At 40.9% G+C, this 72,089-nt stretch overlaps 1 protein-coding gene across 1 annotated transcript; it reads right to left on the reverse strand.

Moving 5' to 3' along the window:
• Positions 1 to 20,561: 20,561 nt before the first annotated feature.
• Positions 20,562 to 58,173, reverse strand: LOC138827286 (dual specificity protein phosphatase 10-like). Its single transcript, XM_070022776.1, has 4 exons — positions 58,064 to 58,173; positions 54,808 to 55,659; positions 25,997 to 26,368; positions 20,562 to 21,792 (listed from the first exon to the last, which is right to left on the reverse strand). Exons 2-4 carry the CDS (start codon positions 55,616 to 55,618, stop codon positions 21,527 to 21,529), a joined length of 1,449 nt encoding a protein of 482 aa, XP_069878877.1. The 5' UTR covers positions 55,619 to 55,659; positions 58,064 to 58,173; the 3' UTR covers positions 20,562 to 21,526.
• Between the last annotated feature and the right edge of the window lie 13,916 nt (positions 58,174 to 72,089).

Genomic DNA, 72,089 nt, shown 5'->3' on the forward strand with positions numbered 1-72,089 from the left:
TGTTGGATGGAGGAAGTTCTCTAGAGTCATTGGGAAGCCCAGCTACTCTTTCTTAAGAGTCCATCCCAACACAGCTTATAAGAACTGAGCAATAGGAAAATAGAAGATAGAACCAAGAAGACTGAAGCTAGCCTAATTTATGAGTCTTTACATTTAGCATCATCAGCAAATGACTCTCCTTTCTCTTCTAGAAAACACACAAGTTGGTGAAGACAACTGGGTGTCTACTAAGGTCTCCTATGTTTTGTTCTTTGATATGTGAAGGGATTGGATATAGATCAGTTTCACTTGGGAAATGATCAGTCTTTCTTACAGAACACAGTCTTTGTACCATGCCATTAAGCTTGATAAATTCCCAATATTGAAAATTTTTTTGTATGGTGGGATCAATGGTGATATTTCAAAAATATAATTTTCAGCCAGGAGCCTGTGGCTTACTCCTGGAATCCTAGCTTCTCAGGAGGCTGAGATCTGGGAATCATAGGTTTGAGCCAGCCCAAACGCAAAAGTCTATGAGACTCTTATCTCCAATTAACCACCAAAAAAAAACAAACAAAAAACAAAAAACAAACAGAAATGGAGCTGTGACTCCAGTAGCAGAGTGTTATCCTTTAGTGAACAAGTTAAGAGACAGCACCCAGGCCCTGAGTTCAAGTCCAATTACTAGCATTCTCCCCCCAAATTTACATATATATAATTTTAAAATCGTGTAAAATTAAATATATCAACATTTGGAAGTAATGCATAAGTGATAGTGGTAGATAGGATTTTGGGCCCCATGGCTCCTGGTACTTCTCCAAAACCAGCAACTGATTTATGCTGCACATGTTCAACATAACAACAGAAACTAGGGCTCCTATGAACACGATCCTCTCCTTGAAGAGTACATTTCATTCTAAAAGTCATCACCTTTAGAATTGCCCTAAGACATTCTTTCACTCAGCAATGAAATCTGTCTATTTCAGTGAAAGGGGGGAAAAAGAGCCTGTTCTCAAGCATGCGCTTGGGTGCCAGGTGAGAAGCTGCCGCACTGGAGGGAGGAGTTCCCAATGAGGAAATGAGGCCCTGAAAAGCTCCTGTGGAGCTGAGAGTCCTGACACCTGCCCCAGTCAACACTTCTAGCTGTGAGGTCTGAGTAAATGGAGGGTTTGTCTAGTGATTCTGTAACCCAGTGCTGCAGGATCACCTAGGAAACCATCTGGGTCCATCCAATATAAATGGATCCACATTTTTAGAGATGAAGTCATATAATATGGAAAAATTAAAAATCATTCTAGGAATCTAGTAGTGGTGCATACATCCCTGTTATCCCAGCACTAGGAAACTGAGGCAGAAGGGTTATGATTTCCCAGGCCTGTGTGGGTTATGGAGCAAGCCGGACTCTCAAGAAATAAAGCAAAGCAAATCATCCCAGGGAATTCTGGCTCCATTCACAGAACAGTGTTTGAATTCTTGAACCTAGAACCAAGTTCCTCTGAGTGTTGATTTTATTTTATTATGATTGTTAATGTACCTTTTAGATAAATGGCTACCAAAACTCTTACAAACACAAGATAAAACTACTATTAGCAGTGACGAGTCATTCTGAGGAGGATTAACAAACAAGAAAATAAAAAGAAATATTTTCAGGGTTATAGTAATCTAATTACTGAATTTATTCAATAGCCCTTGATAGAACAATCTACCGTATGCAAAGAAATATGCCAAGCACTGAGGATAAATATAGGCGACTTCCCAGTTCTTGACTTTCTGGGGTACACAGACAAGTAAGTAAAGAGCCTGTTACAAAGCAAAAGAGATAAAACTATTAAAAGAAGTGCTGGCCCAATGTGGGACAGGGGGCAGGAACTGGAGGGAATAAGACAAAGATTTCAGAACATTAAAGAAAATTTTCTGTAGGAGGAGGTGTCTAATCTGATACCTGAAAAGCCAGGTTATTGTTATAAAACTAAGCTTATACTCAACTCTTACCAATTGTCTCCCCCACCCCCATGTCCTTTATTCTACTTTTTCGTAATAAAGGATATGATCCAAGATTACCTGTGGTTGCTTTCTTTTTTTTTTTTTTTGGCCAGTCCTGGGGCTTGAACTCAGGGCCTGAGCACTGTCCCTGAGCTTCTTTTGCTCAAGGCTTAGCATTCTCCCACTTGAGCCACAGCATCATTTCTGGCTTTTTCTGATTATTTAGTAGTGCGGAATCAAACCCAGGGCTTCATCCATGCTAGGCAAGCACTCTACCACTAAGTCATATTCCCAGCTCTTGCTTTCTATCTTTAGCTTAATCAGAAAGTTTTTTAGTCATTTTGGTCTTATGACTTCACAGTTAAGTTATGACAGGATGATTACTTTGCAGAATGACTCTCAGTTTACTGTGTGCAGGCTTTGATTGAGAGTATGGAGTTTAGTAGATATCACTCAAAAGACGCCATGCTCTTCCTTCATGGGGCACATGGGAGAAATCAGTTGGCCCTATCCACTATGGGCACAAAACTTCTTCAAGCAGGATACTGAAAGGCATGTCTTGTCGTGCTGGGATTAGATTTTCTAAATTTAAATTTTAAACCCCAAAATACATAAAGGTTTTCATATGTTCAATCTGGAGGAAAATCAACATTTGTTGTACAATGACCGTATTACACACATGAACTTCATCTTTGTAGAAACCCCCTGAAGTAGCCAGTACTCAAACTTACATGACCACTGCTCTAGAAAGCTCACCTTCTTGGGGAGGCTACTCAAAGCATCAAGAGATCAACACCAGTCACAGGTGACAGAATTTGAGTTGATAAAGGGGAGAGCAGACAAGTTGGAAGATTAAGCAATGAGTTCCTTCATCTACCCACTATGCATCGATCCTCCCATCTGTATTTCTTCCATTATTCATCCATTTGTTCAAGCAATGAAAGAAACTAAGCTCCTTTACAAAGGAGAAAGTTTAGCAGTGAAATTAAAAAACAATCATGTGAAGTCAGACAGACTGGGCTTCTAATGCTGTGACCCCATATGACTCTCTCTGCAGACCCTAAGTTAAGAATTGAACTTTACAAAGCTTCCAGGTACCATAAAACAGGGATTCTGTAATGCCCACCTTCCCAAAGGGTATGAGAACTGGATGAGATGATAGATATCAAGATGTTTGGACAGTGACTGGAGACATCTGTGCGAACCCTTAGTAACTTTCAAGTATTACTATAGATTTCTTCTCTCATCAAGAAGTGGGCTGAGTTCCCTACATTTATTTCTTAGTGGATATACCAACAGCAAAGGTATCATTCCTCTGAAGGATTCATGACAGATGGATAAGAGCCACTTGAATTGTTAAGTTACATATAGGAATGCAGGCAGGATGCACAGAATATGTAAAATGTTCTGGGAAATAAGGGGCAAAGGTGACTCTGCCTGGGTAAGGGGTGAAGAGAGAGGAAAGATAGTCTGGGAAGTCCTCCAAAGGACAAGTAAATTGGGCCCTGGAAGGTTTTGAAGGACAGTGTCTTATGAAAGCAACTTTATTGTGCTCCAGAGGTCTGAATTTGTAGATGGCATTATCTATGTTCAGTTGCATCCATTTATTTGTTCTTGAAGAAACCTGTCAGTTGTTTTCCATCATACATTTTTCTTTCTAGATTCTGGGTATAAGATGAGACAATTTCCACTTTCTCGTTATCACTGTAGAGACACTTGGATATAAAGAATAGTTAATATGTCTAGAACATCAGGGAAATTTGACTTCCAAATCACTTCATCTCACATAAAGTGTAACATATCTGGACTAATTTCATAAATAGATAAGCAAGGAAAGTGTGTGTGCGGGGTGGAGGGAGAAGGTCTCATCTGTATGTCATTCTGTGAACTCTGCTTGCTGGAAAAATCACCTACCCTTCCTAAGGGAAAATACAAAATAGCATGGTCATTATGGAAGTAAGGGTTTTATTCCTTCATATGTTCGTTATGTTATCTGATTATTCCAATTACTGAGGCTCAGAGATAATTTTTAAATGTGCGCAGAGACTCAAGTGCCAGTATGCTTGTTCTCAGAGACTTCTCCTGCCACTGTGTCCATCTGACCATAACTAATATACTTTATTTCTCTAACAAGGAACCAAGTGTCTCCTTGAACTGAGAAATGATCTGGTTTCTTATCTGAGATCTCTCATTTTTTAACTTGGCTCACAAACTGTCATTTGCTGGGCCTTGCTTTAGTCATTTACAGAAGGAGAAGTATATCTGTCATTACTCACCTCACAAGATTGCCCGGAGGGTCTAACAGCAAATGACCTTTGTTATTTGTAAAGTTAGAAACATGTTGAAACCTATTAGTGGTACACTCTCACTGAGATGTAAATGATTGCTATCAAATCCTACACTTAATAGAGACAGGAAAGTGAGAGCATGATCTGAGTATAATATGCATTCCCACAAAAATGTAAAAAAAAAAAAAAAGCCTGAATAAGGTGAAGGAATTTCAAGAACATGTTTCAGCTATTTTTTTTATATAACTTTTGGGGATCATTCTTTCCCAAACCCAGTGTGGTTTCCTGTACTTTTTCACATCTTGTTTCTAAGACTCCAAAATCCATAGACTGCTTTACCTCCAAACACACACACACACACACACACACACACACACACACACACACACACACACACACACACACACACACACACACAAACACACGCACACACTCCCCCATCCCTAGGGAGATCTCTCCCTCTCCAAATATGTACAAACCCAGCAGCCCAAAGCCTGCAGTGGGCTGGCTGAACTTGGGGCTATTCTGGGGCAGCCCGTGTGCATGCTGATAGGAGAGGATTAATGAGACAGTCTGCTCATCTATTGCAATTAGAAACAACGCTGGAACTATTCTGGGGTTATTTCTATGCAGGGAACTTGAACTGCTCGTCAGCCCTCCTTACTCAGAGACCTGTGGGTAATTAGGACTGTGTTAAATATAGGAGAATCAACCCAGAGCAGCCCCATCTGTGCTGTGCCTGAGCCTGAGCCTGAGCCTGTGCCTGAGCCTGTGCCTTTGGCTCTGAATAAACTCTGTGGCCTCACCTAACACTCCAAGAGCAGTAAAAAGAAAAAAACAGGAGGATTTAGCTTCAACCTGAAGGATTTTGACATTGCTTAACTAAAACTAAAAATGCCCTGGCCTTTTGGTCTCACACAAGCTGTCAGATACAATTTAGAAATGAAAAACCACATTACCCCTGAGAAAGCATTGTGACATTTATGAGCCCTGATTAGCCAGGCCACAGGTTTGCCACCTGCACATGACAAAGAACAAATCAGTTTAGGATGAGGCTATGGATGGGAGTATTGTGACTATAACAGCTTATATTTGAACAAGAACAACTAGAAATAAAAACAAAAGAAACAGGTAGCTAAGAGAGGATGCCAGAGAATGTGGCAACCCAACACTGATTCCAAAGAGCTGTGGAGACATTAGTTATTATGAAACAATGGTATACTTGAGTAAGGAGCTCATAGCACTTTGGATTTGTCAATAGCGGGTCACTGTTATATTCTCCTGATTGTGTTAGGGGTGAGCTGAGAAAGAGTAGGTGCTATTAATACCATAGTATAGACCTTAATATAATTTGTATGTTCTAAAAATTGAGGGTTGGCCTGGCACCAGTGGCTCATGCCTATAATCCTAGCTACTCAGGAGGCTGAGATCTGAGGATTGTGGTTTGAAACCAGGCCAGGCAGGAAAGTCTATGAAACTCTTATCTCCAATAAAGCACTAGAAAACTGGAAGTGGTGCTGTGGCTCAAGAGGTAGAGCACTAGCTTTGAACTGAATTGCTGAGGGACAGTGCCCAGGCCCAGAGTTCAAGCCCCATGACCAACCAAAAAATTTTTTTGAGGGTTGGTGGGTAGATTTGGGTGTACAGATGGAACCTCACAATAGTCTTAGGAAGCCATCCTGTATTCCTGTAGCCCTCAGTCTCCAAATACTACTTTGTGAATGTATCATCCCCTAGGCCTGCTGTTTAAGTGTATTCTTTTGCTTGTTATTTCCAATTATAAATCTTTTTTCTTTTTTTCTGTTTTTTTCACTCTGTTTGTACAGTTGATAATACAGAGGGTTTAGTTACATGAATCAGGTGTAATCAGTATAATTCTTTCTGAACCATGTCTCCCCTTCCATCACCCTCTCCAACTTTCCCTTCTCTTCCCAACCTTAATAAGATATCCACTTCATTTTTCACATAGTGTCTAGTAAGTATCACTATTGTATTTGTTCATCCTTGTTCTACCTTTTATATATCTTCCCTTACCCTCCCAAATACAAACAAGCAAGACAAAAGAAAAAAAACTAAAGCAGCAACAATGGCAACTAAAGAATGTCTCTTGTTTCCTTTTCTTGGAGAACATTTCATAGAATACTAGTTTGTATGATCATCTGTCCATTACTATTGAGCCTTTGTCCACCATTTCTATGCATAGCCTCCTTTGGCCTCTGCATGTTAATGACAAAGGTCCTATATAATTTATCATGTCCCAGTTTTATTTATTTATTTTAGTCATTCAGTGTTTTTATTTGTAGAATTATAGGCACATTCTAGTTACCACAAATGAGGGAAAACATGCAGCCTGTATTTCTTTGGCTCTGGCTTACTTCGCTCAATATATTATTTTCCAAGTCTTTCCATTTTCTTACAAATGGTACAATATCATTCTTTCTAATGGATGAGTAGACTTCCATTGTGTGTGTGTGTGTGTGTGTGTGTGTGTGTGTGTGTGTATCACTTTTTTTTTTATTCATCTAGGTTGATTCCATATCTTGGCTATCAATGTGCAGAAAACTAAAGCTAGATAACCATATTATCACCTTGCACCAGAATCAAATCTATATGGATCAAAGACCGCAATGTAAGGCAAGATACTATGAAAATATTACAGGAAGGAGTAGGGAAAACCCTAAGCCTTCTAGGCATGGGGAGAAACTTCCTAAACAAAGATCCAGAATCACAACAAATCAAAGAAAGGCTGTATAAATGGGATTATATCAAACTGAAGAGCTTCTGCCTAGCAAATGACATAGCTAGCATGATAAATAGAAAGCTCACAGAATGGAAGACAATCCTCATTAGCTATGCATCAGATAAGACCCTCATATCTAAAATATACTTAGTGCCCAAAAAATTACCCCCCCAAATAAACCCTCAAAAAAACTCAATAAATGAGCAAAAGACCTAAAGAGAGACTTTTCAAAGGAAGAAAAAAGAATGGCCAATAGACACATAAAGAAGTGTTCAACATCTCTGTCCATAAAAGAAATGTGAATGAAAACAACATTAAGATTCTACCTTACTCCAGTTAGATTGGTCATTATTAGAAAAACTAAGAATCACATGCTGGTGGGGATGTGGCCAAAACGGAACCCTATTACACTATTGGTGGGAATGTAAACTTGTTCAACCACTCTGAAAAGCAGTATGGAGGTTCCTTAAAAGACTAAACATAGAGCTTCCCTATGACCAGCAAATCCACTCCTGGGCATTTATCCAATGGACCACAAACCAGGTCAAACTAAAGCCATCAGCACAACCATATATATTGCAGCATTGTTTACATTAGCCAAGTATAGTCTTTTGGTTGGCAGTTTGGGAACCTCCACAAAATAGGGTAGATACATGGATCCTTGGGCCTCATCTACTAAATCAGAACCTACCTTTAGAAATAATCTGAAAGAAGCTCTATTCCAATTCTATGGGAAGAGAGTGTTGAAAGTAGACTTTTTAGATAAATTCAATTTTACAATGACATGAGACCATGGGTACAATGCCATAGCTATTTATTGTTTGGTTGGGTTTTCTCATACCTGGTGATCAGGGAAAAAAATATTGTATTGTAAAGCAGCAAGTATACTGAAGGCAAAAATAGAGTACAGACTCTCTGTGGAGAGAAGTCTTGAAGTTAGGACTCCTTCCATCAGAAAATTGTGTTAGGCTCCCAAGGTGGCCCTAGATGACCAGCCAAGAAGGCTTTGATAGTCTACACCTTAACCTATGTTTATAATTCAAGGCCCTAAAGATAAGATTTGGGGCCAAGTCCTGCCCATCACATTTCATAAGTGAAGATTCAAAGGTTCTAGACTAAAAAGACACCCCTACCCCATAACTCTGCAAATTGATTTAGGATTTCCATTCGTTTTGGTAGGTGAATGTTCTTGGATTTACACTTGACTTACCTATAGCTGAGTGACGGGCATCTTCAAATTGGAGAAGTGGTTTGGTATGTTCCTGCAGCTGTATGTCTTGTCTTCACTGAAGCCAGATTTCACTCATGGTAATTCTGCCTGGCCCTGCCAAACCTCTGGGTAGTAGTGGGGGTGGGGGCATTCTGTCTTAAGAAGATCCACCTGAGTCTATTTTGGGCAGAAACTGGCTCCTATTGAGGTTAACTGCCTAACATAGGAATGGAAGTCCTCCCCACCCCACCAGGAGTTTGTGGGGAAGCTTGTTAGAAGTTTGTTAGGTCACTGTTGGGCTTGATACTCTTAACACCTGAAGGGCATTCACAGATCACTGCAGCCCAGATGTTAAGACATACGTATAATCTCCATTTTTTTCTTTTTTTTTTTTTTTGTCGTCCTGGGGTTTGAACTCTGGGCCTGGGCGCTGCTCCCTCAGCTTTTCAGCTGAAGGGTAGTGCTGTACCACTTGAGCCTTTGCACCACTTCCAGTTTTTTTCTGCTTATGTGGTGCTGAGGAATCAAACCCAGGGCCTCATGCATGCAAGGCAAGCACTCTACCACTGAGATAACCTTCCCAGCCTATTCTCCATTTTTGATAAGTCATCTGGGTTTTGTTTAGTTCTCTGGGGTAGTTGGTTTATTTCGTTTTCTTATAGAGGAATTGAATCCAGGACCTTTCCTGCTATACTAGGCAAGTGTTCTACTACTAAAGCCACAATTCCAGTCTATTTCAGAGGCTTTTAAGTTAAATTGTAATATATATGACAAAAAATGTACAAAATCCTATATATATCAGTTGTTTTAAGCCACCTTTTTGGTAGCATCTACCATCTTACAATTTATTTATTTATTTATGTATATATGCATGTATGTATGTATGTGTGGTATGTATGTGTGTATGTATGTGTGTATGTATTGTGAGGCTTAAACTCAGAGCCTGGGCACTGTCCATGAGTTTTTTCACTCAAGGCTGGCACGCTATTACTTTGAGCCACAGCACCACTTCTGGTTTTCTGGTGGTTAGTTGAAGATAAGAGTCTCACCGACTTTTCTGCCCAGACTAGCTTTGAACTGAAATCTTCAGATCTCAGCCGCCTGAGTAGCTAGGATTACAGACATGAGCCACTAGTGCCCAGCTGCACCTTCTAATTTTTATAGTGTAAATATTTCCACTATGGTTGATTTCAAGCTACCAACTGTTCCTAGCTTACAAAATGCCAGCATATTTTACAACCAGCTTTCTGTAGTCTGTGTGAGCCGACTGCAGCAAACCATTGGCTCCCGTAGAAGAACATCCTAAAGTGAGACTGGTCTCAGTGGTAGGAGTCGTAGGGTTTACTGATATAGTGGAATGAGAACTGAGCACAGCAGGATCATCAGGAGTCCATGACTAAAAGGATGAGACCTGGATGTTTTCCAAGCAAGAGAATAGCTTGGGAAAAAAAACTGACGTAAAATGGAATACTGTATTTGATATAAAGGGAGAAGATCAATGTGGTAGAGCTTAGCATGTCTCCAAAGCCAATAAAATAGCAACTTACTATCATTATTGTCATCATTTAGACATAAGAAAACTGAGCTGCAGACAGATTGGGCACAGAAGCAAATTGACAGGGGAGGATATGAATATAGGAAATCTTTCTGCAAAGTCTACTGTCCTTCAGTTGAAACCAAAGGGAAATGCAAGGGCCAATATACCCATGCAGAAAATGGTGAATTTGGGACCAACTGCTAAAAGAAATACCAAATGTACTCTTTAAGGGATCTCTCAGTTGGCAGTTCCTATGTCATTTCACTAAGATAACAGTGGGTAAATTGATGAAAAGTATAGACAATCTCATCATCATGAATGTGCTTAAAAATGGACACAAATTTATGTGTGGTATCTGAAAGTTCACAGAAACTTTGACATCCATTTGTATTCTCCTTTGTGCTTCAAAGATCACAGGAAAAGAGCCTCTATGGGCTCCTTCACCTGTGTCTTGCCTACTTAGATACTTTCCTGGATGTAGTTCTTACTCACTTGATCATCTTACTAGATTGCAATTTCAAGCTTCCCTTGCAATTGCAGGAACAGAATATTTTGTGTGTTGACAGGGTCCTGAGACCAGGTCATTTAAAATACTTCCAGTAAGTTGGTTGGCTAAAGTCAGGAGATGATTTTCATTATCCTGATGCTTGCCAACTTTGTTGTGTGTCCTAATACAATATCTGAAAATCTATTAGCATGACATTTTAGAGTTTTCCTCAAAGACCCATGCACTGGTGATACTTTTTCAAAAAATATGCCATTAAAATATCCACCTGTCTTTCACTAATTCACTTTCTTAAATCATTTCTCATGTAGTAAATTATATTTCTAAGTAAAATCCTAATATACTTACTCTGCCTTCTTTATAAATACTTTTGAATTTAAAGGGGGGATTCAGAAAAGTGCTATAAGACCTTTGAAGAGAAATTGCCATTGAAATACACAATATTATAATTATGATAACAATTATTTTACTGCTTGTCTGGCATCAATCCCAGCATTGTCCTTCCTCTCATTCCCAACATTTCCATCTAAAACAAGGAGGGACAACTTTAAGTTAGATGAATAGCAACAAAAAAATAGACCTCTGGGGGTATTGTCTGCTCCAGTGGCCTTATGAGACTTACCATAGCTTTTTTCGAATACCTTACACATACGTACATTGGCTCATTAAAACTCCTGAGAACTAGTTGTTAAATATTCTGGAGTTCTGTAAGCTAACTTTCAGATATTAGAAACTAATAGTATAAAATGCTTTAAACAAACCATGATAAAACAGTGAGCAACCCTACAAACAGGGTGTTTGTATAGAAGAGCAAATGATTCTAAATGGAAGAGCAAATGCTTCTGCAGCAGAAATATAATCTGAACACTCTTTATAGGATATTGTGGGGGCTGCCTTAAGGCTACAGACTTGATATGCATTGGACCATTGCAAGGTATAAATGAAGTGTGTGTTGAATAAGTAATGAATGGAGATTGAGGCACAGTGATACCTGGCATTGTAAAAGTCACTTTCAAGAGACATCCAGCTACTTGTGCTTAGATTAAGAGAAAGGAAATGTCTTTCTGATGACCTGCTTGGAATAGGCAGATGTAAGGAGCTAAACTAAGTGACAAACACTTGAGGTCTTTTCTTTAAATATCTTCTGTATCTTTAGCTACTTCACCTGGCTCAGTAGACCCTCAGCTACATAAAATATTATTCACTGGAATCCAATGACTCAATAGGTCTGTAAAATTTGATAATGTTTTCACATTAGAAAAAAGCACTTACGGGGCTGGGAAGGTGGCTCAGTGGTAGAGCGCTTGCCTTGCATGCGTGAGGCCCTGGGTTTGATTCTTCAGCACCACATAAGCAAAAAGAAAAAAGCCAGAAGTGGCGCTGTGGCTCAAGTGGTAGAGTGCTAGCCTTGAGCTGAAGAACTGAGGGACAGTTCCCAGGCCCAGAGTTCAGGCCCCAGGACTGGACCCAAAAAACAAAACAAAACAAAACAAAAAACACTTACCTGGGAGAAATGATATTGCCAGACTCCTTGTTCTGTATTAGTCACATAATAGGTGATTTGCCCACATTAGCTCCTTCAATCCTCACTGCAACTTTTTGATGTCAAATAAGATGCATGGAAGTTAAATGACTTAATCAGTATCATACAGGACATCCTGGCTATGGCTTTTCATGTTAGGAGAACCCTTAAAGTTGGGCATTCTGATACATTGCCATCAGGAGAATGAAATAGGAAGATAATTGAGCTTAAGGTTAGTCTGGGCTACATAAAAGAGAAAAAGGAAAAGAAAATGAACAGGATATTTCAGTTGACATTCATCTAGAGGAGAAATCTTACCCACCACAGTATGAACATAATAATACAAAAAAATGCTAATTGATTCAACTACTTATGCACTTTGAACTTGAATTTGAATGATTATAATTATTTCTTAACATAAACATGTTTATGATATGCATGTGGAATGCTTAGCAGCTTCATGATAACAAACCATAACCTTATTCTGTCACCAAAGACAAGTGACTTTTGCCCTCTCTCAAGATTGGAAGTGTCAGGAGATCAACCCATCTACTGCTGTCCTCATCTGATGGTTAGTGATACTTCACAGATATGTAGTGCCTTGACCTTTTGGGAAGATACTTCTGATTTATATATTTGCACTGGAATTAAACTTGATTTTCAACTTTTTGATAACTCATTGTTCATTGACTTCTTTCCCTGAACTTCCATTTGAGTCTTCCTATTCGTAATCAGTGTTATCAACTCATCAACCAAGGAGCCTTCTACGGAGACCTGATTCTGAGAAAACCAAAGACAAGAACCTCACTGTTGAATAAGAAGTCCCCCTAGAAAGCACAAATCTAAACAAATGGGACCTCCATCCTCTCAGTGGTAGAGTTCGTCCCAGACACTGATGTCAGACTCACATTTTGATCACTGGTTCTTGAGCTATTGCAGCATGGCATATAGAAACAGGCAGATTTGTGGGATGTTCTTTCCTTCAGGAGCACTTGGGTTTGTTTTTAAAATATATTAAGAAAAGGAGGTCCCCCAAAGTAATGATGAGTTATGGGATATAAAACATGTATCAGACATCAGTCACCTAAAAATCAATGCATATTCTACAAAAGTAAGAAAAGTAAGGGAAAGGGGTGGCTTGGGGAGGATGGGTGAGAATGTTGGACGGTGATATTGATCAAAATGCATTGTATTCATAAGTTGTTTTGTTGAATGATAATTGCTTTATACAAATACTTATGATAGCAAAAACATTTTTAAAAATCTACATTGTTGAAGTCTGAGCTGGGTGACATAGATGGACATATTGTGTAGTTATCAGAAAACCAACACTTCCTCAAGACAGAGAATGCAGGCAGTCATTGCATAGTGTTCCCTCAGATTCTTTTCTCCCTTTCCATAGGCTTGGTTTGGAGGCCAGAGAACAGTTCAAATGTGAGTCTTCCATTACACAATATTTGAAGCAATATTTGCAGGAAGTATATGTCATTGTTTCTTCCAGCCACTCCAACATGACTGTCTCCCAGAGGTTATTTTCCATGTATTGACTTTGTTGTGGAAAGTGAACTGTGGTGAAATCTAATTCTTTTTCCCATTGGATCTGAGCTTATATGTGTGATTCACTTAATACACAGACTATTCCAGAAGTGATATAGAACATTAGAGGTTACATGATTTAGAAGATGTGAAGCTTTTATCCAGGCTCCTTGGAATACTTGCTTTTGGAAATTAGTTTTCATGTCCTGGGGAAGCCCAGAGTCCTCCATAGAATGGTCTACATGGTGAGGAGCTGCAGTTTCCACCACCTTCAAGTGACTTCCAAGGCAATGATAAGAAATACTTACCAGTCACTTTGGCAAGCCATCTTAGTAGTGTGTTCTCCAGCCCCAGTCACGAGATGTCTATAGCCAGGCACTGGTGGCTTATGCCTGGAGCCCCTAGCTACTCAGGAAGCTGAGATCTGAGCTCAAACCAGCATGGGCAGGAAAGTCCATGAGACTCATCTCCAAATAACCACCAGAAAACTGGAGTGGCTCTGTGGCTAAAAGTGGTAGACCACTAGCCTTCACCAAAAAGAGCCCAGGGACAGTGCCCAGGCCCTGAGTTCAAACCCTATGACAAAAAAAAAAAATAGAGGTCTAAGAAAAATATTTCTGCCAGGAGCCAGTCAGGAGGCTGAGATCTGAGGATCACAGTTCAAAGTCAACCTGGGCATGAAAGTCCATGAGATTCTTATCTCCAATAAACCACTAGAAAACTGGAAGTGGCACTGTGGCTCAAGTGGTAGAGCACTCGCCTTGAGCTGAAGAGCACAGGGACAGTACCCAAGACCAGAGTTCAAGCCCCATGACCAACAACAACAATAAAAAGAGAGAGAGAGAGAGAGAGAGAGAGAGAGAGAGAGAGAGAAAAGAAAAATATTTCTTTTTACAGTGGGTCTATGACTTGTCATGACTTGCTTCTATTAATGTGCTTGAAACAAACTAATGAGTGAAGCTAATATAATAACTTTTTGTTGTTTTAAGCTACTAAATTCTGTAGCTTGGTATACAGCATCAAGCCACGGGCCAAAATAGTCAATAAAGTGATATTGAGCACCTAAAAATTTGTGAGGATTAGTGCTACTAATGGGGACTGAACCAAAACACAAGGACAGGATAATATCCTCATTACCCCTTTCTTTCACTCATTTGTCCTATGTAGAACACTCAGGAATTCTGAAGGAAGATCTCAGTTGTTGGTTCCAAATGCAGCTGCTGTTCCAGATGTGACTTGCTTGATGGATCAAATCAATATTACTCCTGCAACCTGGTAAGTAGCTATTGATCTGGCAAATGTTTTTCTCTGTGCCTGTTATGAAGACCAAGACTAGGTAACAGATAGCTGGTGGACCAAATATACATGACTGGATTTTTTTAAAAAATAAAGTTTTATTAGAAGTTAGTTAAACTCTATGATTGTTTTTTGTGCCACAGTTGAGTAAATATGATAGAGAACTCTCCTGTAAAGCCTGAGCTATTGATTCTCTGGCTCTTTACGGAAAATCTTTCCTGACCCTCCTCCTCCAGGAAAGGCCACTAGAAACAATCTGCATTCAGCTGGCAGCACCACTAGTTTGTTCACCTCCTCTCCTGCCTCAGGGCTATTTCAACCTTACTTATATCATAATCCAGCCCACAGGACCATTACCGTCTGCCCATTCCACCAGACATCATAAAGGTTCATATTATGTGAATGATACCATGCTGACTGTACCTGGTGGACACCATGAAATAACTAATACAGATACATTGCTAAGAGACACCATGCATTGTAGCAGACTATGGACATCTGAGTCACTTGCTTGTTCACCATACATGTGTGCATGATCTCATACATTCTGTCATCATATCTGATGATGGAAAAGAAGGAAATAAATCCTCTTAATTGGGAGATGGTAAAGGAGGGGGAGGCACAGAAGTGGTGGAACAAACGGTGAACAAATGCAGCAGAGATACTCACTAGACAGGTTGAAAATAGACTATAAAATGTATAGGGGAAAGGGATCAGGAGGGAAAAACTGAGAAAACCAGGAAAGTGGTGACACTTCAAAAAGAGATATACTACTTATGTAACTGTAACCCCTCTGCATATCACCTTTAAAATAACAATTTAAAAAAATCTCCAAAATGTAGGGGGTTACAACTAGTGCAATTTTCAGAGGCTTTGTGATTTGAAGCATGATAAGATGCTATTTCCTATCATAGAAATAGTAACAATTTGTTATATCTGAAACCCCTTATCACTAAGAGACACAGGAGCATTTTGGGATGTGGGGAAGAATGCATTTAGTCTTGAGCACATTGCTTTGATGTACTTACCAGGCAAGATGAAATATTACTTTTGAGTGAGGTCCAGAATAAGGAAAGTCTCCACAGTAACTCAAGCCTCACAGCAGCTGTTTTGATGTTTGGATCAGTTGATCTCATGGTACTAAGACTATCTAGATTATACAGGGATCCTGTATGTAGCCACTGATCTACTAAATGGCATATAGAAAAACACACTATCAGGAGCAAAAGCTATGACTTCCTCAGAAAATTTTTTTTCTTCTTTTTGATAGCAGATTGAACCTAGCAATTGGATGGTAGACTGTCACATAATGAAACCTGAGTTGCCTGTAATAAACCAACGATTGTCAGCCCAGCAATGGTCCACAATATGCATGAGTGACAGCATTTCATTGCAAGGGGAAATGGATTAGGAGAACAAGCACTAGCACAATGAACAAGCAAGTGACTCAGAGGCCCATGATCTGCTACAAAACATCTATGGACTCACGGGATATTTCCAGTGACGAATGGTCTAAAATAGTATTGGGTTTTATTTAAGGAAAGGTTTACCTAATACCTTGGTATCATCCTCAACTATGTGGCTACATATAATTGCAATCATTCTCTAGAGTGACCAGAGAAATCAGTGAAGGGAAAAATTTTTCCAGTGGGCACAACTTCCAATAGCACAGCTAGTGATTTTTTTCTGAGACAGCTAGAGACATGGATCTACATTGTTTCATGGACAGCATTTAAGGTTTGTGTGGCTAATCAGAAGCTTAGAGGGAAGATGGAAGGAATATTGGTTTACAGGAAAGCCTAAGGAAGAAGTAACAAGATACACTTCCTTGAATAGGCACAGAATGTCCCATGTGAATGTCCATCAACACCCAACCTCCACATAAAAGGATCTTAATAAAGGGCAACATGATACATCCTGTCAAGGTCTTTCTCCTTTCCACAATGAGTTCATGATCAAGATAGTCAAGGTGGTAGATATGGAGAGTGTTCATCAATTCACCAACACGAACTCCTACTTACCAAGCCTAGTCCAGCTACAGCAATTTTAAGTTCAACCAACCCAAAGTGAGGCCAACAATGAGACCCTGAAATATCATGCTAGATTCTTAAGAATCAGGTTGCTCTCTGTTGGTGAGGTAGTTACATTGTACCACTTGCCTTTTCTACCTACAGTGTTATTTCTAAAATTGGGATTTGTAAACTTCTGGCATTTTTTTTTTATCATCATAGTATTTGCCATTACTTCTAAGAAATGGTGTGCAATAAATTAAGAGTGGGAACAGGTTTATGCTCATAAAACTCAATGGTCTTACCATATTATTCATCACCCTGAAGCAGTAGCAAGGTAGAATGCTGCTTTTGACAATTTACTGTCAGATGAATGAAAATGTAATGGTAGTATAATGTTCTGTAAGATGCCGCAAGTTCTCTATAACACACACACACACACACACACACACACACACACACACACACACACACACACACACACACACACACGTGTTGTTCTTTCTCTAGTACCTAGGATTCCTAGGTCCAAGAATCAAAGGATGGAATGGGAGATAATCCTCCACTTTTATCCCTAATGTTCAACTTGCAAAATTTATTCTTTCTACTCAAATTTAGGTTCTGCTGGTCTAGAAATCTTCATCCTTAGGAGAGATTCTTTAGCTGAGATGTAACCATGGTTCCATAGTTGATACTACCTGCTGGCCCCAAGTTGACACTAGAGTCAGTGAGCAAAGTAGAATTTTACTATGCTAGCTGAACTGACTACGACAATCAAAAGGAAATTAGGTGACTACTATTACATTATAGACTAAAAAAGTGTGTCTGGAATATTTGGCTATCCCTTATACTGTCGTGTACTGTAAAAACTTTGTTCCTTTAACAAGTAAATGGGAAATAACCCAAAATAAGCTCATTTTCCAAGTCTGGGTTTGCTCACCAATGAAGATTCATGTCACCCAAACAACCACAAAAGCCTCATCACCTGACATGCTAAAGAAAGTGATTAGTACTAACTGGCTATGACCACAAAATCAGTTATAGAAATGAAGATGGTGAGTATTATGAATACATTTCTTTTTTTTTCTTTTGCCAGCCACTAAGTTTGAACTCAGGACTTACCTCAAGACCTCATGCTTGTTTGCTTAGCTGGTGCATTTCTACTCAATCCATGCCTGCAGCCTAGCTCTTTGATAGTTATTTGGTGAAGTCTCATGGACTTTTTTGCCTGGGCTGACCTTGAATCTGCAGTTCTCCAGATTTCAGCCTCCTTAGTAGCTAGGAATACATATTTCTTATTTTGATATAAACACATTTCTTTATATATTTTCCAATTCTTTTTTTCCCCCCTCACTCCCTCACTCCTTTGTTTTAGCTTCCTGGGGTTACTATAAAAATAATACCACAAACTGTGAGGCTTATAACACAGAGACTGATACTCTCCCACAGCATGGAAATTAGAAGTTCAAAATCAATGTACCAAATAGGTCACTTCTCTTTGGGGCCATACTGGATTTTGTCTTCAGTACTTGCTAGGGAAGCACTTACCACAGGAGCCATACCTCCATCCTTGAGTTACTTATTCTGTTTTAGAGGCTTTACAGGAAAGCTTGGCCCTTGCACTCTCTCCTAGTTTTTGGTATTTGCTGGTGCTCCTTGGTGCTCTTTGGTTTATAGATATATCATTCACTCCACTGTTTCCCCATGATCACATGACATTTTTTCTTTGTGTTGCTGACCAGACCTTTCTGGGCATGCTGTGTTGATTATTCATGATGATAGCTATTGGATTAAGCCCATCTTCATCCAATATGACCTGTTCTTGACTACATCTGTAATGACCCTATTTCCAAATAAGATCATATTTATACTAGAACAGCGTTTGGGTTTCAACATACCTTTTCGGCAGACACAATTTAACTACCATTTTTATCTCACTATTTAAAATACATCAAATAGTGATCTTAGTTAGAGAAAGATTTAACATCACTCTCAAATACATAAAGTAAAAAGGGGGCTATGTAGTCTATTCTTTGGGGGGACTTAAGTATGTTTTATCTGTAAGCGATCATTGCATCTTATTAGGTAGAAGCTTCACTTTGCTAATACTTCTATTTGGATGTTACACACAGTTAAAAGAAATGCCAATACATGCCAACACTAGATGGCCTCAAGTAATTTGGGAAAGTATACACTAAGTCAAATGAGGACCCTTCCTGTTTCACAGTGGGTTAAGGTACTATGAGCTTCCCTGCTTTAGCTTTTACTGACCATCTTTGTCCAAAAGTAGCTGGTATGCTCTCTTCCTTGACATGTGGTCTTCCAATCCTAATTAATATTCAATGATTAGAAAAGTGTCAGCAACTGAAATGGGTGTATATAGAGGAGCTGGAGCTGCTGCTTGGATTAAATTAAGGTAACAATACCTACTGTATCTTTTAAAAAATTATTAGATATATTACAGATTCATTTTACTAAATTACTAAGCATGAAACCTTTGTTGGGTTCTGAGGACAATGCGTATATTAGTTAGAAATTCTGCTTTCTCAGGAACACAATTATTTCCTAGTCCAGCCTTAAAGCTGTCAGGCAACTAGTAAAGGCTAGGAACCTGAGGGATCTGGTTTCTAGAACAATGGCTTAGCTAATCCATAGTGTTGTCAGGAAATAGTTAACTTTCCTCATGAAGAAATGGAGGCTAATGATTCAAAGCAGATTAGGAGAAAAGATTTGAGTCCATCTGCAGAATTCTTGGTATGCCGGTTGCCTGGATTCCTGTCTTCCAGAGGACAAACTTTCTCTTAACATCATAAACTTCCAAAAACATAAACAACTTCCATGTAGCTAAAGAGTAGAAACTAAATTGAGTCTTTTCCTGGCCTTGCAAAGAAGGAAGAAAGGAAGGAAAGAAGGAAGGGAGGGAGGGAAGGAGGGAGGGAGGGAGGGAAGCAGGGAGGAAGGACAGATGAAAGGAAGAGAGGAAATTTACTATTAAAAATTTAAGATATGGAAAAATAGAAAAAAATCTGACAAATTATTATTTTATATCAAATTACATTTCGGAACCTGACTCCTTAAATGTGCTACTTCTAAAAGCCCTCAGTTAATTTGCTAACTTTTCTAACAAAAGAAAAAAAAGTTTAATCATTTTTGCTAGACAAGCCAGTGAAGTCCAAATATTTTAACATTTATAAGCAAGTGTTCACAAACATATTTATGTCAAATGTAGTCACGTAGAACTAGACATGCCTGAATTCTTCAGCTCTTATTCACACCAGGCAAAGTTCACCATGCTGCAAAATTTCCTGGCAGCCAATTCCCTCTAGGCATGTATTTTAATGAAACATAGAAACATTATTGGATTGTATTCTTTCCCTATCCCCTAATATGTTGCTTAGGGACCTAGCTAGGTATTAACAATGTGTTGTTCTAGGTGGGAGTCTGGCTTGCTGAGGCCATAAAAACAAAGAGGGAAGAGTAAGTTGTTATAATGTACTGCAATGCTGAGTCATCAAAGATGTCAAAAGAACAGGTGATAATGAAGGTGAATGGGGACTATGAATACCCAAAGACCCATAATGGCCGACTGTGGCAAATGTTTATTAAATAGTCATGGGGGAGCCTACCAAATTCTAATGGCTCACTCTGACAATGATTTGATTGGGAAAGCTCAAAGGCGAACATGAACCCTGTGAGGTCACTTTCCCTGGGTAGAGAGAAAGACAAATGGGCAGATGAATCCTGCAGCTCTTTTTTGCTTTCTTGCATTGTGCTTTCCTATCTCCTCTCCATTTCCTTCCATAAAAATGTGTTCTAAATATGTGACATGTAGATATTACCAGAGTTTAAGAGAAGCTTAATCTTGAGAGTTGAGGTAAAAGAGGGAGCAAAAAAGACACATCCCCAAATGAGTTTCATTTATATAATGAAAATAAATTTTTACACAATCAACAGAAACACAGCAAGGTTTGTTTTTTTTTTCTTTGCGAAAAATATTTTTAAATAAATTTTTGTCTTTTTTTTTACATTCTGATATACATATGTAACAAGGTTTATGGCACTGTAACTAGAATCAAATCCAAAAAGGAAAAGGTGGGAAGGAAAGTAATTGATATTGTTGAATTCCTTTCTCTCTCCAAGCTGGCAAATTTGAACTATTTTTCTATCATTGAGTTGCCAGCTCTAACTTATCTGCACACTCAAAACACCATATTATTGCACAAAGAGCCAATGAAGGCATATGGTATAATGGTCAGTTCCTTGCTATTACCAAAATGAAAACAAAGACAAAAACAAATATCTCTTAAACACAGAGGAAAAAGAAAATCCAGAGCATGAAACACATCAAATAAAGAGTATCCTCTGTCTTCTGAGAAATGTATTCTTAGACCACTTACTGCCCTGATCTTCTCTTTATATCCATGAGCACAACAGGGCTTGGTTTAGTGGATTTTGTTTCCTGTATGGATGGTCCAGGTGTGTCCCAGGCCTTCTATTACTTTTGGTTCTTTAATTTGTTTAAAGGATGATATCTTCTGTCTATGAACCTGCACAGACTATAGTCTTATAATCATAAACTCTACAAATAGCTTAAAAGGAAAATGGGGAGAAACAAGTTTGATTACATTTTTATTGTTGGCTTAGAAAAGTGAGCTCTTCAGTCTCCCTGCTTTTATCAGTTTACAGGGAGTGAATCTCAATGGCATCAAAAGGTGTATAGTCTTCTCACACTGGTTAAAAATAAAAAGTCTTTAAACAAGTTTGTTGCTATTCACAAACTTCATCCCCCCAACTAAAAAAAAAAAAAAAAAGAAACAAACAAAAAGGAAAAGGAAAATAGAAGAAGGAAAAAAAAAAAAAAAGCAGACTCAATCTTCCTCCGTTTGTCTCCTAGCGGCAATCCTTTCCACACTAATCATGGTCACACAACAGTCTCCACACCCATCAGCTTTGGGGTAAGGATTCGTGGTGTTACACCATTGTTTAGGTCCTCCTCAAACTCCAGCAATTGCCCCATAAAGTTAAGGTTTGGGGAAATAATTGGTCGTTTGCCCTTGACAAATTTGTAAGCATCAGTCATGGTCATTCGAGTGTGTTTCATCAAGTAGGCAATGACGATGGTGGCAGAGCGAGACACGCCAGCCTGGCAGTGGATGAGCAGTCCCTTCCCACACTGGTGAGCTTCCTCTGGAAAGAGAGAGAGAGAGATGGGAGGTGAAGAGAAGGAGAAAGAGACATGAGCAGGTTTAACTTGTAGCTGAGGTTGACAATGCCTCATGTGGTTCAGAATGGATTAAAATGGTTTCAAAATCAAGTGTCATACATATATTAGTAAGTTCTGTATGCTTAAGTTACAACTCCCAGAATTGGCTACCATCAGCATTTGCATGAGCAAGTAGCTATATGTCTACATTTAAAGAGAGAATAAAGGAATCAGGCACAGGAGCAGTAGACTCTATTCCTGGTATCACTGGACAGAAGCTAGATCTACATTCAGCATGAAGAACTTGTGTGCTAAGTAAGGCACCATTTAAGTAGACTCCTAAAGCACTGGAGGTCTCACTTAAATATCTGGTTCCTACTCTATTTTTCTAAAACAATACTACTGCAAAAAGAAAAGAGAGAGAGACACAGAGAGAGAGAGAGAGATTAATGAAGGGAGAGGAAGTTAAAAAAGAGGCAATGAGGAAAGAAGAAAAAAGTATGCACACACAAAGATGTAAGTGTGTATATGTGGATCTGTATAATCCTTCTTCTAATTAGAGATGTTAATATCACTTGTGTTCTTGTGTCACTAACAAGGTCTCTCTTACCTGTAATATGAAAAAAGAAAAGAAGAAAGAACCAACACAATTGTTCTTTATATTACAGAATAGCTCTATACAGGAAATGTCACCACATAGGGTTTACTAAACCCTGAGCAGAATTAAGGAATAAACGTCAACTAGAGAGCTATGAGATTCAGCTTCTACCAGAAAAGCCAAATGTTGCAAAGTTAACCAAAGACGTGGGGTGTTCTGAACCAAGCATCGCCCCTCGCCTAAGTGTTCAGCCTCCTCTGTGGCCACAAAGTGGCTCCCTTGTGGCAATGATTGGCAGACAAGGGGATTTCTATAATGGCCAAGTCCAGAGCAAAGGACAGAATCAACACTTCCCAAATTCTCATGTTCAATGCTGAAAAGCTCAGGAGACTAGCCCGTGAGCACTGAACAAAACTTAATGACTTTTTTAGACTAGAAGGCATCCTGAGAAAGTCACCCTGAAGGCATACCAATCAGATGAAAAGGTCAGAAAGGGGGAGGGTAAAGTGGCAGTGAGTTAGTTCCACCTTTATTACTGGCTACTAACCAGTGAACCAAGAAGTTGGATGTAAATTTTTATCTTAAGCATCTATGGATGAGACTTACTTATGAGAGATCACAGTATTTTAAGATTATAGTACTTTTATAATTTATTCTCTTTCATACACCCCATAAATGGATCTAAAAGCAGGCTATTGAGAATGAGATTCTAAATTCGAAGTCTGACTAACTCTACCACATGAGTGACCGTGAGTCCTGTGTATAACTTCTTAGAGCCTTAATCATTCTGTCTGAAAAATGGGAATGTTAGTATATAACCAGTCTCAGGAAATGTGAGAAAAATAACACTTGATTCAGGTTTAACTGAAGTAGTTAAACCCTAAGCTTGGACTCAGCTTAGTTTATATTGAATGTTAAGTGGATGTTTATAAGCTCTGCTGTGTTTCCCCTCAAACAATACTATAAGATTTCAGCTCATTCAATAAAATAACAATGAAAACAAAATTGTGCCTATGTACTGTTGTGTGATTCCAAATTGTCCTTCAGACCAAATGCTATTTGTTATTGGTTTTGTTTTCCTTGTACAAAATCAGGTAAGCCTGAATAATCTACAAGGAATGTGAGCACTTTAGTTGAAATCCTCTTAGAACCAACGTATCTAATGCCATTCATGAAATGGAAAATGATTTCTCAACTTCCTCCACCTGGAATTAAGTCAAGTGGAATCACAGTTCTAATAGCATATATGAACCAGGAAGTTTCTCATCTACTTACTGACAACGATTTCTTCCTCAGGGCTCAGGGCTTGGCTCAGATTTTATTAACAAAGGACCTCAGGCATCGTTGTACCCAGGATTGCCAGTGTGGAGCAATTAATAGGGCATTGTAAACATATTCCCAGTATCCTATTTTTTAAGAAAAAAATGGGGGGACCCCTCACCTGGAAAATAAGGAACTTTCTCTGATATTACCATTCCTATGACCTTAGAAAAGTCAGTTTAATTTTTAGTCCAGTGACCACACAGAACTTCCTTCCAGATTGAATCCTCCATGGTTGTATGTTGAAAGTACAATTGGCAAGGAAAATAGCTGGGCAAGGTAACCACAGCTGCCAACTTGCCAGCAAATCCACCAGAGCAGATGGCAATCAAACCTAAGGCATTTTTCTGACAAAGGAGCATCAAAAAAAAAAATGAAAGAGCATATTCTTCCTGAGGCATGGCCATTAATAAGGAAAAGTACTGGGTCATCCTTGCTGGAAATAAGGCTAACATCACTTGAAAAAAGAAATGTTGAGTATCTGTTATATGCTCGTGTTCTCCAAATGATCACTTGAGAGTTACAACAATTTAAAGCTACAGCAATGGCAAAGAATATATATATATAGAGATAGATAGATAATAATAATCATTATTATTAGAATGCTGCTCTGTTCTTGAGGTTAGAGCTTGCTACTGTGAGATTTTGCTCTACAGAAATGACAGGGTAGGCTTACAACAGTGACCTTTCCTACTTTGGTAAGTTTGAGGCAAACGGTTGAAGGGCACCATCTTACCAGCAGTGATGTTCACTCCTATTGTTACCCAATCTTTAGCAACTGAGATAAAGGAAGCAGATTGGGAAAACAATTCTCTATACCCTTCTCCTTCTCAGCTGTGATTATGCAATACAGAAAGAGGTTCACTGCAGCTGTGGCCTGAGTGTTAAAGTCGTTGTCAGAACCAACCCTTTATCCTATGCTACCTTCCAATTACTCATCAGTGTAACTTAAGGTAGGAAAATGAAATCCCTTCATAGCCTGCATGAAGGTTAAGCAGCATGATAGCAATTGCAAGTAGAATTTTCTTTTCTTTCCCCTTTCTTTCTTTTTGTTTTCTTGTGCTCATTACTGGGGCTTGAACTCAGGGCTTCATACTTGTGCTTGGCTTTTTCACTCAAGGTTGGCACTCTACCCTAAAGCCACACCTTCACTTCTGGCTTTTTGCTGGTTAACTAGTTTCAGGGACTTTAATTCGTGGGCTGACTTTGAATCATAATCCTCAGGATTACAGGCCCAGCTGCAGATGAGATTTTCATATTGACTACATTTTCTTTCCCACTAATAAATTATATAGCAGCAGTAGCAACTCTGCTTCCATTTCCTAGTGCCCCCTTGATTCTTCTGGTCACAGAACATATAAGTGTTCTCTATGCATATAAATATCTGTCATTCTTTCATTGAGAACTTGAGGGATGACAATTGTCTAGTTGAACAACAAAACTCAATGACTATTGTTCTGGTTTGAATATGAAATGCCCCACACAGGCTCATGTGTGGAACACTTGGCCCCAAATGGTGCTGCTATTTTGGAAGGTTCTGGATACTTTAGGAGGTGAGGTCTACAGCTGAAGTAGATTACCAGGAGAGAGTCCTTGGGGTTGGAATCCCTATTGCTGTTTCTTTGTCTCTGCTTCCTGTCTACCATGAGTTGAGTAGCCTCTGCGACATAATCCCACCATCATGGTGTGCTGTTTTACCACAAGCCCAGAATCAAGAGTTGAAGACATCAGGTTGAAACCACTAACACCATGAGCTAAAGTACATCATACCTGCCTTCAGTTATTCTCTCAGTCACAGACTGGGAAAGCTAACACAACTGGATTTTTATGTCTGTCCTGATGGTTCCAAGATACTCTGTGTCTCCACCGGCTATGAATTAGGAAAACACACTTAGGCTACATGAGGTAGCAGAGACCAGACCACCTCAGGAGCAGCCTTTGGGTTGTGTTTTGTTATTGTTGTTGGCTTTGGGTTTTTGTTGTTGTTGTTGTTTTGTACCAGATTGGGGCTTGAACTCAGGGCCTAGACACTGACCCTTAGCTTTGTGCTGAAGACTGGTGCTTTACTGCCTGAAGCACACCTCCACTTCCAGTTTTTGCTGGTTAATGTGATAAGAATCTCAGACTTTCCTGCCCAGGCTGGCTTCAAACATGATTCTCAGATCTCAGCCACTTAAGTAGCTGCATTAAAAAAAAACAACAACATAGGACTAAACTTAGACTTGCTATCAAAGCAAAAGCTAGAGAGAAAAGGAGACAAAAGTAGTTACCAATGAACTCAAAAGCCTCTTCAAAGTACTGCCGCAGGTTCTGTTTGTTGCTGTCGGTGGCGGGCAGCCTCTTGTAGTTGAACAGGCCTTTCTCATAGTGGTACAGGGGAAGGTGCGTGGTGACGTTGATGATGTAGCCAATGTTCAACCGTTGCATGGTGTCTAGGTCCTGAGCATCCTGCTCATTGCCAAGGAACAGGAAGGGCAGGATGGGTGTCAGCTCTGCGTTCTCAATGTCAGGGGTGGTGGGGACAGACTGAGGTAGCATGCTCGAGATGGCAGACGCTCCGCCTCCCACCTCGCGGCACTCTTGGAGCTGGAGGGAGTTGTCACAGAGGTTTTCATGGTTCTGCTTAAAACTACTGAGTCCACCTGGAGCACAAACACAGAAAGCCAGAGTTGACTGCCTCTAATCAGAGCCAGCACAGAAGAACAACTTCCCAGTTGCAATGAATATGCATTGTTTGCTGGTGATGTGTATATGTGTGTGGGGTGTGTGTGTGTGTGTGTGTGTGTGTGTGTGTGTGTGTGTGTGTGTATGTGTGTGTTGTGTATACACACATTTTTTTCCCCAAAATAAAAACTGGAAGCCCATTTAGAGACCAGGACCAGCTTCACAAGTTACTCCATGGCATGCTTTGGAAATGTGCTCCTTAGACAAAAGAGGGCATTTTTTTGTCGTTTTTGTTTTTTTAATCTTCCATTGTATTTTTTATAAGTTTATTTTATTGTGAAAACACCATACAGAGGGGTTACAATTACATGAGCAAGGTAATGAGTACATTTCTGAGGAACAAGTACCAGGCATCAGGCCATTTCATTAGCTGCAGTGTTAATGTTAGTGTTGTTACTGTTACTTCTATGATTGTACAAACTTTAAAAATTAGTAGAGAAATACTTGGGAAATATAAGCTAGGGTCAGATGGAGTAGGAAATCCTTAGGGTCTCCATGTAGATTCTGGCATATAGAGCTTGACTTCCAGTAGAAGGAAATCCAAGGACAGCTAGTCCTTGGCATTCGGTGTTTAGAAGGTTGTGGGTATGTTAACCACTAAGACCCTAATGGACTCCTGAATATACACTCTGAGCCCAAAGCCCTGTACTGCCTCCCAGATTTATGGGTCTAAAACATTAAAATGTTTATGTGTTGCCTATTTCATTTTCAAAACCTAAGTGTCCCCCCTGATAAGGGCAGTCTCATTCATGAGAATGAATCTTAGGAAAAGCATTTACCCAAAGACATTCAGTTACATACATACAGATGTATGTAAGAATATCTGACTGATGGGAAATGTTAATAACAGAAATAAAAAAAAAGAGAAAGCTATATTACCTTTATTCCATGGAGCACTATGTGGACTTTAAAAGAATAGTTGTGGAAAGTAAAATGAAAGCCAAATGTTTCTATTTAACATTAAATGAAAAAGGAATTTGTTTAATGTTTAAGCTAGAAAATTTATGAAGTTTATTGTTCCTCTTTTTCTTTAATATTTGTTACTCCCACATGGATACCCACATGGATACCACTTCTATGGGAAAGGGCTATGAAATCTGGGCTGATATTCTTACCAGGAAATGAGCTCTACTTCTAATCAAGCTGAACTATATACACTCAGGCCTACTCTTTGTAATAAAAGAGGTATAAGCAACAGCTATTAGCTGAAAGCTACCACAACATTTGCCTAGATAGATAGCTGCCTCACATCTGTTGGATATCCCTAGAGATAAGGGAAGAAACACTATGTGGGAACAGGATATGGTTCTACTGAAAGATGAACAGGAAGTCAACCTGACTGCTAGCTTCTCAACCTAACACATGTCCTTCTCCATCTCAAGGCTCATCTTTGGCAGCCATCATAGGAAGCCCCAGACTGAAACCAACATAGAGTCTCATGACTTTGTTCACACTTAACTGACATAGCACCAGTGGGGCAGAGCAGGTAAGCCATCTTTTCATGTTAAGGAGCCACAGAAAATTCAAAAGGTCAATGCTATTATCAATTTCCTCATTAAAAAAAAAAGTAAACTCAAATCCTGTACCCTTTGAAAAACAAAAGGCAACATCTCACTTTGACTGATTTCTACAATAGAACTTGATCCTTACATATTGCTATTTTATTATGTCATAAAATAACAATAAGAAGGTTTGGGACCAGAGAGAATTTGTAAAGAAAAGAAATGAAAAGAGGAAGAGGAGAAAACAGGAAGAGGAGAGAGAATGAGGAAACAAGAGAAAGAGGAGGAGGAAAAGAAACAGCAGAAAAACTTCCCCAGTGAATACTTGGAAGACATTAAAGTAAAAACTATCTATTGCCATGAACATAAGCTCCACAAACGGATTCAAAGGAATTATTTTAAAATATGCTCAGCCTTCCCTCCACAAAAGCCCCAGTAAACAGTTTCACACTGATTTGATGATAGGAACCTAATTCATTCTTTTCTTTTAAAAAATCCATTGTGACTCTTTTCCACCTATACGTTGAGAGGAGAAAATGACAAACTCAAAATAAGGGACTAAAGGAGGATGAGGGACAGTTTTTCTGTTCTTACTTAGGGTACAAAAGCTGTAATTTATCTTAAAAGCCTAGGGTTTTAAAAAAAATTAATTAAAAAAAGCAAAAAAAAAAGTATGTAAGGAAAGCCACACAACACACACACACACACACACACACACACACACACACACACACACACACACACACACACACACACACAAAACCCCCATCACAGAGCTTTTTAAAATTCTGTCTCCACACCTCCTTTCCCAATGACGTCAGCTGGAGGCTCCCCACCTGCCCAGTTACCATAGCAGTTACACAAAGACACACAATGACATCAGTTGGCATGATATCAGCTCTTTGAGTGCAAACAATGCAAGAAGAACTACTTTGTTTAAGGCCTTTGGTGCAACTGTGTTCTGGGGAGTCAATGACGTAATGCTAACAGGTGGCATGGGCCTTCCATTTGCCTAATGGGGGAAAAAAATCCCATGGGGGATTGCTGGGAGGGGGCAGGGGGAGTGGAGGGAATCTGAGACAGACACAGAATGCTTCAAATCACAGGGTGTGTGCGTGCTCATGTGCAGAATTATGTGTATACTGTGTCTGAGCCATATGGGAAGCTCTGCTTATACAAGATTTGGAGGAGGGCAGATAGAAAAGGGGATATTATCATCCAAACTCAATGAGGAAATTCTCATGGAGGGCAGGAAGAAACAATGGCCTGTTCCATTTCCAGTTTCTCATCAATATGAATGTCACTTCAGAGTCATGTGCCTCTATATGACAATGTGGTAAATAGCAAAATGAAGCAGCGGTAGCTCACAGTGGTGAGGTTTGGTGCTTGTTTTTAAGAGAACTTTTGAGGAAGAATGCTTTCTCACTCCTGGTTGGGCGAGGGAGGGTTGGAATTTACAGTAAGAGAGAAGGGAGAAGAGTACAGTTAATATGACTGCTTCTTACAACTACTTTTGTCCACCCTACCCTATCAAATACCACCACATTTCACACTGGTGGCTTAATGAAAAGCTTTATGTTTGTTATTAACTATCATAAGAACATGGTGCACAGTGTGGTTAAATGTGGTTGAATGATGTGGTTAATGATGGCTAAAAGCAGAGGCAGGCAGACTTTCTGCTTTGTAGGATATGAGACTACCTTTCCTTGTGAAGCCTCAGTGTGCCCATCTACAAAGTGGGCATAGTATCAACCACGCATATGGTTCTGGAAGAGGATTCCCTTAGAAAGGGTTTGATATGATATAGAATCACATAACTCCAATATCATCACCATTGCCCTTGCCTACAATTAACCTATGCATACACGCATGCCTTACAAGCAGTGCAGGGCAGGACAGCAGCAATCCAGAGCAGGGGCAGTGATCCACCCCTACCCCTGCTAAATCTCACCCCTGTGAGATCCTGGGCAGCAGTCCCATCTCTTCCTCCATTTCCCCATACATAAAGCAAGGATTATAGCAGGACCTACCTCAACGTACTATTGTAAGCAATACGCTGGCTAATAATACAAAGTATGCTGAAACAATACCTAGCACATAGAAAGCACTTTTTTCATTATTATGGAAAGTTATTTTAAAGACCTAAAATATTACTCAATAATTAAAATGCTAGATGATAATTAAATTCATGTTTCAGCACTGGTAGTTTAAAATTTTTATTAAAAAAAACAAATGAGGGACACACTTAGTTGAACAGTTTCAATGTTTGAATAATACAATTTTGTCACAAAGGAAACAACAATCCCTTATCCTTCCTGTACAAATACATCTGATCTCATTTTATTTGGCTTAGCTTTCCCAACAAAGACTTGGAATGCCTGAGTTTGCTAGAGGAGGACTGAAATTTTAAAATAGAACTGTTCTTTCTCTTTCTCTCTCCTCTCCTTAATCCTGACCAAACTGGCCCAGCTTCCTGAGCACACCAAGGGCTTTCCAATTTGTCAAAGCAAATATTTTTGATAATGCAAGTATTTTTGGGCAACAGGCTGGGGATGGGGGCCAACATTTTCAAACTTTATTTCAGAACGAATGAGTGTGTTCAGCACATTGACTCTGAATGGCCACAAGGAAGAATGCCCAGCCCCCACGAAGGAGGAGGAAGTATGAACACCACTTAGCCAACTAGTTCTAGCAGGTCCATCCAGTGACAGGGAAGGGAAGCAATGGAGTTCGGTTTTAGTGGGGAAACTTTCTGTACATGCATTTCACCTCTGGCCTACTGTAATCGTAAACACAGAATCTATGAGGAAACCCAGAAGCCATGTTTTGGATGGGAAGGAAGCTAAAAAGGTCCCACATCTACATTCAAAATCTTTAAGCAGGAGATTTCCATATTCTAAAGATGGACCACAGTTCCACACAGAAATTTGTGGCTTTATGCTATGATGGGAAATGACCAATCCCCAGGCATTAAAGGGGAAAAAATGTTCCCTAAAAGTCAGCAAACAGAATTAATGTTCAAGGTGGTGGTAGGTATTCTGAACTGGCAAGCAAGTATATTGATCATCCATTTGTTGCTTTGTTTTTCCTAGTGGGTTATCCATCTTTTAAAGTAAAAAAGTACGTTCAAGATAATGTCAAAGGAAACAGATTGGAGACACTGAATTAAAATCCTGGTTCCTGTCAAGTTACTTTGACTAGCTATTTAACATCTTGGTACCTCAGTTTTTACATCTATAGTTTGAATATAATACTGTTTCATAGTGGTATTACTATGAACATAAGACCACATACCAGATACTACAAATGGGAGAAATATTGGTATAAAATGGATATTATTTGTGGATTCCAAGGTCTTACATTCACAAGGATCCTGGTATAAGACCAAAAAAAAGGGGTAGGTTATTGTAGCTGATGTCAGGTTTCTAAGGCTGAAATCATCAGAGAAGGAGATCAGAGCAACTCAAAAATTCACAAGGCAGAATATTATCTACCTTCACGGGAGCAATATTTGGATTCCTGCTAGATCAATAAAAAGTATTCCCATTTTTTTGGTTTCCTAAGAAGTTGTGTTATTCTGTAGATGTCATTGAGTATCTTATAGTACCAATGATTTCAAATCCAGTACTAGGAAGTGTCAATTAAATTGTCTTATGATCCTGTTCCTAAGGACCTTATTTTTCTTTTACAGGGAGAGAGGCTGCATGAAATAGAGTATGAGATTCCTGCCCCATAATGAGTAAGGGATGAAAGAAAGGGATAAAGAAACATTTCTATTAACCAGGTAAGGGAGGAATTTAGGGGGCAAGTTGGTGGGAACTATGAGTCAGAGTAGAATATTATTATACACAGGCCCTCTGATTGTCACCTCAACCAGTGTGGCCTGGCTCATCACTAACATGTCCAAAGAGCTAAGTGAGGAAGTGCCATAAACTTAAAACCTGTTTAAAAACAATCTCAGAATCTTGAATCCAACAGAGTTACTGATGATTATTAGGCATGGCGTATTTGTTACAGCTTCTGGGAAGACAGTACTAGAGATAGGTCAGTCTTTCACCTTAGGAGTTTTTCCTGTCTAGCCTCTCCATTAGAAGAAACAAGTTATTTACAGAGTATTTAAAAAGCTAACTCCATGGGGCTGGGAAGGTGGCTCAGTGGTAGAGTGCTTGCCTTGCTTTCATGAGGCCCTGGGTTTGATTGCTCAGTGCCAACAGAAGCAGAAAAAGCTGGAAGTGGCTCAGTGGTTCCAGTGGTAGAGTGCTAGCCTTGAGCTGAAGAGCTGAGGGACAGTACACAGGCCCAGAGTTCAAGCCCCATGACTGACAAAAAAAAAAAAAAGAAAGAAAAAGAAGAAAGAAAAAAGAAAAGCTAACCCTAGAAGGCAATCTGTGATTTAAAAGGGATTGAGGAGAGAATTTTGACTTGGACTACAGTTGTAGGTCTGCCACACCCACTCTGGGCCTTCCTGAAAGTGAATGTTCTGGGCTAGCTTTAGCTTCTTTTTAACTATAGAATAGGCATGGTACTCCTCAGGTCTATTGCAAGATTTAATGAGATGGTGGACAAAGCACCTGTCCTGGTGTCTTTCAGAAAACATTCAGACCTTGGAGCTATCCAGTTGCATAGCTGACAAGCGCTGGGGGTGGTCAGCCAAGGGAGCACTATCACAGACTAATATGATCAAAGCGGGCTTTGCAATGGAGAGACCTGGAAGGTTGGTGCATATGTTTCAGAGAAGTGGGCAGCAAAAAGCCTTCTACCAGATTCCAGTGCCCACCAATAGCACCCAAGAGGAAGGATGGTCAGCAGAAGCTAGGAATAGACATACAATATATATCTGTGAGTACCTCAAGCTACTGAAGAAACAAAAAATTTTACATATAAAATACAAATATAATATGAAATATAGTTACATAACAATAACTTTCCTTTGCCTCTAGTTTCTCAATAAGTTGAGGTGCTCAAAATTTTTGTTTCAACATGAAGGTATATGCAGGCACACAGACTTGCTCTACAAGGAAAACTCTTGCTGTTTGTGACTTAATTTTTTTAAAATATATTTTCCTTTCTGTACATGCTGACCTTTAAAAGAACCTATGTTCTAGGAGAACAGGACTAGTTTATTTAAGTCCCTTTGTACACAGACTCTGACCATCTGTCCCAGGAAGACAGGTGACTTGCTGATATGGTAAATACCAACATGAGCTCTAGAAAAAGGTTTTGAGCTAACCTGGGCAACTGCTGTATGGAAATAATTTACAAAAACTACAGGATGCTGTTTCTGGCATCTACTTTAGTGACAGATTACAGTTTAAAAATACCCCTCACAAAATGATCTTCTCTTATTAGACTAAAGATTACTCTTCATACTTAATATTGGTTCATCTGAGTTGTATTTCAAGTTGTTGAAAGTATAAAAAGAAATGCTCTGTAAAAGATATAAAGCATTTGCTTGAAGGTTAAACTCTTAAAAAATTTTCTGTAGGGTAGAGCTGAATGTAGACTTTTGATATAGGAAAGAGATGTTGCTTGTATAATCCTGCCTGCTCTTGCATATTTTTCATTTTGTATTTGTTGTCTTCATTTTCCATACAATATAGGCCATCTCTCGGTATCAATAATTTGTTATATCATAAAATCTAGCATTCTAGAAATAAGCTAATAGCTGACTAGAAATACACACTTAGTAAAAAACTTTTAGCCCTCAATCTTTCCATAAGTAGCAGCGTGTTTCTTGTAAATGTTTGGTTCTATTTGCTTCTGTAACTATTTCTAATCATTAGCTGGAAAATCTCTTGTAATTTTTCCTATGCTTTGCTCCTCTTTTAATAGAATCTTTGTAAAACCTTCAATACTGACCTCCAAATAGAGAAAGATCTATGTTAGAAAGATCCAGTGACTTGAGAAGAATGATGTATAAAATTTGAAAATAAAGCTATAATTGAAAACCTTCCCGGAATGTTTTGTCAGAACTTAAAAGATTCCCTCTGGGGCCCACCACTACAAGCCTCCTAGCTCAGAAGTTGCCTCTGGCTTTTCAGATTCCTTTCTCCTCAGTACTGGTGCCTGTAGAAAATGGCTGGGGATTAAATCTCAGCCTGCTAAGAGGCCCAGGCCTCACAAGAAAGACAGCCTCCAATCAGGACCCCAGAAAAGAGGGTGCACTTCTAATGCCCCTTCCTATGGGGTCTACTTGAAGGCTTTCACCAGTTTGGGAAACCACACATTTAATTTGTGTGTATTTGAATAACCCAGACAGATGGTGGGTGGGAGGGGACACTTCACTAGTATGCAAATACAGCCTGCTCCTTTAAATTGGTTACCTCACTTATTTACATTAGAACAGAAAGCACAGCCAGCAGCAACAGCTGATGACAGTCAAGTCATCTTCCACAAAGACAACAATTAAACAGCTTTGTGCTACTTTAATGAGCAGATGACTTTTATGTGAGTGGGATTCAAACTGTAAGATCTCAGTTTCCAGAAGTCAATGTGACTCTAACACAGGAACAGCTCAGTCTCCTTCCCAGGAGAGCTGGGGTATGGTCTCCTTACCTTCTCTCAACTCGGCTCTGCCTCATTTTCCCTTCTCCTTTGCTCTTCTCTTCTTTCTACCTCCTCCTCCCAGAAGCCCAACCAGGAGAAGACAGGAAAAAAATAAGAACAGGAGAGATGCTAACCTGAAATACATTTGATATTTTGTCTTTTCTATTAGTCCAGAAATAGGCCTAACAAGATGGACCTATTTTTCTTAAATGGAGGGCTCCTGAAATGGGAAGAATCTTGAAACACACACACACACACACACACACACACACACACACACACAACCATCACCACCACATAATCACACAAACTGAAGGCCCACTTTGTGTTGTTGAGTCCCTCTACATCTACCCTTCCCAGTCCTGTCTCAAACAGATTTTAGGAAAAACCTTATGAGGATGAAGGTAGGTACTACCCTTGCCAGAGGGGTCCAAGGTAGGTAGTCTTCTCTAGAGAAGAAGGATCAGATAAGAGGGTTCTAGAAGGTTCACCTGTCCCTTTCAAGCTTTACCCCCAGTTCCCAGAGGTGCAAACCTGTGGAGTCTCATTCTAACAAAGAGTTCACCCACTTCCAAACTGAGCTTTGTACTCACTAATGAAACAACGCTTTGTCAAAGTATTCATTTTTGCCATTTGGAAAGAGCTTTTGAGGTTCAACAAGGAAGCAGCTGCCTACCATGTGCACCTATGAAAACAAGCTGGGTTTGTGAGGAGTGAGGACTTAGGGTCTAAAGGAAGAACTGCCAACTCTGGCTTCTCTGATCCTCTGTGTGTCCACTTTACCTAGTTATATCTGTCTATTTCTGGCAAAAGGCCCACCACAGACACTAGACCCTCAGGTGACATTACTGTCTGCTCTAGTCTGGATATGGTTTGAGTATGGCCCCAAAGTTTCCTACACTAGAAGCCTGATCCTCAGTCTGGTGACTTAAAGAGATGAGACTAAATCAGATTAATTGGGGGGAGGGAGGGACTGCCTTTGGAAGGGATGAATGTAGCTCTCCAGAGACACCCATTAATACCCACAAATGTAGGCTCTGAATTTCTCAGAGTTCCTGTCTTGTCATGTGATCTCCTTTGCACCAGTTCCCCACCAAAGTGATGTCATCCATCCACCATGAGGCCTTCTCTAGGGACCCAATGGATGGAGCCATCTAATCTTGGGCTTGGGGATTCTAACACCATGAAATAAATAAAGATCTTTTCCTTTACCAGCCTCAGATATTTTGTGTTAGCAACTGAAATAGACTAATGCATGGATTAAGCAGACTAATGCATTGATATTTTAAAATTATAATTTTATAATTATATAAATTATAATACACGCTTTTAAAGAATTATACTGTGGGCTTCTCAACAACAAAGCCCCTGGGAGTCAACCCAAGCTTGTACCATGCATTGATGGTAAACTCATGGAACTTCCAGAACCTTAGTTCCATGAGCTGGAACAAGCACAGGAGTTCATGCTTTCCCAAAGACACATTCCTCTTCAACTCCTCATTAGGGATGGCTCAAGCCTTCCCTGCAGCATCTTTCTGGGCCCAGTGGTTTCTATCCTAGTTGTAGATTTTCTATGTGTTAGGAAGGCTACTCTACACCATGACAAAGCTCCACTTTCAGTGCTCACTGAAATGCTCAATACTGGTGGAAAGGGAAAAAAGTCCATTAGATCATCTGGAAAGCTGTGGAGATATGTTAAGAGGTGGAGGAGGATGCTTGTAGAATACAAAGCCATGTTTTTCCCTCAAAGCTAACCAGATTCTCTGCATTACTGTTTAATTCTCTAAAGAGATGAAAAACCTTGTTTGATTTTCAGTACAGAAGAAGTTTAAATAATCCAGCAATTGCTAAACAAACAAACAGAGGAAAGCCCTGCTCAAGCTATTCACTAAGCCAGCCCACAGTACAAAAGGAAAATTGTTGCTTCACAATCTACCCCCCTACCCCTCCCCTGCCCCAGGATGGACATTTATCTTAGATCCAAATTAAACCCGTCACAACTTCACAACAAAAATATGTTTCCCAATGGGTTCTAAGTAAAGTCCAATTAAATAAATCTCTAGAAATGTCAAGAGGGAGCCTCCAGGGAGAGCATCCTTCTACCGTGAAACATTCCCCACTGGAAATTAGATTCACAAAGGTCATCATCAAATTATCTGTGATAGGAAAGGAGGAAAAGCAAGCCACAAGGCAAGGTAACTTCCACAGGTGAAGCTTGGGTTGGCTTCTATTGCTCTCTTTACCTATGGAGGTGCAGCCAAACATGCTTGTGCATCCTAGTTTGCTTTGCATCAAACCCCCATGTCCAGCAAGCCGCTGTAAGAACCAGGTATTTGGGTGCCATATGAAAATCAGATCCCTGCGGCATACAGAGTTCAGGAAGTGGAAGGGAAAATAATCAATGCCAGTATCAAAATCGAGAGTCTCCAAACCAATGTTTTCTGTTCATAAAAAGCATTGCGACAACTTCCTCCAGCTGAATTCCATATTTGGGCAAGAATACCAATCAGGCTGAGCATAACTGATCAACAGTCAGAAACGGAAGAGGCCAGCTGCCCCTGAAGCCTTACCTCAGACCACCTCAAGGGAACAAAGCACAGGCTGTATCCAATCAAAAGCTCTACATCCCTGCCACCTAGCTCTACATAATACTCTTTATAAAAAGGTTAGTAAAAGCAAAGAAAGTCTCTGTCCCTGAGTTCTGTGACTGTGCTAGAAAATGAATCAAAGCCAAGGAATGAAAACCTTGATTTACAACCAGTTGGTCCAAGGCACAGAAAACTTACCAAGAGAGCTACGACCAGCATCCAAAGTAAGGACAATTTTGTGCGACTGAGTCTTTGGCCTGTGACAGATAACACTATCGCCAAGTAGGTGACATCAGAATACAGTTAAATGCTAGGGCATTCACTTGGTATCAGCTGGAGAATGAACAGGTAGAAGAAACCCTCCTCTAGAAGCATTCTATGTGGTGAGAGTCTAGTAATCATCCATTACTATAACAAAATACCAGAGGCTGAGTACTTAGAGAGCTTCCAATTCGGGGGGCTGAAGACCCAACTAACATGATGGCAGATCTGGTGAGAGTCACCCTGGCTAAGTCCTATCATGGCAGACGGCATCACAATTAAGGGGCACAGGAGAGGAGGAAGGAATCAGAGACGACAGAGGAAGAGGAAGAGGCCAGCCTTACCTTTAAAAAATAATTCTCAAAAATGAACTTGGGGTCCTATGAGACCATCTCCTCACAAAATTCCAAATGTGAAAAGTCCTACCACTTGCCAACATTACCACACTGGGGAGGAAATTTCCAGCTCATGAATCCTCAGGGAAGACTGTCCAACCACACTCTAACCATTGTACCTGAACCACAGCAAGTGGGATAGTAGAGGAAAACAAAAAAAAAAAAAACAACTGTACCTTTAGACCTGCAGAGGTGGTTCAGAACTCAGAACCAATACAGTCTCCTCCAAGTTTTATCTCTAACAATGAATTCCAACTCCTCTCCCTTCTCGGCCTTTACTCCTATCATGAAACATTGGCAACTTCCTATCTTCAGAATGCTCACCATTATCTGAGATTACTTCTTCCTTGTTCACTGTTAATAAAATGTGGATCCCAACAAAGCTGAGGTGTTGTCTTAAAGAACACAGCGTGGCTGTTTACTTTGGTAAGAGAGAATCTTGGAAAATTTGCTCAGCTCTTTGTGTCTCAGTTTCCTCAATGGGGCAGTGGGGCTACCAACAGTACCAGAGGCAGAGGCACTGCAGGAATTAAATGAGCTACTACAAAGTAGTTATTCATAGCGATTGTAAGCATTCACTGCTTGGCATCTGATTTGTACAGCGAGCGCTCATTACATATTTTTAGATTAGATAAACATTGGAATCAGATGGAAAGGGCCATTAATTATGTGTTGTTCAGCATTCTGTGAGAGACTCAGAGATTAAAAATAGTGCTCAACGATAAATCTAATTGGAGAAAAATGAAGGGATGAGGAACATTAGAACAAATTCAGCAGAAAGACTGGTGGCAGAACTGATTCAGGCACACAGTGAGCCTGCCCTGAATGGGACCATCTGGCTGTGACTCATGCAAGCAGGTGCAGGCCAGGCCAGGTGAAGTCAGTGTGAGGACTGAGAAATCCTGCCACTCTCCAGACTAGGAAAGGAGGGCTAAGGAAGAGGCAAGTACAAGAGTGCCAGGCCTTAAATGTGACAAATGGGCACCCTTCAGGGAAGGCTGAGAGCCAAGATAAATCACCCTCTGTGGCCTCTAACCCTTTCCCTCTGTCTGGTCTCACCTCTTTGGACAGTCTAATACATGAGTGATGAATGGCAGTGATAGATGGGAAGCAGTCATGGAAGATGGAAGCTTAGAAGAAGGCATAGGGCCGGTAGGATGCAACTGAGAAGGAAAGGGCCCTGAGTTCAGTTCTGCATGCAACTGTGAAGTGCTCGCTGTGAGCTGGGGACCCACAGCTCCATGCTGGGTGTAAGAAACAGAAAAAGGTCTGGCTTAGCCCTCAGAGCTTGGTGGACCCTCCCACTTAGACAGGGCCAGCAGTAACCAAAAAGATAGAAGACAAGAAAGAGTTCCATGATCCCAGCAGCCCTTGTTGTTCCTGCCTTCCTTTTGAAGGACACAACACTGCAGCTGAAACCAGGAATTCTGGGTTCTTCTTATCCTTCCTTCTTAACTGTGCACCTGGGGGCAAGTTACTTGAGATCACTTTAAAACACATGATCATGTCATGAGAAATTTTCTTCTTTTCCCCCAAAGTTCTGTTTTAGCCTTAGATCTCTCAGCACTACAGGACATTTTGCTCTTAGAATGTAGAAATGAAGCCTGAGATCCCCCAGGAAGGAAAGACATTCAGGAAGGAAAGTATAGCATGCGCAAGCCTCTTTAAGTGGTTCTGATGAATCTGCTCCACCTCTCTTAGCAACTGGTCCAAACACTGTCACCACGGCTGTGTGTGGCAGAAGGTATCTGGTTGAACTGTCTCTACCTAACCCCCCATAATGAACAAGCCTGGCATGGTGCCAGATTACACAGTGCCCAAGCTTGGCCCAAGCTAGAAAACCAAGCCACCGTGGGGTGTTATCTTTGACAGCTCTGAAGCTCTATGTGTTATTCCTACTTTCCATGGATGATGAAAACTTGCCTTGAAGCAAACACAGGCTTTGTATTTCTTTTCTCCCTTCCAGGGAAGCCTCATATTGTACTCATAGAGAGTCAACTTTCTAGGACCTGGTGACCCTAAGCGGGCTGTTCAAGGGCTAGGCCTGATCCTAAGTTCAAAGGTAATGGGTAGCAGGACCATGACAAGAGACAGTATCTATTTTAGGCAAGGAAGGAGAAAACAAAAGTAGAAATGGGGAGAAAAAAAAAAAAAACAGATAGGATCATGGCTAAAAAAAAAAAATCCAAACAAAAGCACCCAGAGAAAAGACAATATTTAATTTGAACATCTTTATGAGAGGTGTAGGACCCCAACAAAAGCATGTTTCCTCAGAAATGCAACTAAACAACAGCAAAAACAAGACCCCAGGAGCTAGGAATCTCTGGTATCAGAGAGGAGCCAACAGGCTCATGCACACACACATAAACACACACACACACACACACACAGGTTACCACCAATAGAAGGATGCTATCTGGACAATGAACTAGCAGAAGCACCATACGTTGTAGCCCAGAGGGTCCTGTGTGGAAGGGACACAGGTATGTTCCCTCCAGGTTGAGCCGCGTGGCCAAAAGACTGGGCCATTTTATGAGTGTAGAGTACATTGTTAGAGAGATAAGCAAGCAAAGCTACCAAGGGACACGGTACGCTCCCAACATCTAGCCCTTATAACAGACATCCGGAGGAAAGGCAGTTTAGTCTCTCAATACCACAATGCAACCTGACACTAACTTGATTCAGCACATGCTCCTTGCTTTAAACCATGATTCCCAATAATCTTGTCTTCCTTTCCACACGCTAGCTGCAGTCTCCAGGCTCTTCTGCTCACCCACATTTCTAACTAACTGGTTACAAATGCTGAGGTTACCTCAGGTTCATGAATTCACTAGGATAATGCGCAGAAAAGCAGTTTGATTATAGTTTTATTCTAATGCTAGAAGTCATAACCATTCTAATGATGAGATAAAAGAGTAAGTTTGGGGAGAGCGTTGAACATGGTACTATAACCCATCCCTGTGTGTGTTAGAGAGAGCAAGCTGTGGACACCATTGTCCCAGCAATAGTCTAGTCTTCTGATTGTCATTAGCGTGAGCTTGGGCTTCTTAGCCTCCTACCTGGTGGGAATGAAGAGATTCACCTAATAAAGGCAGACAAACACATTTTACATGACAGGCAAAATTAATTATAATAAATTCAATCCAATTCACATGCTTTATCAAGGAAGACAAGCTAATTAACTGCCAAGGAATTATCTTCTGTTTAAAGGGCATTTTACCTCAATTTGGCAAAAAAAAAGAACTAATGGGAATTATCTATCCATTCTGATTGTGTTCTTGCTGCCTGGGGTTTGCATGAGAGGGTTTGCATTAAAATTCTAAGTTTTCAAAAAGGCAAAAATAAAAAAAAAAAAAACAGGAAAACAAATGTTTATACTCTGCATCTAACTCTTTTATTGTCCCTTTAAAGTATTTTATCAACATTGTAAAGCAAGAGGTGACTCATATTTATAGAACAAGCTGTTTGGCCCTGCCAGATCTTTCATTTCCATCACAGGTTCTGAGTGCTCAATGTGCTGTGTGTTGTGGCCTACACACATCCATTCCAAACCCACCAAAGGAGAAGCCCAAGATCACCCTAACTGTCTCAAAAGACCTGTGCAAGGACCTAAGGTCAAAGCGAGAGAATTCCCTTAAAACTCACTTGGGCAGGCATTTGGAGAGAAAACTAGGAATGAAAATGAAATAGTGAATCAGAAGAATCAAAAAGATATATCCAAACTAGTCAACTAGCCAGCAGCTAGCATCCTCTCCTAGGAGTGGATGGGGTAGATGAGGGGGTTTTCATTCTCTCAATAAATTTCTTATATTAAAAGTAAAAAAAATGATCTCAGTTTCCTTTAATAGGCAAGTTAGTTAAATAGAATGTGGTAATACAAGAAATTAGAGCATTAGAGAGAAAAAGGCTATGCTGGCAGTACAGGCAGCAAAAGTACAGGCAGCATAAAGTGAAAATAAAGTTCAGTTTCTATATGAGAAACTGCAAAATATGCACATATATGGTAAAGAATTAAGAGACATATAAAAATGAAACTGGGTTGCTCAGGACAGGATTAGTGTACTATTTGTTTTTCCTTACTAAGTTTTCTTAGTATCCCAACAATGATAAATGGTACATTTGCTAAGACTTCATTGTATAAGATTTTCTTACATAGAAACAGCTTATTATTTCTAGTATGGCATAAATTCAGGAAAAAAGAAATACCTATACAGTTATCCATCTGGACTTTGTTTTCCCAAAGTCTGGGAACATAAGGATTTATAGCACATCAAAACATCTTTCCTTATTTTGAATTAGTGGTGACATGAATTCATTTTACAGAAATAGTACTCAAATTTCCCTTGGATATTATTCAGTAGATGATGAATTCTTATTATTAGTATAATTTTTGAAATTATAAGTATAGGAAACTTTTAATAAATGTCAGCTCTGTTGTTCCCATGTTTACAGCCCTATACAAGCATTAGCTAATTGAATCTTTCATTGATCCTATAAAAAAAGAGGTCATGATTGTCCCCATTTCACAGACAAGGTAACTGAGACACAGAAGATCTATTTGGTCCATGTTTATAATTACTGTAAGTGGCAAAAGCAGAATACCAACTCAGCAATATGCTCCACCCAACTCTATTAACCACCCAACTCTACTTCCTCTTTGGGAAAATAGGTAAACTCATAACAAGAAGGCTGAATGTAATGTGTGGGGCACCATAGCACTCATTCTGTGAGAAGCTAGGTCAGAATCCCACAAGAAAAAGAGAAAGGAATCATGAAGTGACACAGTCAAACATATGAAACCACCGGACTTGTCTATTTAATACCAACTTGGACACACACCAGAGTATTCAATACCCATTGAGACCAGAAGAAAATTCTTAAGAATTAGGGTATGAATCCTTTGCCAGATCTGCTACCACTTACTTACATCTTCATGGGGAAGGTATCCTTTTAACCATGTCTATAAAATGGGAATGTTGAACCAAATACTCATTAAGGTTTCTTCTAACTGTATGATACCATGCTTCATAAAAAGAAAATCAACCCCTTTAAAAAAAATTGTTTAACATGTCCTGGGTGAATGCCTGCTATGCATATGATGATATTTAATCAACACAATCCTTTAACTCCTCTGAAGTTGTCCTTTGTTTGTGATTCAGAAAATTATCCTTATTGTGTCAACGTGAGAGTCCACCATTGATGAAATTAATATCCTTGATTTGTAGGAAATGAACTTAAAATTGACTACTTCTATTTTTCAGACCCAAGCATGCTAAGTTTTAGATTTTCTTCTCCATGGGTTAATTCTACCCCATTGATCACATCCACTCACCTTTCTTTACCCTAACACTGGAAGACCTGAAGAAGTTTGGTGAGTAGAGAGATGAAACTTTATAGTTGACACCTAATAGCACAATCACATAGTCCAGTGTGGGAGGCTGGGCACCCTGTCCAGAGACAGCAATCTGCTGGGAAATAATGCTGCTTTCAACCCAGGGTTATGGGGCCACTCTACCATCTTTTTTTTTCCATCACATCTCTCCAACTGTGTCTGTAAGCCTTAGACTGCACCATGGAAAAAAGCAGCGATCAGAACAGTGAGGAAAGGAGAAATCAAAATCAAAACCTAGTCCACAATTTGGTGAGAACTCTGCTAACTCATCCAGGAGAACTCATTTTCTCAAAGGAAAATAATAATCTAGGAGTTATTCTTTCTTCACCGAATTCTATAAAGAATTCTATAGTTAATGTTATCCTCCCACTATCAGGAGAATGACACAAAGCACAAGTGAAGGAACAAGATATTCAGGTCTTTGGGATAGAGTCTTATTCATTATATTGAACTTTGCATCTGATTTTCTTCTCACTCATCTACTGCCCACTCTGGAAAGTGAGTAAATATATTAATACATGCCAAAGAAGGAAACATCATTCTTGTATTTATAGGCCACTAATAAAATGTGCTGTAAGTAAGGTTCCAGGCATTAAACATACATCAAGTAATTGGGTGTCAGTTGCTTACACCTTAATCCTCAGGAGGCTGAGATCTTAAGATCATGGTTTGAAGCCATCCTGGGCAGAAAAGTCCATCAGACTCTTATCTCCAATTAAACACACACACACACACACACACACACACACACACACACACACACAAACACCACACACACACACACAAGCCAGAAGTGGAGCTGTGGCTCAAGTGGTAGCTAGTCTTGAGTTCTAAGGCTCAGGGACAGCTCCCAAGTCCCAGGACTGGCATACACAAAAGGAAATTCTCCAAGTAGAACTATCAGTATGCTATGTTCAGACTCCTCCATATATCAACTGAGCAACCTTAGATAAGTACCTGGATCTCTTAGAGTCCCAGTCTCTAAATATGTAAAGTAGTACTCTCTTGATATGACACTGACAATATAGTCTGGTATATAAGAAATACTTCATGAACGCTAGAAACAACTACAATTCTTAAAAGTTATTTTGATTGGATTGTCATTTTAAAATAAAAGCTCTGTCGTGACCAAATTTAAAGTTTCCAAGGGCTGGGTCGAAATTTTGGTAAGCGTCCTTGAAAAGCCTCTTCTACTCTACAAATAGAATAGGCTAGTCTTAGCACTAGAATTTTCTCTTGAGGATATATAAGAAATGGGGGAAAGGAAGGAAACCTAAAGTGCCTTAGAGTAAAGCACGTCTAAAGCAACTATGAGAGACACATGGACTAGAGGCATGGTTCAAGTAGTAGAGTACTTGCCTAGCAAGCATGAAGCCCTGAGTTCAATCCCAAGTACCACACATTCTCTCTCTCTCTCTCTCTCTCTCTCTCTCTCTCTCTCTCTCTCTCTCTCTCTCTCTCTCTCTCTCTCTCTCTCTCTCTCTCTCTCTCTCTCTCTCTCTCTCTCTCTCTCTCTCTCTCTCTCACACACACACACACACACACACACAAGAATGAGATATATAGTTCACTTGTAAATAGACATGTGTCAGCCTAAAAAAGAACTTTGACTTTGAAATAATAACTTCTTGCTTACCTATCTGCCTGCCTGCCTGCCTGCCTTCTTTCCTTCATTCCCTTCATCTGACTCTCTTTCTCTTTCTTTTGTGGCACCAGGGACCTCACATGTGCATGGCAAGTGTTCATGCACTGAAGTGTACCCTATTCTCCATACTTTCTTACTCATTTATCTTTATCTGGTAGTTCTAGGGGACTCAATCAAGAGCCTGGTACAATCTAAATACTACCAATGGCCTACAACTCTTTCCCAAGAACTGAGATTTGTGTGTGTGTGTGTGTGTGTGTGTGTGTGTGTGTGTGTGTGTGTGTGTGTGTGTGTGTGTGTGTGTTTGTGTGTGTGTGAGTTGTGAGACTTGAACTCAGGGCCTGGGTACTGTCCCTGAGCTCTTTTACTCAAGGCTAGTGCTCTACCACTTGGGCCATAACATTTCCAGTTTTCTGGTGGTTAATTGGAAATAAGAGTCTCATGGATTTTCCTGCCTACTCTGGCTCCAACTGTGATCCTTAGACCTCAGCCTCCTGAGTAGCTAGGACTACAAGAGTAAGCAACCTGCACCTGGTTTGGGATTTAATTTTTGTTCTCCCATCCAATAAAAAATAGGAGTGAAAATGTTGAATTTGTTCCACAAATGTCATTATCTCCGAGGTAAAATATGCACCCTCTTTAACAAATTCCCTGGGAACTAAATAAGACACAAAATGATAGCACAATGGCAAGTAACTAGATGGCATTCAGTAGTGGCATTCAATAGCTATGACATTTTTTTTCTTCCAAATTATCTGGAAAATATTTCTTTTAAGCTTCAGGCCTAGAGTAGTTACATCTGATTAAATGATGCCTTGCTAGAGATTAAACTATCACTCCATGAAAACCATAAGACCTAGTCTTTCAAAGCACAATTATGAAAGTGTAATATTTTGATACAAATAGAAATATTCAAGAGTCAAGAAAAATGTCTTCTATTCCTCAAAGAAAGGCCCTCTTAGAAGTTGGTATCTTACTATTTGAAGACAGAAGAAAAGATAGATGCAAAGAATCTGTAATGATTAAAGGTAATCACACTGTCTTGAACCCTGGAGCTCAGCATTCAAGTCCAGGACTGAAAATTGTGTGTCTATTACTCTGGCAATAATCTCTGCCATCCAAGGTATTTTCTTCCCTATTCCTCCTGCTCCATCTCCTCTCCTTCTATTTGCTTGTTCTTCATATTTCCCAATCACCATATTTAGTCTGAAGAATGTGAGATTTATTTCTTCCATGTATGGAATGTAAGTTATTGAAGAATTGGATAGTGATGATCCTGGGATTTGTGGCAGTGATTGATTTCTCATTCAGGACACACAATACAATCAGCTGAGGAATTATTTTAAAAGGAAAAAGTCACATTTCTCAACAGACAGAAAAAGTCCAACACTAACCCCTGGATGAGGAGTTTCATTGACTGATTTGCTATAGAAGTAGACAGAAGATGCCCCACAAAGGCCCTACCTGCAGTGTAAGGCAAGCAGGCAAAACATCTTGCAGAGACACAAGGAAGGATTGGCCTTTGCTTTGGCTTTTGTGAAACTCAAATCTGAGGTTGGAAGAGCAGGCTCCAATCACAAATAAAACATTACATTTGGCTGGGCACCATGGTGGCTCACGCCTGTAATCCTAGGTACTCAGGAGGTTGCAATCTGAGGATTGCGGTTCAAAACCAGCCCAGGCAGAAAAGTCCCCATGAGGTTTTTAATCTCCAATTAACCACTCAAAAACCAGAAGTGTTGCTGTAGCTCAAGTGGTAGAGCCCTAGCCTTGAGCACAAAGAGGTCCAGAGACAGCACCCAGGCACTGAGTTCAAACCCCACAACTGACAAAAAAAACAAACAAAAACATTCCTTTTCTTCCTACAAATAAACTTCCACCTTGCTAGGATTGGGTAAATGCTATTTTATATGAAAGCAACAGGCCTGCCCAGTTCTATACAAAGAAGGCTCAACCTTCCTTTTCCTTTAAGTCATATGAAATGTAGGTCCTGTTGGAGGCAGGGGATTAATTAAGATTTCCAACTTTTAATAGATGATACAGACATACTCTGGAAACAAAAATGATGAGTTATGAATGAAAGCATCTGAACAGCCAAGTACTTCATAATTAAAAAATGATATCCACTTGAATAAAATGAAATTTTGAAATAAAATGCATACTCACTGTTTTCTTCTCAATTTTTCTGAATTAGTAAGATTATACTCTATGAATAGGGAGTATATGGTATATAGAAACATCACCAAGGAAAGCTTGCCAAAGAGACAGCTTCACCATTTAGGGGAAATAATATAGGCATTAATTCTAGCCTAACCCCTCAGAAGGGACACTGAAAAAAAAAAGTATAAGCAGGCTAATGCCTTGTCTCTGAAATATTTACCAGGCTTGTTTGCTCAGCATGCCCTCTTTTCACAAGGAACATGCAGGAAAAATAAACACAGGCCTTGTTCCTATCAGAAACACGTCCAAAATTAGGCGAGTCCAAATGACAAAGTTCTACTCTGATGCTCAGAGGAAGCCGGTCATCCCTGAGCTTCAGAGACAGGGACACCATGCACATTTCCCTTTTCATTAGAAACCAGCCAATCATCTCTTTTCAGATCAAGACACTGGGAAAATATTCTGCTGGATCATTCCGTACTCAGTAAAGACTAGGCTCTTTCTTCCTTTTTCCTTTCCTTTCTTTTCCTTTCCTTTTCCTCTTTTTTTCCTTTTCCAATTCTTTCTCTTTCCTATCTCTTTCCTTTTTTCCCCCTCTTTGTCCTTCCTTCGTCTTTTTCTTTCCATCTTTTGTTCCTCCTTCCTTCCTTCCCTGTCTTTCTTCCTTCCCTCTTTTTCTTTCCTTCCTTCCTTCCTTTTTCTTTCTTTCTCTCTTTTTCTTTCTCTTTTTTCTTTCTCTCTCTCTTTTTCTTTTTCTTTCTTTCTTTTTTTCTTTCTTCCTTTTTCCTTCGTTCTTTAAAAGTAGAAATGAGAGAAAAGAACAAGTGTAATTCCCAGGAGAACAACATTTCCTGAAGATGATGCTTTGTAAACAAGACTGTGGCAGGAAGATGGAGAATTAGGAAGCTGTCTTTATCCTCATGCACACTCAAGCTGGTATTTAGGCTGTCATGATGGCAGGTGCCTCAGTTCATATTACCACCTGGAGTACAGAAAGCATTCAGTTATAGTTATGGAAGAATTGAATAAATTCACTTGTACCTACCAGATTATCTAGCCACAAGGCCACCAATTCGTAAGTCACTAACAGCCTGAAATGACTAGGTGCATTTTGATATGTGCTTTTTAGCAATTCCTTAGACCATCCCTTGAAAATGGGGTTAAATTAGTGTTAATACTTGGTTTGTATTTCTAAACCATGGCCTGCTAGTTTCCAAAGTCTTTAGACTTACAGATCTTTTTGGCTCACAATTAAAATTAAATAACCACAATAACAAACAAAAACAAACTGGATTGGTGAATTACATCTGTAATCCTAGCTACTTGGGAGGCTGAGATCTGAAGATCCCAGTTCAAAGCCAGCTGGTTCAGAGAAGTTCATGAGACCCTTACCTCCAATTCATCAGCAAAAGGCTGGCACTGGGGGCATGGCTCAAGTAGTAAGCTTTGAGCAAAACAGCCAAGAGTGAGAAGCCTTGAGTTCAAACTCCAGAACTGACACAAACAACAACAAAACAAAAATAGGTAGTAGTACTTCAAATTATTAATTAAATATCTTATATTTTATTAGATATTAGATTGTTAATAGATCACACACACACACACACACACACACACACACACACACACACACATATCCATCAATCTGGCAAACCTACTTTAGCACAATGGACCAAAGCTCTAAACTTAATAACGCATGTGACCTTGGACAAGATGCAAACCTTTCTAAGGGAGCATTTCCATAAATGCATAATGCCAAGAATGGACTAGGTTAACCGCTCTCAAATCTTTCTACACATTAGTCTTCTAAAATCTTGATGTGCATGCAGGCTATGTACATATACCCCAGACCAATTTAGCCAAAATCTCTGGAGATGGGAATGTCAGAGTATGGCTAAACCAGCAGTAATAACATGGGATTAACCCTCATTTCCAATCCCCAAATTTCCTCCCACTAAAAGAACTGGAACTTTAGATTCAGACAAAGCAAAATCTGAGGATTAGAATGTCCAACCTTAATATATAAAGTATCTGTTTCTTCTAGCTGGGATTAAATTGCCTAAAAAGTGCAATTAGATTCATTTTCATGTCCCAACCGCTCCCTAGAGAAAGGGGCTATCTAAAGAATTCTGGTTGCTGATAATACAGGATCTATGAAAGCAGAATCTGCTACAAAAGCCTCATCAGCAAGGCCCTGGGGGTATAATGCTAAAGAAGACTCTGGCAGGAAGATTTTTCTGAGATTTTGTACACTTCTTTCTGGAGGAAGGATCAAGTAGAAAAGTGACCATTTTCCCCTCCCCTTCCTGTATAACATGTTTTAGAAACGGAATTAGGCAAACTGTTTTGCTCATTTAGTTTCTTTCCCCTAGTCTTGTGGGTTTTTTTTCCTATTCTATAGTCATTATCTACCACTACTGAGAGAAGAGTTTCTTAAACTTGTCCTTGACAAGCCAGATGGCTAACTCACTCATCTGAATTAGAAAGGATAAGAATATTCATAATTAACATGCTCCCTTAGTCCTCTGTCAAAAACAACATGTCATTTCCCTCTTTCTCTAATGTAAGAGGATCTTAAAGGACACAGGCACATGAATGGAGTCCAGGAGCGTGATTTATAGAGAGTTGTCTAATGTGCCAAGCACTTTATATACATCTTCTCACTTGATCCTATGATGTTGAAATTAACCCCATCTTACCATAGAGAAAACCTGGGCCTCCAAGATGTTACCAGAGTCCAGAGAGAACTGTAGATTTGAAGCCAGGGGTAAGAGAGTGAATTCCACTCTGTTGAGCACACAGTGAAGATCAGGTCTGGGGTAGGTGGGGGTGGGGATTCACACCCATTGTTTTTCCACAGACGTTTTAATTAGAAAGCAGGAGAGTAGATGTGGGTGCTTAGAGAGAAGCACTGGGCACTCTTTTAGCGGACATGGCCTGGATTTGGTGGAAGGAAGGAGCGGGCATGCAGCTCTTCCTCCACACTCCAGCTCTTCCTCACAACCCAAGGCTTCAGGAGCCCACACCCCCTCCCATCCATCTACCCTTTTATAGTCAGACTACAACCCTTCTTCTAAAAATAAATCCGACTGAGGAGAGGCCAGAAAAAGCAAAGCCTCAAAGTTTTGTACTTTCATTATTCAGTTATGGGACATTAGTTGGACAGATTTATCATCAAGTTTTTATAAATTCCTTTATAAATAAATAATTCTAGGCTATGCCCAAATTACTCTGGCCTCTTGACCCAACATGTTTTTGCAATTACTTGGCACTCCAACTGTATACTACTTAAATTAGGTAATAGTCACCAAGTTATTTTGGGACCATAGCAACACACACACACACACACACACACACACACACACACACACAGAGTTATACTATTTGAACTCCTTGGGAAAAAAAAGCCAAAACCACATTTTTATTGACACTTTCACTTCTGTTCAATCAGTAGTAATAATTCTATTGATTAGTGTTTACCATAGACAAGCTATTCTGAAACAAGCATTCATTTACTTAATTCCAAAATGAACACTATAGATAGCTAGTATAATTGTATCGTCTTTCTATAAATGAGGAAAGTGAAGAACTAAGTGTTCAATTTGTCCAAGGTCCCTGGAAAGGGAGAATAAAGACTAGAACTAAGTCTGGCTAGATCCAAAGTTCTGCCTTCATTTCTCCATTTTGGGGATGTTTAGCCTTAGGAATTAATCAAAGGCTCTGAATAATTATAGTAATTTGTCAAGTAGATATGTCTTTACTCCAGCTACTTTTTAAAACTCCTTAACATAATCTTGAAAGACGAAAGTGGAAGATATTTTTATCTCCTCCTTCCAAAAAAAAAAAAAAAAGCCAAGAAAGAAAGAATATTTTCATAGCATGTCTAGTTCTAGGTAGAGCCGTTCAATTGTCACCTAACCCTATATTGTCTATTTCAGAAGCCTGTTTGTTTAGGGAATAGTATGCAACTGATGCTGTTCATTTCTCAGGAGTTATAAGAGAAAGCTTTACCATGTGGCTCCTGTAGTTGACTCCTGCCTGTGTATTGGTCTTATAAACTATTTCCATGTCTTTCCCTTGTTCCCCCAATTCCCCAAAGCCTCTGGTACAGAGTATGGCTGTGAGAGACCTGTAGCAGTCAGTCAGTGTGTCTGTTTCCTAATAGCACTTAACAAGCTCTGATCTCTCACTGAAGAAAGGGAGAGACAGGAGGCCCAAGGTTGCTTCAACGTGGCCCTTGGAGCTTTCCCACCCTGAGGAAAGAAAAGTGTCTTCTCAGATCATAAGTCCACCACAGTGGGATTCTAAGTTGTAAAAATAAAAAAAATTTCAGATTTGTTCATGATCTGAAGTATTTAGCAGTGGAAATGTCTATACCATCCTAAAAATAATCCTGTTTGTAAAATTTTTAATACTAACTTTAAACATTAAACATACTTAAATGCATCAGAATAGTCAATACGGTAAGATATTTCAACCAAAACAAAAGATATAAAAAATAGAATACTAGTAATTTTTTTCATCTAACAAGTATAAGGGTAGTCATATACTTTTCTACTTGTCCCCAAGTGTCTGAATATTTTTATCATCAGGTTTTAAGGACACGGTTACCTTTAAAGAAGCTGTAGCAATCGACTTATCTCCTCCTACATGGGGATAAGTCAGGGGTAAAGCAAAATTATTTTCCTGAATCCAACTTGGTTGAAGAGAGAAGAGGCCTTTTAAATATTTTAGCAAAACAGAGTGGCTTTCATTGCAGAATGTCAAGGACTACCTAATATTTTTTTTTATTTCATTTGCCTAAGAAATCAAGTTACAGTTGATTTAAAAATCACCTTTAGGTAAAAAGAGATTGTCATTTTACCAAAGACTTTTCATACACCTAAATCTGTAATTTTCTGGAATCTTTTACATTGGATTGAACAAAAAAAGCATGCGGAAGGGTACTATTTATTCTTCAGAAGATGAGAAGAAAATGTGGATTCAGACATAGGTCACAAGGCGGCGGGGGGGGGGGGGACTGTAAACTAGAACAGTAACATAATCTCAGGGGCTTCCATGCCTCTCATCAGTTTTTTTTTTTTTTTTTCCCCAACCTGACACAGCATTATGAAAATGGCAACCAAGCAGCAGCTCTAGATGACAGGCAGTACCAAAAATGGAGACCATGGCAATGAAACAGGGGGATGTAAAACTTGGACAGGGAGGGTAGCAACCAGTGTTTACAAACAGGAACTAGGGACTCAGAGGGACCAGGCATAAATTACAAACGATTGTACTGAAATCTGAAAATAAATCAGCAAGGCCTTAGATGTTCCTACCACACATTCTAAACCCTGCCACCCACTCACACACACACACACACACACACACACACACACACACACACACACACACACACACACATTCATTGCCTTATCTTCCCTGCAAAATTGACTCATTCCAAAATGGCACCACCACTACTTCTTGCTGAAATATAATCTCAGATCATCAAGGGAGGGGACTCCTAAAATAAACTCAGAAGACAAGCCAGACCAGGATGGGTCTGCTGGACTCACTGAAGAACTTAGGAAAAGTTGCTGACCAAGCCTGTTGAGACAGGCCGACTCCATTCTTTGTGTCAATGGTACTATGGAATTAACTACTGGTTTGAGCAGATGTAATAACAAGGAAGTGTCCCAATAATGACCTATCCTTTCTTTCTTCTTCTCTATCTTAGAACCATTCTAAGATTTTAGGCCATCCTCTCCCTCCCCTCACCAAAGATACCAAATTCATCATGATAATCATAAATACAGTAGATGACAAACCCTTCAGATCCCGAACAACCTATTCTCAACCAAATGCCCAAATACATGAAGAAAAATTACCACCACCCCCCGCAACTACAATGAATCCAACCTCTACCACAGAGCTTCTTCCAAGTCAACCGCTGCGGTGTCTCACCAACCCGAAATGAGGAGCGCTCAGTGCGGCCTCCCAGGGCGCCTGGCGGGGTGAGGTCAGTAGCACGTCCGGCCCCGCCCCACTGAGGCAATCTTATTCTGACATTGAGGAGCCAGTCCAGCCAGCTCTACCCTCAGCTGCATCCACAGGAAAGGGGAAGAGGGAACCTAGTCTACATCAGTAGCCCTCGGGAGATTCATTTTTCTCAGTAATTGAGAAGCCAATCTTCGACTCCACAAGGCCCATCGCGAAAGCAGGGCCTTCAGCTCTACTTATATTCAAGTTTCTGGTTTTGTGTCTCTTGCTACCTCTCTTCCATCACGCAGAAACAAAAAAAAAATAAGGACTGTTTTTCATCGAGAATATCTACTCTACCGAAAAAAAGACAGCAGCTCAAGAACATCAGTCTTTGTTCCCCAAGACAAACTATTATGACAAATGCAAACTTTGTAGGTGGTATTTTCTCATCTGGAAAAGGCCAAGCCAAGAGCATGGAGAGCCAACAACTGGGTAAACCTATTGGGAAATACTCAAAAGTCAACCAAATACAAGTACAGATATAAAACACAGAAAAGAGACCTGAATTTATCTGTCACTCCAAGAAAACCCACTGCCATCCACCCCACCTCAAAAAAGGGGGGAGGGGGAGAATGTTCTGGAGCTTCCAGAACATTCTGCATCCAGTTCTGTGATGTTCTCCTTCCCCTCAGAGCCTACGAGCTATAAGCAAAGATATGCTATTGTGAAGGCTGAAACCAATGAGAACTAACCAATGAGGATAGATGGGAGAATGGGAAAGAGGCAACAGCACAGGAATCAAACATGGTTCTGAGAACATGCTTAATGAAAGGTCAAATGCACACTTTGGAAGACATGGTGAATGGCAGACCTGTCCCATAAAGATAAATAACTAATTTGTCCACCTAAATAGCCCACTGCAATTTAAATGTGCAGTGTGTTCAAAGGAACCCAACAATACTTTTGATCAACACATTTTAGGAGACTGACTGAACATACGACCCAGAAACCCCATATCTATACTCAAAGCACAACAAAAGAGGAGATGGAGGACCAGTACTCACTACCACCACCTAGTAGAGGATGTAGTGTATAATGTCCCCAAGGCCAGTGTCAAGAGGCAGAGAGATAGAAGTGAGCTTGGTACAGGGTCAAGGGCATCCTTGCTAGGTTAGCAACACTATTATTGGTGTCACTGGGGGCCAGCTCCAATAACCTCAGAGTTACTGTGTGTGCATTCATTAGACTGAGGAAAGTGATCCATTGCTGTTTCTTGGGCAGAGTCAGGATGTCAAACATTTTTCAAGTGAAACCACAAAGAACAATGGGCTGGAGAGTGTTTCACAGAAATTTCACTCTGGCTTCGAAATTCTGGTAGAGGAAATTGATGTATTTAGTGAAACTACTTCTCATAGCACCTTACAAATAAAAATCTCTGCCATTCTTGAAGGTCACTTTCTAGACCCCATCAAAGTCAAGATGGTCGGAAAGGCGAGAAAGAAGAATTACCCACACAGAGAAATGACACCTAGGGATTTACTTAGAATTCACAGTATTGCTTCCTCTAGTACTTGTGCATTGATGGGAGACAATAACTTCCCAAGTATTTATGGATTTGAATAAAGCTACCACAGCAGGCCTGACCCGACACACCACCTAGATGTACGAAGCCTCTCTCTGGAAAGGTAAGAAAAGCATTAGAAGCCAAGTCAAGGTTAGAACCCAGATCTTCTGATTTCCAAACCAACCATACCAAAATAAAGGTTATAGAAGAGAAGACAAGAAGATGGTTTGTTCTGGTCTTTGCTAGCCAGGGTTAAAGAAAAGGCTGTTGTTTCTAAGAAAAACCCAAAGTGAGCCCAATCAATGGAGACGGTGTTTGGCAAAGAAGCAGGGACCATTACCTTTTAATACCAGCGGTTCTTTGCCTTCTCTCTTCAGTGACTCGAGGACTATATGAAGAGGCTGGGAGGGCATCACTCGACTTGGCTCATTGGTATTCTCATCATAAACTATAATTTCTTTGGAAAAGATCCTCTTGAAGGAGTCTTTGCCTTCTCTACAGGAAATCAAGTCTAGGACAGTGATCTTGCCCTGCTGTAGTCTCCGCCGGCTGATCTTATCGGCACAGTTAATGTGGACAGCTCCTTGGATGTGACTCTTGTTGTACTCCATGAAGGGCCGGCAGTCAATGATGACCGGACCCTGGCTGGGCAGGTGACTCTTACTGCATTTGGTCATCTTCTTTGCCAAGTCATTGGGGTATATGATTTTGATGCTGGCTAGCTGCTTGGGGGTCCCTGACACACGACTGCCCACCCCACCTGATGGACTTAAAGCGCCTGTATTCTCATTGTTGTTGACCATCTGGTTAGCAGGACAGGTGGTAGAGGTTCCGATGGTGGTGGTGGCAGTGCCAGCAGCAATGGCTTGGGTCTGGCCCTGATTGTCCTTGTCGTAGGTTGCCACAGTGCAGCAGCTGGCGCTGCTGCATCCACAATTCAGAGAGCGGGCAGAGCCGCTGGATGAGGGCATATACGTCAGATTCGCAGCCTTGAGGGTCACAACGGTAGTGGCGATGACAGGAGGGTAGTTACTACTGCCTGGGGTGGCAGAGTCAAGGTAGCTAGAGTCTAAACAGAGGTTGAGATCCTGAGGTCGGACGGGCCTAGACAATGCCACTACTACCCTGTCGTCTAAAGGAGATGGAGGCATGAGGAGGCTGAAAACTGGCAATTCAAGAAGAACCCAAGAGTCTGTAAAGAAGGGGAGGGGGGAAAGAAAGAATAAAGTCACATGGCACGAAAGTCAGCAGTCTTACCCCATCCCTAGGAAAGGCCTTTGTTTAGCTCTGTACAAAGTCATCCTGGGAACCCTTTATTATTCTGCCACCAAAGCTTGAAACTCCTTCAGATGTATGAGATGAGTGCAAACCTAAGCGTCCCATCTATTTGACTTCTAAGTCTGGGGTTACATCTAGAGTTGCTGTTGGAAACATTAATGCAAAAATCAACATGGACCTACATCAAAGCTCATCTTTGGAGAAAGACACAGGCACAATGAGTGAGAAAAATCTGAAGAGAGAATGTCCTGTAGTATCTATTCTGGGTCTCCTTATGACAGAAGAATATTGTCACTTAGAAAGACCCATTTGCCCACTCCTGTATACTTTTCATTTAATTCCTTCACCACAAAGGCAGATATGATCAAGAACACTGGCATGGCTCACAGAAATATACAACTGGGATATATATATATATATATATATCTCAGGGGTAATGTCAACATTTTTCTTCCAAATCAGAATGAAAGTAACCTCCTAAGTGAATCTCTTTAATTTTGAGCTATTTTTGCTTCTCCTTTCTACTGGGTCCTTAGAAAAACACAACATAGTCATATTAAAACCTTTCATATTTTCTGCTAGTTTCTTACAAATCAGTCTGCATTCCTCTTGTCGCTGGCTCACGAGGTAATCTTCAAGGAACCAGGTCTGGTCATCCCTACCCTGGCAGTTCATCCCTAAGAGATGCACTTTCATTCCTGCCTCTAAGGAATGGACTTGGACTCTCCTCCCTTTATCTGATACAAAGCACAGACTTTACATCCTTGGGCTTCATAGAAGATGTTCATCACATATGGAGACCTCCTCCCTTTCAGAGAGAGTATGGCTCCCATAAAGAGGACTCCACTGGCCCCATTCAACAGGGCAGGTTAGTTGAGAAGTGCTGCCCACCAGGGCTTGCTCTGGTGAGGGCAAAGGCAGGATTCCTTCTTCTCCATCGTTAAGTATGGGCCATTCTACAACATGGCCCTAGCTAGATTCTCTCTACTAGACATGCTATAGCAAAGAAATCAAACGTCAGGCAAGAGCCTTCCAGACCTAAAGGAACTTTGGGTCGGGGGGGAGAGACTGTCATGTACCATCTATCTACACAGGTGACTGGCACCACTCTCTGACAAGGCAGAAGCCACACACGCACACACAGGGGCACCTACCCATCCGATCGACTCGGATTTCTCTCACCCACGTTTGGATGCAACGGAAGGATCCAACCTCTTGCTTCTCTCCCTCCCTCTCTCTTTCCCTTGCGTAGTATTTTTTTTAGAGCGAGTACTATTCCACAAGCTATAACTGCTCCCCAGCCCGGACTAGGCGGTAAAAGATCTTGCTAGTAGTTGTTACCTGGCAGGGTAGGTCGGGATCAGCAGTGCACTTCATCGGAGGGAAGACTGTAACAACCATGCTCCCAAAGACTCATGCTGGGACCCCCCCTCCCCCGCGCGCCCCGCAAGCCTCCACACAGGGTGCGCGGCTCACACGCACACACGCTCAGAGTACCCAGATCTGCATTCCTGCAGCAGTGAGGGTCGGGCGTGCAAAGTGTCCGTGAAATCATTCAGCCCAGCCCAGTAAATCTCCCAGAGAAATCCTTAGCTACCTACCCCCCTCCTCCCCCCGCCCCCCCCCCCCACACCGCCTTCCTCCCTAGTCTCCCTTCCACCATTAGGCAAGGTCTAGAGAGAAAATGAAGTGTGTAGAGAATGTGCTTTCCCTACTCCTGGGGCAGTCAACAAGCCTCTTCTTCGTCACACAGCGTACAAACAAGCCCTGGGCATCCAAAACTGCCGCAAAGCATCCCATCAAACCTTATTTTCCCGTTCATCCTTAACCCAAGTTGACTGCAGAGAGAGTAAACGCACTGGGCAACCCCAGCCAACAGGAGGAACCTTATAACCTTACCTGCTGTAGCTCTTCCGTCAGCATATCTCTCTCTCTCTCTCTCTCTCTCTCTCTCTCTCTCTCTCTCTCTCTCTCTCTCTCTCTCTCTCTCCCTTTCTCCCTCTCTCCCTCTCCCCTCTCTCTCACTCTTCCCCTCTCACCGTTCGTTTCTTCTCTCTCCCTCTTTCCTCTTCTCTTTCCCTCTTCCTCTTTCCCTTCTCTCCTCATTCTCTCATCTCTCCCTCTCATCTCTCTCTCTCTCTCTCTCTCTCTCTCTCTCTCTCTCTCTCTCTCTCTCTCTCTCTCTCTCTCTCTCTCTCTCTCTCTCTCTCTCTCTCACACACACACACACACACACACACACACACACAAAACACACGCGCGCGCGCGCGCACCACACTCCTGGGCTCTTAGGAGTAGCCGTGAGGACTTCCACTTACTTCATGAAGAAGTGTAATCTTCCACCATCCGGAGCTCCGCTTCAGCTTTGAACTCGCCACGTCCAGCCCCCATTCACTTAGCTTCATTGATCTCCAGCAGCAACATAGTTACTTTCTCTTTTGCTACACTGTAAATGTAAGGTTCTGAGGGGGCGGGGCACATGACGACCGACGGCTCTTGAGACCAATAAAAATGCGAAGGAAGAAGACCGCTACCTCACAGAGGCCCTCAGCCAATCAGCGGCTTGGAGGGCGGAGCCGAAGGCGTGGTCTCGTCTCTTTAAAGGAGGGTCTATCTGACGCGGCTTTGGGCTCTCAGTGTTATAACACGGGCGGTGATGTCATTGGCAACCAATCAAAAACTTAAAAGAGCCAGCCGGAGCCCGCGCGGAGCAGCTGCTCTCTATTTACTTGTAAACCGAGCCAGCAGGATGCACTTAACCCTTTCCGGGGCTGAATTGTCAATGGGCTGCGCTCGCCGGCGGGCTAACTCTGGGTTTTCCTCCTTACTGGAGCCTGCTATTCTCCTCCACAACGCCCCGTGGGACTGACTACACTGTGACTTTTATTTTTCCTTCTTACTCAGGATAGATGATCAAAAGCATTGGGCTAACTTTATAAATACCAGAAAATCCCCGTCCCTCCGAATATGCTCCAGGTGACTTGGATGAATCCGAACCCAAGGTTCGCGGATCTCGCCGGGTCTCTAGCGCTAGGCCGGACGTGAGTGTGCAAGCAAGGGGCGTCACTGATCCTCCGGCCGGCAGTCCCCCGGCCTCTAGGCCCTTCAGCCCAGCTGCGGACCTCCAGCCTCGCTTCGGCCCCCGCGACCCTGCAGCACTCCCCCACCCGCCTCCACCCCCGGCCCCGGTCGGTCGGCGGCGCCGCCTTCGCCCGCAGATGTCGCTGCCCCTCCGGCTTCCCAACAGCTCTCCCGCGCCGCGGGTGCGCGAGGTCCTCCGTGCCCCGGTCACGCCTCCACCATCCCCAGTTGCAACCTCAGACGCCAGGCACAAACGAGACTTCTCCGAGGGCTGCTTGGAGGAGGAGATGGGGGAAGAGACTTGGGTCGGTGCCCTGAGGCGCGACCTGAGCTGCAGCGCCCGCACCACTGTCCAAGGCTGGGAGCCCGCGAGGCCTTCGGGAACCTGCTACTTCCCCAGCTCCTGGCCCCGGGCCGGGCCTCCCGGATGCCCGCCCGCCATCGCGGACTCGGCCCCGCGCGCAGTGTCCCAATGCACCGCCCGCATCCCGCCCGACATCGCGGGCTCGGCCCCGCGCGCAGTGTCCCAGTGCACCGCCCGCATCCCGCAGCCCACGGGTCCTGCGCTGCTCTGCCGGCGCCCCTCCGTCCCTCAGGGCCACAGGCAAGTCGAGGAACGCCAGCCAGTCCTTTCTAAAACAGTCTCCTCGGGCGGAAGAGAGCCACAGCCCAGGCAAAATAGCCGGATTGAATGGACCTGTAGGAGCACCGGGCGCAGGGCGACCCCTACCCCAGTCCCTCTGCATCTGGCCAGTAGAGGGTTCTCTGGCCACTGCACAAGTCCTAGGAAGAAGTGTAGGAAGTTGATCAAGCTGCCCAGTGGCTCAAAAGACAAATATAAAGAAAATTACTCTACAAAAAATTAGAATACACAAAGGAGTGGAAAACCCCAGAAGAACGGTGGAGAGTCAACATGAGAGAATTCCAACATAATAACAATAAAATAAATAGAGCATTTTATACTCCCATAAACTCCCACCTCAGAGAGGAAGGGAAAATATGAAGTAATTACAATGGATTAAATCAGTATTATGGTATGCTTGGCTATTTTTTTTCTTATCGGATAGGATCAAGGCCTAATAAATACACTAAGTGACAGAGATATCTTCATGTAATTACTTTCAAGTGTAGATCCAAAATCCAAAGGGGCCAAAAGATAGCTGGCCAACTCCTTGCAATTAAACTGCTGAAAGAAATCCTGAGTCTTGTGCTGATGGCTCACACCATTAATCTTTAGCTACCCAGGAGGCTGAGATCTAAAGATCACCATTTTCATCAGCAGATGCAGGAAAGTCCATGAGACTCTTCAATTAACCACCAGAAAGCTAGAAGTAGAGCTGGAACTCAGTAGGAAAAGCCCCCACTTTGAGGGGAAAATCTAAGGAACAGATACTAGGCCCTGCGTTCAAGTATCAGGATGGACACAAAGAAAAAAAGTAAGAAATCTCTCAGTACATACATATTCACATCCATATTTGGTCACACCTCAGATGCGCATAGTATCTTAAAATTCTGTGTAACCCTCTCCATTTTCACTCACATACCTTTCACATATATTTGCCCCCTTAATGACAACTAATAATATTCTGGACACAATATTTTGTCCTTACACCTTTAATAATCAAAGCAAGTCATGGCCAGGAAAATCAGGTTCTAGGACGCATCATTATAAATCAGGAAAGAAGTTCTTGGAGGGTTTATTCCACATCTATTTGGAGCTGAAAAGTTACAAGCCTTTCCCTATGTACAGAAAATTGTTAGGGATGGGTTGAACTGTTTCAGGTTTTTCTGGTTTTTTTTTTTTTTTTTTTTTTTCACTCAGGGTTTGAAAGTTTTGATTCCTAGTCTATCCATCTGTACAGCCAGAGTCGTCAATATACATTGAGTATATCTATGTGTAAGGTGTATTAAATAGGTAGGTGAAGAGAACATCACACTACACGCTATTCAGGCAGGAGAAGAAGTTTATTTACTGAACTGCTGCCCCCCAACCATGCATGGTGGAGAAGCATGGCTGAAAAGGAAAGGTTGGGGAGCGACCCACTCCTGGGCCAGGACTTCTCTAGGCCAGGGATAGGAAGAGATGTGGCCCGGTGGGGGAAAGGTGTGGCCACACTGGATTTGGATGTGACCTCAGGGTCTAGGACCCTCCTAAGGTCAGATGGGAGGCATGTGACCAGAGGTGGCCCAGGGAGTGACCTAGCAGGAGGGGAAAGTGATTGCTGTCATGTCTGCCAGTTACCTAGGTCACAGATATTGGGCGGAAAATTAGCCAAGAGGTAGGGAGGTGTCCCTGTGCAGACCTTACACTGTGTATCTGTAAAATGCTAATACCCCAGTTCAGAAGGAAAAAGGAAAAAGGATTATGCAAGTGATAGAGGGAAGGGAGCAGATGGTAGGGAAATGGGGGGAATCTCTGTTGAGAATAAAGACCTTCAGTAAGAAATCATTGTCCTTGCTTCAGGAATGGAGAGCCTATACACTGTGACCTTTACACTAACACCTCAATACCTAAGCACAGACACAGTAGGAATTTAATGCAACTGCAGAAGAGCCCTGCTCTTCTCACAAAGCTCCAGTGGGGAAAGTAACTGGGAGGAAAAAAAAAAAAGAAATGTAACTCACTTAACAAGATGATTATTTTATTATAGCTTTATACTCGTGAATTATTATAATTCAGTCGACTAAGCATCTAAGTCATCCAGGCTGAAAAATTGGGAATGATGGCAACATTCTTCATCGTTTACCAGCCCCAAAACACGGAATAAGTACCAGATTGTTAGCATATACAAAGATGTAATTTTTGAATTAAACATCTGTGAGGTGTATATCTTCTACTCAGATTACTGAGTCGTAGAAAGCAAAAATCAGGCGAGTTTTTTGGGGTTTTTTTCCAGTCACTATACTTCTTCTTTTGCACCAGAAGAGATGATTTTGTTCCTGTTTCTGAGTTAAGTGGACACAGTACCTAACTTGAATTTGTAAAATTCATCAGTCAATAGCTATGAATTTAATCTGTATACAAAGAACCAGCAGAACTTTAATTCTCAGAGAGAGAAGGAGAAGCATCTTCATTGTTTGGGGATATTCAAATGTGATTGTACCAAGTCCTGGCATTATCCTTACAAATGTCCTGGCATTGTTCTGACAAGCACTGTAAGAAAATGTATCTTTCAGTGCAAAATTCTATGTGGTAAAGCCAAAAAAGTTGAGGATAGCATAAGTAAGATATAAGATAGCGTATGGATAGTGTTTAAAGACATATAGATCCAAGAGTTTTCCTTGTTTTATTTTGTTGAAACAAAAGATTTGAAAATACTTAATACCTTTAAAATGAAATCTTTTTTCCTTTCTTTTTTTTCCCCTCTTTTTGTCAGTCGTGAGCCTGGGCGCTGTCCCTCAGCTCTTTAGCTGAAGGCTAGTGCTCTACCACTTGAGCCTCAGCCCCACTTCCAGCTTTTTCTGCTTTTGTGGTGCTGAGGAATTGAACCCAGGGCCTCATGCACTCAAGGCAAGCACTCTACCACTGAGCCACCTTCCCAGCCCTAAAAATAGAATATTTTTAAGTAGCGATAAAATTATTTGTTTATATTCACTCAACTGGTTAAGTTTTGGCAGAATGTGAGGTCTTCAAACTAATCCAAGTTCAAGGAACATTTGGGGGAAATCTAGAATTAAGACAGAAGAAGGTTTAGTAGAATTTTAGTAATAATAAATCCCAGAATGAAGATAGATGTGAAGATAAGTGGAAGAATAGAAAAGTGAGGTGGTGAGCAACTGAGGTCAATGAGACCCACCTGGGAAAACATCCCATAGCACCTTCCAGGCCTCAGCCAGGACTCAAGAGGAGGGTTCCCTGAAGGAAGTGGATGGATAATCCAACGTTGTGGTGCATGGGTGGTAGCGTGTGCCTATAATTCCAGCACTCAGAGGCTAAGACAGGAAGATTACAAATTTGAGGCCAGAGAGAAGGGATGGGTTAGGAGAAATGTCAGACACTTTGTACTCATATACTGTTTCATAAAATGAGAACTTCTACTGTTTCATAAAATGAGAACTTCTTTGTACAACTACTTAAAGATAATAAAAAAACAAAAAAACAAAAAAAAAAACAAATTTGAGGCCAGCGTAGGCCACAATGTAAGAAGCTCTCAAAAACATAACAATGAAAAAAAGTAGAACCTTTCTGAGATAATTGAGTCATTAAGATAGGGCTCGCATGGATGAAGCTGAAAAGTGGATTGCTTCCCCTCTGTTTCTTCTGCCATGTGAGGACTCAACATTCAAACCTTCCACAGTAGAGAAAACAGCCAATGTCTTTGTGTTGGAGTTTTCAGTGTCTGGGAAATATGGGAAATACATTTCTATTCTTTGTAGATTACCCAGGCTTACATATTTGGTGATAGCATTATGAATGGGCTTAGATGACTACTTTTCAGAAATGGAAACAAGCAGTCATGTGTTTCTATCATTGTCTACAAGTCTGGACACAAGGTGTCTGAAGTTCTTCCCTGGGGATTGAATGAGGAGAAGCATTTGTGACTCAGTAAAGGGCTCTGGGCCATTGAAGTTTCTATGCCTGCATGTTTCAGTAAGGTGGTCACATACCACATATGGCTATTGTACACTTACAAGGTGGCTAGCCTGACATGAAATGTGTTGCACACAAGATTTAGAACACATCATGGAAAAATATAAAATAGCTCCATTATAAGTTCATAAGTGGGATGTTTATGTTTTCTGTTTACTTAGTATTGGGCTATTATAAAGCTTCCTCTTTTTTTTTTTCTTTTTGGTGCTGGGGCTTGAACTCAGGGCCTTGAACTTGCTAGGAGGCATGCCCACTACACCTTCAGTCATCATGGATACTGAGAGCAGGAAACAACACAGCAGGGCTATTCTGGTAGAACTCTGTGTCTACACCCCTCCCCTTTCCTTCATATTTGATGTATGTATGGAGACATGCAGATAGATAGACATGATGGTGTATTCATGAGACTCTGGAGTGGCTTTTTTTTTTTGAAGGAAGGATTTTGATTATTCTTCCTGTTCTGCTTCATTTTATGGTCATTGTCAATCATTTGAGCTGTAAGGCAATTTTCAGCCCAGAGAACAGAGCTGACACAGGCAAAACCATGTATAACTTCAGAACTTGGCCCTCACAGTCATTTTTGAAGTCTGGCCTAGCCTCCACCAGCTATCTAGAGGTAACTGCCTGGATAAGGAATTAATGATCTCCTTGTCTTTGCTTATGTAGGCGGATCCCTTTCCTGAGCAGTTTTTTTTTCCTTCTCCACTGACCACCCATTTGTGACTTCACAAATACCTGCTAGCTTTTGTCAAGAGAAGGGTCTGGTACAACTCGTATGTAGATCATTGACAAGCCTATTTATCTTATGGTTATAACTAACTTACTGGCCATGGGTTTGTAGCAACATTCTTCTACATGATGGATGGCCTATTATCATTTAGTATGGATTACCACATAAGAAGGTTTTTTTGTGTGTTTTACTGTTATCATATTTAGCTAAGCCATTATTTTTTATCATCATGAAAATCACCAGAACTATAGTCTTTGAACCCTCTGAATCTAATGGGTTGCCTAAATGTGTCAAGGAAAGCAAACATGTACTTTAAATATTCCCAGACCCCTTCAAATCCTGATTCAGGACTAAGAAAATCAAGTATTCTTAATCTGAGAGTCCAAAACATTCCAAAATCCAAAGTTCCTTGTAGACCAAGATGATGTCACAGTGGAAAATTTCACATCTGTCCTGATGTGAAAGGTCACAGTCAAAGATGTGGTACACAGTTACCTTCATGCTCTGTGTATAGTAAGCATATAAATCATAAATGCACTTTGTATTTGTATTTTTCACAGTTCTGGAGACTGGAAATCCAAGATGCAGATGCCAACATGTTGGAGTTTTGCTGAAGGACCTTTTCCTAGTTGTGGACTGACAACTTCTTGCGTCTTTATGTGAAGGAAGGTTCCAGATCCACTTGCAGGCTTCTTTTCTATGAGCCCTCTTTCCATTCATGCGGGCTCTGCTCTTATGAGTTGATCACCCCCCAAAGAGCCCATCTTTTAATAATAAATTACCGTCATCTTTAGGTCTTAAACCTATGCACTGTGGGTGGAGAGGGGGATATAAAAGAAAAATGGATGCACCTCTGGGAGCTGCTATTCTGATCATGAAATTAGATTCCTAGCAATAACTAGTCCAAGGAAGTGACTTCCTCTGCTTTATGTGCAGAAGAGAAATGCCAATGGATTTGGGTTTCCATTTCAATGCAGTCTCTACTCTTATGAGATAACTGAGTCCTCCAGCTTATGGACTAGGAGAATTAGGGACTTGGACACTTTATTGTCGAGGTCAGTAAGCATTTCCACTGAGGACTTCTTCTAGCTTTTCTACCAGGTGGGATTACTGTCCTTTAACTTTACACTTCTTCTGTCCCTCTTTCCAACCATCACAATTGTTAAAGAAAGCAAAAGCTGAAAGACAGGAAGCAGGAAAGCAAAGGGACAATTGGGATGACTGAAGCTGTTTTGCTTTGGATCTTAAATGTCTCCTAAAGGCTCACGCGGTGAAAGCTCGGTCCCCAAGGAAGAAGAATTCAGAGGTTGAGCCTTTGGAAGATGATGAATCATGCAGGCTGTGACCTTATGAATAGATTAGTTCACTTATTGATTTGTAGTTTAATGGGCAATTGGGGAGGTAATGGACATCTTAAGAGATAGTGTCTAATTATACCCTCTTCCTCTACCTATTTTTGCTCACTGATCAACACGAGGTAAGAAGCTTTCTTCCCCATCTGATAGGGTATAAATTAGACTTTGCCAGAGAACCACACAGACATCCAGGTACAGAGAACAAAGAAAGGTTTATTGCCAAGAAATGGGCCGGCAAGACCCCTTCTCACAAGGGAGAAGTGAGAAGCAGCACCGGCTATTGTTTGGGGTGACCTATATAACCTAGGAGGTTTAGTAAGGGCTAGAAGGGGCTAGGAGGCAGAGACCCTGGTGTGGACATGAGGACCAGGGGCTTCATCATGGCGGATTAGGATTTATGGCTGCTGTCGAAATAGTAGATAAGGGGTCCTGCAGCTGCCCAGACCTGAAGATCACTGTAAGGGGCTCTTGTTGCCTTATATGGTGGCAGCTGCCCCAGAGAAGTGCCATCCAAAAGTAGAGGGGGTTGGGGGCTGATTATTTACTGCCTTTGCTAAGTGGGCCTAGTGTTGCCTAGGAAGGGAGCATGCTAAGCTGTGGAGAGGGGAATGAGTATACTAAGCTATGGGAAGGGAACTCATTTTGCTAACACCACCATCATTTACCACATCACAGGGCTTTGGAAATACTGGAGCCAACTGGCCATGGATAGAAACCTTCAAAACTAGGAACCCAATATCCTTTTTCTCCTTCAACTTTATGTGGATAGGTATTCTGTCACAGCTGTAGAAAGCGAACAATCACAGAGTTGTTGCTGTTATTTCGTTTCTGTTTATATTTTTGACATTGGGGCTGGGATAGAGTATGTTTGAACAGAGAACAGGCATGGAATAAACAAATAGAGGAAATGTTGCCAAATCTAGAAATTTCTAATTTCATAAGCTAATAGACTAGAACCAGGTCCGTGCTCAGAAAGGGATTGTTAAATACTTTGCAGTCAGGAACTGTGGTTTCAGAAGCTCAGTCTGATTATCCTTAGCAGAACTAGACCCTGCCCCCAGGATAGGAAGGAAGGCACAGGGCTGTCATTCTTGCTGAGCTGGTAAGGAGAGTTGCTCAGACTCAGAGAAACACAGCTCTAGTAGGTAGCCCTGAGGGCTTCAAAGTTTAAAGAAACCAAACCCAGCCCTTTAGCAAAACTCAGTGGGGTGACGTTTGGCCTCGTTCAAGCACAGGCTCAAAAAGACACTGGTTCAACTCCCAGACAACTCCAAGGTCAAACTCCTCAGAATTTGTAACTGGAGGGGAGAGTGCCTATCTCATCCCTAAATCATCCCTAAGGCGGTGCAATCTTCAACTGGGAAGGTCAATCTCATGAGTCACTTGATGAACTGCAGGACCTTGATATGAGATTATTCTGGTTGAGTCTGTGAATGTTTGGGAGATAAGATTAACTTTCATATTTGAGCACTTTGAGTAGAGTGATGGTCTCCCTAAAGTGGCAGGTTTCCCCCTCTCAGCTGAATGTCTGACTCAAACAAACTTAAGATCCTTACCAAGAAGAAATTCTGTTGGATGGCCTTTGAACATCAACAGCAGCATTGCTCTTTTCTCTGGACAAGACTGATGAATACGTACTTCTTCCCCTTTGTGAGGCAGAACAAAGCAAAGCCCTGAAGGATGAGTGTTGTTCTGAGTGTCCTACATCCTGGCCCTGCATTCATAAAGATGAGTTTATCATCATTTCTAAGTATCTTAATTTCTAGGAATTTTAAAACTACCCTAGTGATGAAGACTCATTTAATAAACTTAAAACAGGATTGCTAGTGCAAAAGAAAACCAAATTTTCCTCTTCCATTTATTAGGGGAAAGTAGAAAATCAAAGTGAGTTTTCTGGCTTTGGGGAGTTTAAAGCAGTCTGAAGATTAGAAAGATAAAACATTAATTCATTCCACTTTTGTAGATGATGTCTTTGGTTTCTCTGCCTCTCTGTTAAAAAGAAGTGACATGCTTAACTAGGAAAATACAACTCTCTGTTATACTTCTTCCTTGCTTCTGGTAAAGTGGAAACTCCTTGCCTGCTACCTGGACTGGCGTTTCTCCATTGTAAACACACAGATCATCTGAGGATCGACCAAGTAGGTGCAAGGGTGAATGAACCAAAGACTTTACATTTTGATGCAGCTGATCTATATACCACACTTGGCCTATCTAAATCTATACTGTTCAGTTAGGTAGTCAGCAGCCACCTGTGGCCAATCAAGCACCAATGTTGTAGCTAATGAAATAAAATCTAGTAGAAAAATGAAACATATAATTTCTATATGTTTAATAAGAAAAAAGAACCCTAATGATATTTGTGTGGCTATTTACATACTGCCTCACTCTACCAAGTGTTTACAGTGGCCCTTTAGGTTATTATCTCTTTAATTGTTATATAATTCACACCTTGCCTACATTTCCTAGCACTACTTTTAGCATCTATAAAGCATTCTATCCATTCTATTCTTTTAATCAGACCATATCTGGAATAGAATTTGGAAGGGGCCTAAAACAAGCCTCATCATTTTTCCAAAGAAAAGATTTGCTGAAGTGCTTTACCCAGGAACATAGTTTTAATGATAGTTCCAGAAAAGATACGCCCTTGCCATGTCTACCAGGTACTTGTGGAAGAAGAATTTGGGGTTCAGAGAAACATGAGGACTGTGAGGAAAAGACTGGGCAATCTACTAGAAGACAGAGTGCTAGATGTTTGACTAAGGAAGTGTCCATTGGTTAAGAGAATTGTAGTTGGATGACAACTAATGAAAGACTTAAGAATGGCACGTGGGAATCTTGCCCAAAGCAAGCTGGAAAGTGGCAGGAAGGAGGCAGCCACACGGAAACAAGCAGTGAGGACATAGAAACCGAGTGACAGATTCTTCCTTCAAGAGGTGGTGTGATGATGATGAAGAGAGTTCGATAGAGAAGAGCCCACGAGATCTTTTGTGTGTACGGTGTTGTTTCAGAATCCAAGTCTTGAGCTTATTGGAGGGTGTCAAGGAGCTAGTCGAAGTGAGGTGAGAGGAAATACCCAAAGGAAGGAAGAGGCTAAACAGATGCATAACAGGACTGTGGGGTGTATTAGCCTTGGAAAGCGAGATTGCTTTCACTTCAAGATGGAAAGGAAAGGTGGGTATGCATTCAATTACATGCTGAGGAAAGAAAGGCAGTTGAAGAAATGAAGAAGGAAGCAAGACCATCTAGAAGAGTGCCATGTGTTGAGTAGCTATCGGTAATTCTGGTCTCAAATCTCTGGATTTCTAACCTAGACTCAAGGTCCTTCCGTTGCAGTCCTAGGATCCATGTAGGACCATAGATTGTGTTTGAATGCATGCTTTTCATTCAGCTGAGTTTGTTCCTTTCTGAGACATGTAGAACATTAATTTACCTTCCGTCACAGTATTCAGAGCAGGTACTTTGGGGGTAACACTAATCTATACCATTTCTTGTTGTCATATCTACCTCAATATCCTGTAGATCTTCCTTACTAACCTGAGCTCATTCTCTTACTGCCCACGAGCTTCTGCTTCTTCACTTCTTCTTAGATGATTTCTGGCCTCTTCCCACTTCAGCAACAAGCCAGAAATGTGGAGGAGGAGAATTTGTCCTATATTTTCTCCTTCACCTGTATTTACCAATTACTTCCCATCAGAGTTGATACTCATCTCCATCTAGCCTCAAGCCCACCTTCTTTTCTCTGTCCTCATTTTACCATTTTAATCTAAGCTACTTTGAGATCTTACCTGGATATTTCCACAGGCCACAGGCAAGACAAGTTCCACACTGCTGGCCCAGTGAACTGTCAAAAGTCCAAATCAAATACTCCACTCCCTTGACAACCCTGTTCAAGGCTTCTCGTGGTTGCTGTAATCACCTGGGAGGGCTTGCATTCCGCCTCCCACAAGCCTGCATTCGGGATTTTACTCAGCTTTGCCCTTTCCTTGATTCCTTTGCATTTTCATGACTCCCTTCACATGTAAGTTTTAGTTTACAATTTGGTTGCCTCGGTTCTTTATTCTTAACACTAAAATAGTGGTTATCCCAACACCCATCATAGGAGTTGGAAAACAGTGGGCAAACCCCATTATACATTTATTGGATTCATAAATGAAGTCAAGGCAGAAAAAGACAATTCCGTTAACTTTATATTGACCAGAGCTAGGAAAAGTGGAACTACTAAAATGCTGACTACAAAGAAGTCAGGTCAGAACCTTAGAGCTAGATTACTCCTGTAGATGGAATCACAGAACTCCAGCAATAGGGGAGGAGCTTATGGAAGCTAGAAGATATACAGACCATTATTGAACTGACTCCATCACTTACGACTTTGTTTTAAGGTACTGGAGTTTGAACTCAGGACCTCTCGCTTGCCAGGCAGGTACTCTACAACTTGAGCCATGCCTCTATCCTTTTTGCTTTAGTTATTTTTTTTTTTTGTCCAGGACAACACAGACTATAATCTTGCTATTTTTGCTTCCTGAATAGTTGTGGTGATAGACACAGGACTCAATGCTTAGCTTTTAATTGAATGAGATGGATATTTTGGGGGAGGGGGAATCTAGGATGTCTTCAAACTGCAGTCCTCCCATTCACAGCCTCCCAAGTAGCTATACAATCATCATACTTGACTTCACTTGTGGATAGTATCTAGGACATTTATCCAACCTTTCTTGGATCATATCACAAAGAGCCATGACTGGGATCATCTTTCCAAATAAGATCCTGCCTGCCTTTTGTACACCTTGTCAGCTACTCTTCATTCTTAAGCTTCATTGCTTTTTCTCACTTTCAGTGCTAACATTACCATCTTCCCAGCGTCTCTGTCAACGCCACCTCTCTTTTGCCTTCTCTCCTTGATTTTGATCCAATTTCCTCACCATCTCATTTTTTGCTTTTGCATACCCCTAAGATACCAAACATAGAATCTGGCCACAGAAGCCAACACAATGATAATGACAAATTAGATGTGATTGTAGCATCCTGTGTACTCTTTAGGAGCCCCCTCGCTATAGGACAAGAAAGGGAGTGGAGGTGGAGGAAACTGGCATAATCCTTTGGGGCCAAATATCAGATGATGGCTGGAAACTCCCAACTCCATTTGGCCCAGGGGCCACAGATATATTTGGCTGGCCCTTGACTGACATAATTATTATTGCCAGAAAGTAATTTTAGGAAGAACTTAAAAGGAGGACATGGGTGATTTAAGTTCTAATAATAACATTTCTAAAAAGTCTGGGTTAATGAATCTGTAACTTGGGTAGAAAAAAAAAAGAGGCTTCAAGTGTTTAGGGACTAGTTCCTGGAACTATGCTTGGAAAAAGATATTCTACTGGGGAGTCAAGTAGGACAGGGCTGGATCACATGTCCCTAAGAAATAATGAGGAGGGAGAGAGGGAGAGCAGGAGAGAGGAACAGAAAAAGAGAGAAGGAGAAAGAAAGAGAGATTGAGATTATTTTACATTGGAAGTTCCACCAAAAACATTGTGCATAGACTAAGACTTCCCAAAACAGATAGTGATTCATATTCACTCAGTGAGTATTCTTTACGTGTAAGGCACTGCAGTAGCAGGGCTGCTGTAAACACTAGGTTAGACCTTCTGGCTATTAAGAGTGAGTTTCTGCTTTGAATAGACTAGGGTACAGTCTGACAGCAGATAAAGCCTAAATGAGTGGTAATTTAAAGGATGAGATCTGCTCACAAATAACTATGACGCAATGCTGTGTCACAATTGTTTTGCAAAATGCTTTCAGACACTTTTATCTCAATGGAGCCTCACAACAACTCTATAGTACATGACTCTATTCTCCTCTTGCAGATAAGGGAGCATGAAGTTGAAGAAGGAAAGCCATCTCACATTTCATGGTGTAAGACCTTGTCCTGATTTGTCAATATCTGGTTCCCCTTCAGAGCTTATCCGATAGCACCCACAGCCTCTCTATTTTTTAAAAAAAGGCAGATTCATTAAAATAGTTGTTTATTTCATAAATTAATTCTTGCTTTCTAAGTGCAGGACTTTACACCCAGGTATTAAACCTGAGTATAAGCTCAGATAAAACACATCTGAGTATTGTCAGATTTAAAAACTCATCCTTGTCGCCCTATCACTCCAACAATTAAAAAAAAACTTTTACAAGACTCATTCTGTGAAACAAATTCTCCCAAACTCAGGCACTGCGTGGCATTGTCTTCTAATCCCATCTAGGACAAGTAAAATAAACACAAAACAAAATAAGCAAAGAGTTGATCAGAGAGAAACAAACAAACAAGCACGTGGACACAGAAGAGACCAGTTATCTGGGGGGTCACATCTACATTCTAAACAATCCACAGCTATCACTGTAGTACAGCATGGAGCAGCCAAGGGTGCTCTCCTGCTGGCTCTGAGTAACATACATAGCATGTTGTTTGAAAGGAGTGCTAATGTTGACCAAAACAAACTTGGATTTTCTTAGCATTCACTTGTGCGGGACACTATGTTCTAGGATACCTGGACCCAAGTACAGATGTATCTTCTTGCAAAACACCCCAAGTCATTACGTATAAA

The sequence above is a fragment of the Dipodomys merriami genome, unplaced genomic scaffold, assembly GCF_024711535.1.
Source record: "Dipodomys merriami isolate MVZ:Mamm:240054 unplaced genomic scaffold, mDipMer1.0.p SCAF_153, whole genome shotgun sequence".
NCBI lineage: Eukaryota > Metazoa > Chordata > Mammalia > Rodentia > Heteromyidae > Dipodomys > Dipodomys merriami.

Excerpts from the sequence above, each read along its gene's own strand:
- LOC138827286 (XM_070022776.1), bottom strand. The coding sequence starts at position 55,618 with ATGCCTCCATCTCCTTTAGACGACAGGGTAGTAGTGGCATTGTCTAGG. Across the intron at positions 26,369-54,807 it reads AGAACCGCTGGTATTAAAAG|GTGGACTCAGTAGTTTTAAG; the intron begins GTAATGGTCCCT and ends TTTGTGCTCCAG. Across the intron at positions 21,793-25,996 it reads AGAGGCTTTTGAGTTCATTG|AGGAAGCTCACCAGTGTGGG; the intron begins GTAACTACTTTT and ends CTCTCTTTCCAG.